The 58,941-nt window shown below is 36.8% G+C and overlaps 8 protein-coding genes across 8 annotated transcripts; 1 reads left to right on the forward strand and 7 right to left on the reverse strand.

Annotated features, from left to right (window-relative positions):
- Nucleotides 1–12,909: 12,909 nt before the first annotated feature.
- Nucleotides 12,910–14,202, forward strand: GCK72_015752 (uncharacterized protein; the record flags this gene model as incomplete). Its single annotated transcript, XM_053731109.1, has 3 exons — nucleotides 12,910–12,945; nucleotides 13,005–13,205; nucleotides 14,143–14,202. The coding sequence occupies 3 exons, from the start codon at nucleotides 12,910–12,912 to the stop codon at nucleotides 14,200–14,202; spliced, it is 297 nt and encodes a 98-aa protein (XP_053585881.1).
- Nucleotides 14,203–21,707: 7,505 nt separating this feature from the next.
- Nucleotides 21,708–22,901, reverse strand: GCK72_015753 (uncharacterized protein; the record flags this gene model as incomplete). The annotated part of the gene is made up of 2 exons (XM_003091153.2): nucleotides 21,708–21,945; nucleotides 22,780–22,901. 2 exons carry the CDS (start codon nucleotides 22,899–22,901, stop codon nucleotides 21,708–21,710), a joined length of 360 nt encoding a protein of 119 aa, XP_003091201.2.
- An 836-nt stretch (nucleotides 22,902–23,737) lies between these two features.
- On the reverse strand, nucleotides 23,738–24,856 carry GCK72_015754 (uncharacterized protein; the record flags this gene model as incomplete). The annotated part of the gene is made up of 2 exons (XM_003091155.2): nucleotides 23,738–23,878; nucleotides 24,617–24,856. The coding sequence occupies 2 exons, from the start codon at nucleotides 24,854–24,856 to the stop codon at nucleotides 23,738–23,740; spliced, it is 381 nt and encodes a 126-aa protein (XP_003091203.2).
- Nucleotides 24,857–25,287: 431 nt separating this feature from the next.
- GCK72_015755 (uncharacterized protein) lies at nucleotides 25,288–26,478 on the reverse strand (the record flags this gene model as incomplete). The annotated part of the gene is made up of 2 exons (XM_053731110.1): nucleotides 25,288–25,409; nucleotides 26,358–26,478. The coding sequence occupies 2 exons, from the start codon at nucleotides 26,476–26,478 to the stop codon at nucleotides 25,288–25,290; spliced, it is 243 nt and encodes an 80-aa protein (XP_053585882.1).
- Nucleotides 26,479–26,751: 273 nt separating this feature from the next.
- On the reverse strand, nucleotides 26,752–30,397 carry GCK72_015756 (uncharacterized protein; the record flags this gene model as incomplete). The annotated part of the gene is made up of 4 exons (XM_003091152.2): nucleotides 26,752–26,911; nucleotides 28,054–28,358; nucleotides 29,012–29,157; nucleotides 30,331–30,397. The coding sequence occupies 4 exons, from the start codon at nucleotides 30,395–30,397 to the stop codon at nucleotides 26,752–26,754; spliced, it is 678 nt and encodes a 225-aa protein (XP_003091200.2).
- A 253-nt stretch (nucleotides 30,398–30,650) lies between these two features.
- Nucleotides 30,651–33,170, reverse strand: GCK72_015757 (uncharacterized protein; the record flags this gene model as incomplete). Its single annotated transcript, XM_003091154.2, has 4 exons — nucleotides 30,651–30,810; nucleotides 32,204–32,424; nucleotides 32,477–32,539; nucleotides 32,994–33,170. 4 exons carry the CDS (start codon nucleotides 33,168–33,170, stop codon nucleotides 30,651–30,653), a joined length of 621 nt encoding a protein of 206 aa, XP_003091202.1.
- Nucleotides 33,171–38,134: 4,964 nt separating this feature from the next.
- GCK72_015758 (uncharacterized protein) lies at nucleotides 38,135–46,727 on the reverse strand (the record flags this gene model as incomplete). The annotated part of the gene is made up of 10 exons (XM_053731111.1): nucleotides 38,135–38,314; nucleotides 38,706–38,806; nucleotides 39,642–39,728; nucleotides 40,503–40,710; nucleotides 42,786–42,866; nucleotides 43,610–43,741; nucleotides 44,408–44,551; nucleotides 44,689–44,760; nucleotides 45,128–45,225; nucleotides 46,577–46,727. The coding sequence occupies 10 exons, from the start codon at nucleotides 46,725–46,727 to the stop codon at nucleotides 38,135–38,137; spliced, it is 1,254 nt and encodes a 417-aa protein (XP_053585883.1).
- Nucleotides 46,728–53,746: 7,019 nt separating this feature from the next.
- On the reverse strand, nucleotides 53,747–57,328 carry GCK72_015759 (uncharacterized protein; the record flags this gene model as incomplete). Its single annotated transcript, XM_053731112.1, has 7 exons — nucleotides 53,747–53,842; nucleotides 53,900–54,009; nucleotides 54,552–54,738; nucleotides 55,171–55,346; nucleotides 56,044–56,401; nucleotides 57,057–57,213; nucleotides 57,267–57,328. 7 exons carry the CDS (start codon nucleotides 57,326–57,328, stop codon nucleotides 53,747–53,749), a joined length of 1,146 nt encoding a protein of 381 aa, XP_053585884.1.
- Nucleotides 57,329–58,941: the final 1,613 nt, after the last annotated feature.

The following is a 58,941-nucleotide window of genomic DNA, read 5'->3' on the forward strand; positions in this document are numbered from 1 at the left end:
AGCTTTCAAATCGAAAAATCTGAACTTTTTGAGTCAGAAAGCTCTAGAAATACAATTTTGAGCTGAAAATTTGAGTTTTTAGTATGAAAAAGCAGTTTTTGAAGCGGAAACGACAAATTTTCAGACTTTTGACTCTCGATTTTCTAGAGATGGACTCGAAATTGCAGTTTTATGAATTTTGGTTTAGATTGAGCTCAAAAATCCGGATCTTACAAAAAAACCTCGATTTCTTGACTGAAAACCTGACATTTTAGTCGGAAAACAAGGTGAAAATTTAGCTTAAAAAATCTGGATTTTTACACTCACCTCTCATATCTATCACCAGAATAAACCATTAGAATTTCACAAAAAATCAATAAATGCATAGGGAGACGGGTAACCAGAAACCTGCCTAGAAGGGGGGAATGAATAAGAGTGGGGGAAGGACGGACGGAAAAGGGGCTATAGGGGGAGAGAGTGACCTTGAACTCGACGAAAACGAGAAAGAGACGGCACGGAAACTGCCAATATTTTCTGGTAAGAATCCAGTGTTATCCTTCAATTTGTGATAATTTTTCAACAACAAAAAATGCCATTCAGACTTTCGAATTTTATATTTGCCATAAAAATTGTTTGAACTCAAAATATCTATGAGCGAAATCGAAGAGTATACAGAACTGTTGGCGCATTTGTCGCGCTCACTAACTCCACGATTGGAAATTGATATGTTTTCTGGTTTTTTGTAATAATTTTCAGAGAAAATAAACAATATGACGACAACATGTCACAATTGAATAGCAGCGTTGGACGAAAGCTGCCGGGATCCTTTCTGTGCAGTTGAAGAACATGAAATATGAACAATTTATTTGATTGTTGTGAAACAATGAACCGGATCTGGTCATAGGTATCTCTTCGACCACTAGGAGTCCATTTCTTGTGTCAAAATCTGCTAAATGTCTATGAGAGCCGAGTTATGAGCACTCAAACTTTAAGCTTTTTCACATGAAATTCCAAAGTACACTGCCCGACATAAATATAGAGCCACTTGTGATTATCAACTATCTCACAAAAATGAAATCTTCTAAATGTCTCAGCGAGCCGAGTTATGAGCTCTCAAACTTTTCATATGATTAAGATTTTTCCCATGAACTTCCAAATCGGCCTTATATACGCCACCACGTGGTTCAAATTGTGTTCCCCAGTGGTTTACCTGTGTTTGTATGTCACAAAAATGAGAATATCTTGCGTATACTACACTGCCCGACATAAATATAGAGCCACTTGTGATTATCAACTATCTCACAAAAATGATGATACTTCAGGAAGTTTTCAGAATGGGAAATATATACATTTATTAGCTGAAAAATGTTGCATGCAAAACATTTTAACTCTGCCTCTTTGTTTTTGGAAAAATCGAAAAAATGTGAAAAATGGCTTCAATCTATCCGACATAAGTATACTCACAAAAAGTGTCAAAAATGAGATATTCACTAGCTAAAAACATTGAATTTGGAATCTTCGTCAAAAAAAATTGGAGCCATTTTTCACATTTTTTCGATTTTTCCAAAAACCAAGAGGCAGAGTTAAAATGTTTTGCATGCAACATTTTTCAGATAATAAATGTATATATTTCCCATTCTGAAAACTTCCTGAAGTATCATCATTTTTGTGAGATAGTCGATAATCACAAGTGGCTCTATATTTATGTCGGGCAGTGTAGTATACGCAAGATATTCTCATTTTTGTGACATACAGACGCAGGTAAACCACTGGGGAACACAATTTGAACGACGTGGTGGCGTATATAAGGCCGATTTGGAAGTTCATGGGAAAAATCTTAATCATATGAAAAGTTTGAGAGCTCATAACTCGGCTCGCTGAGACATTTAGAAGGTTTTGACTGCAGAAATGGATTCCCCATGGTCGAAAGTACCTATGACCAAATTTATAGATAGTTTGAAAGTGGGGCCTCTCCATAGACTTCAGAGCAAGAAAATTACATTTATACAGAGTTAGTTCGAAATAGTGACCGAAGCTTACTTTCCTACCCCACTGCAAACCCACTGCAAGTGAACTATGGAAGAATCTCGAAAAACGTTCATTTTTTTGCAATTACATAACATGAGAATCATATATTTCAAATATACATCGTCATTATTGGGAATAATGTAGAAATAAGTCCGGTTCCAAATGTGACAACAGATGTTGTCTTTTCTGAGGTACACGTTCCTTGGAGCATGATCTCGGAAGGACCGTCCACATACATGTCCAGATCGAGAGGAGATGTCATTCTGCCCACAATTTTTCAACTTCCATCGTGTAATCCGTCTAGTTAATCATGATGTCATGTCCTTCGGTGCTCTTCCTGTCCATAACTTTCCAATGATGTCCCAGAGGCTATCATGAAACATGGGCATATTGTCCTTGAAGTATTCCTCGATTTCTCCAACTGTTTGAGCAAATTGGAACGATTTTTGATGAAAATCCAGCAATTTAATCAGACTTTTACGTTTTGGATGTTTGTTGAACACATAATCGTCTTCCTGCCCTGCTGCTCAATTGGTACATAACAGAGTTCATTACGGTACCAGAGAGCATTGACTGCTTTGCATGGGGTACTGTATCCAAGTATTGGAGAACTTGCCAGTTGTTTCCTTCGACCGTCCAGCTGATTGAGCGTAATAGAATGATTTTTGACACTCGGTGGCGGAGTGCAACAGAAAATAGTCCGATTCAAATTATTGCTAAAGTCGATTAGTGTTGATGGTCGAAAACCCAAACGATACATGTGCAACCCAATTTCATTTGTCGGTTCATGTTTCCTCTGGAAAGTTGAAAATGGGGAATGAGGGAAAAATTGGTAATTTAAGAGGATTTCATTTTCTATATTTCTATAAGTTTACCAGTTACTTACCTCTCATTGGGAATATTTGGGGCAAAACTATCTTCCAGAATACAGAAGTCACAGGAATAAGGGGTAAGGGGAATAGGGGTATTAGAATTTTATAAGAATCAAGGGAGACCAGCCATTCAGTAGGCAGTCGAGAAGGCAGAATGAGAATAGATGGTCGACGATTCGAAGGAACACAGGAAGACAGATGGTGTACGCAGTCACATTGAGAGCGCGCGTACCTCCTGGGAAATCCTCCTGGGAAATGGCGGGAAATGTGACTGCGTACACCATCTGTCTTCCTGTTTCCTTAGAATCCTTGACCATCTATTCTCATTCTGCCTTTCTGACTGCCTACTGAATGGCTGGTCCCCCCACCCTAATGATTCTTATACAATTCTCATACCCTTCCCCCTGCCCCCTACATTCCTGACAATCTCAGTTTCTCGATAAAGAGGTAAGTGACTCAAAACCGAACACCAAACTCGAATTCCCCATCAAAAACTACCCTTATCCCCATTTTTCTGCGTCTCTATCTCTCATTTTGTGTTTTTTGGGTTACTGTAGCGCCGATTGTGGGCAAACACCAAACATCACGACGACAAAATGCACAGATTTCGAAAATTGAGTGAAAACCGTCTGGATAGGGGTAAAAAGGCATGGGGAATTCGAATTTAACATGGAAATTGAGATCGGAACACGTTTTTATACGAGAAATGAGTTTTTAAGATATGAAACTTGCCGAATGGCGATAAAATTTTACAATTCTTAAAACTAACACCAAATTCAGATTCCCCATCAAAAACTATCCTATATCCCCATTTTTCTGCGTCTCTATCTCTCATTCTGTGTTTTTTTGGGTTACTGTAGCGCCGATTGTGTGCAAATACCGAACACCCCGACGACAAAATGCACAGAATTCGAAAATTGTGGGAAAAGTGTCTGGATAGGGGTAAAAAGTGGTGAGGAATCCGAATTTCGCAATGAAAACGTGTAAAAACGTGAGATTCACACTGAATTGCATGTTTTTTTTGTTGAAAAATAAACAATGATAGGATAAACAATATGAATTTTCAAAACTAAGAACAAAAAATTTCAGCTCAGCCCAATTCAACATTTCATTTCAGACCACTGAAACCGGGAAAAGATGTCGCATGAGACTCCCTCCATTAACGCTGGCCCAACGAAGAAACGACAGAAAACAGAAATGTGAGAGATCTGAAACACTCCAAACTTCTAAGAAAATGATTGGAATATTCGAAGAAAACAACTAGCTGTTCACCCTGAATGAGCGATTCAGAATGACATTATTGATGAAAACGAAAAAAATGGAACTTGGCAGAAAACTTGGACTGGAGTCGGGAGGAAATCGGGAACTCAAAAATAGAGGTTTAGAATTGAAAATCCAATTTTGTCTCATAAAAATCAATGAGTATTGTTCCAGAATTCTTCAACACCCTGCTGGATTTCTCTTGTTTCCTGAACACAACTCTAAACTTGCTGTATAGCTGCAATTTTAGACTGACAAGAACTCCATAAAGGTCAAAATGATGTGCATAGGAACTTCTTAAGGTGAGAAATATCAATTCAAAAAGAAATGAGCATAAAATTGTTAAAATTACAGATGATTTAAACTCAATTGAGTTCAAGTCAAGTGTTGAAACAAAATGTGCCTTCAATCACAACTCTACAGTTACCTTATGGTTCGGGAAAGTGGAACATTTGAAAAAGTCTACCGTAAAAAGTATCTAATTTAATTTAATTTATGTTCTTCACAAGTTAATAAAGCTTACTAAATTATTTCTTTGTTTATCCTATCATTTTTTATTTTTCAACAAAAAAAACATGCTATTCAGTGTGAATCTCACGTTTTTAGACGTTTTCATTGCGAAATTCGGATTCCCCGCCCCGTTTTACCCCTATCCGGCCGGTTTTCACTCAATTTTCGAATTTTGTGCAATTTGTCGTCGGGGTGTTCGGTGTTTGCACACATTCGGCGCTACAGTAACCCAAAAAACTCAAAACGAGAGAAAGAGACGCAGAAAAATGGGGTTAGGGGCAGTTTTTAATGGGGAATCTGAATCTGATGTTACTTTTTAAGAATTGTAAAAATTTGACCGCTATTCGGCAGGTTTCATATCTTTAAAACTTATTTTCTGTATAAAAACGTGTTCCAGTCTTAATTTCTATGTAAAATTCGGGTTCCCCGCCCCTCTTTACCCCGTTCCGGACGGTTTTCACTCAATTTTCGAATTCTGTGCATTTTGTCGTTGGGGTGTTCGGTGTTTGCACACAATCGGCACTACAGTAACCCGAAAAACACAAAATGAGAGATAGAGATGCAGAAAAATGGGGAAAAGGGTAGTTTTTGATGGGGAATTCGAATCTGGCGTTAGTTTTCTCGTTTATTTTGATTTTGAGTCAGTTTCAGACGAATTTTTACCCTAAAACTATTAAAAACACACTCAAGATGTCTGCGGATAGTCCTGTTTATACTTTTCTGAGAGCTCTGAACTCCCTGATTCCAAATATCCAATTTTCATAAAAGTTGAGGCGGACTAGTTTCGGATTTCTAGGCCAACATAGCATCCCAAGACCTAAAGGTTGTGCGACGGAACAATATAAAGGGGGTGACCTGTGCTAGTCGGTGTTCTTTCTGACTCACTACTCTATAACCGTCTGCATCTCTCTCTCTCTCTCTCCCCTTTGTGTCGCCCGTCCCCTTAGTCATTCCCCTCAATCGGTTCGGCTGGTTTCTGGTTACTCGCCGTCCTACGTGTATATAGTTATTGATTTTTTTGGAATTCTAATGGATCATTCTGGTTTTGTGATAGATAATGAGGTGAGTGTCGAAAAAAACTTGTTGAAAACTCAAAAAACTGTATCTGTACTCGTTTATTGACTTAAAATGCACTTTTTGCACTATTTTTTGTGTGAAACCCGAGTATTTCTCACCTCAACTGTCCATAATAGACCAGTAGAAAGAATAAAATAAACTAGGAATCAATAAAAATCAGAAAGAATACGCCTATTCCGTTAAGGCATATAGAAGTTAGTTGTGAGAGTATAAATTGTGTCTTTCGGCTCAAAAACTGTATCTGCACATTTTTTTGACTTAAAACATTCTAAAAACCCCTATTTTTCTCTGGAAACCTCTTAATTCTCACCTCAACAATGCATAATTGATAAATAGATGAGAAGAAAGAATAAAATTAACTAGGATTCAATAAAAATCAGTTTTTTCAAAAAGAATACGCCTATTCAGTAAGGCATATAAAAGTTAGTTGTGAGAGTATACTGAGACAATCGACTGGGTGAGTGACCTCCAGATGTCTCTGATTCTCTAACACTCTCCTCATTACATACTCTCTTTCTCTCGCTATATTTTCACAGGTGTGAACTAGTCCAATGTATAATACTTGGGGTACTTGGACACCTTGTGACATCATTCATTATTTTGTACGGACACTCTCTAGAGACTTACATATTGACGCAGCGCGATTTTTGAGCTTAAAATGACCGTAACTCTCCAGGGACCGTCCGCACAAAAAATTTTTCAACCATACTTGCAAATCGGGCCGGCCCGCAACTCGCTTCAAGCTCAATGTTATGAGCTGAAAAATACACCAAAATGTGGATCTCGGCGAGTTCTATGCCCGCCACCTACTACGGGCCGGACGGCTATTCGTTAATATGTCCCGGGTCGGGAAAAAGTGCCGAAAAACGCGAAAATGGTCAAAAAGCCATTCTAGCCCGGCCCGCGGCATATTAACGAATAGCCATCCGGCCCGTAGTAGATCACGGGCATAGAACTCGTCGAGATCTACATTTTGGTGTATTTTTCAGCCCTTAATATTGAGTTTAACGCAAGTTAGCCCTTAATATTGAGCTTCAGCCCTTAATATTGAGCTTAACGCAAGCCGGCCCGTGTCGGCCCGTTTTGGCCCCGTTTGCAAGTATGTTGTCAACTACAAAAATGGAGCTCTACCTTTGATCTGTATGATCCATTAAAAATCTACTTGATGGGACAATAAATATTACCATGACACACTCTCAAAGTCGGACCTTTTCAACTGAAACGGCCAAATTACTTCATCGTACTGCACGGTACTGTATATCTACAGTTTACAACAATACTTGTGTTAGACAGTGCCTGTCTCCTTTTTTATGAATAATGACAAAACGTGGGAAAACTAACAAAAGAAATGGAGAGAGAGAGAGAAGGAGAAAATTTTTGGCCTCCAAAATGAGTGTGTCACTTACATGAGTTTTGAAAAAGGATAATAATCAATACATATGAAAAAGTGACAAAAATTAATTATCAAAAAGTCTATTTTCAGAATGTCGTCATCCTCATTGGAAGCTGCTGAGTGGTGCAAGAAGTGACCACCCATGTGGCTGTCTTTCTTGTCCCTCGCCTTTGCATGGGGAAGCACATTTAACTTTGGCTTCACCATGCTGATCACCAACCCTGCACAGAGCGCATTTGTCAAATGTGAGTCTCTCTACTTGAAAATGTGATTTAATATATATATGTATTCTTTTTCAGTTTGTGAGGGAATCAAATAAGAAGAACAAGGGATCCAGATTTGGTATGGCTGTAGACACGCAATGGTTCGTCATCTTGTCCATACCAATTATTGCTCGGTAAGGTTCTATCTTCTCATTAAAAATAATAAAACTCTGATTTTCAGTCACGGAAGGAAGAACTCGTAAATGTGGAAAGGAAAGTGATCGCCTCCATCATGTTCTACCAAGGAATCACGACCACTGGCCAAGATTATGATGGAAGCAATGTCGGGGATCACCGTCATCAACTATGGGATTGGATCAGGATACCGCTGCCAATATCAATTCTCATCGCTCTTGGTTACTACGGATATCTGGACACAATTAGAAGAACTCTGAATGAGTATGCAACGTCAGAAGCACGAGTGGATGTAGTGGAGCCAATCCCTGTAAAATTGAAGAAATCGAGACAATTCAATATCTTGTTAATTTGTTGTTAATATATTTATTTATAAAAAAGGCTATAAATTTCTGAATATATAGATAGGGACCGCAATGAACGTGGGCGTAGTTATTCATTTTCTTCTCTTGGGCCGTCATGGGGAGCTTATTGAAATGTTTGGTGGACTGCCCTGAGAACCCAGTACGATAAAACAGAATGAAAACCTTTTACCCCTATGTAATCGAGTACGTAGAATTCAATGAACACACTTTCCTTTCACCCAAATGTATAGTTTTCTCAGAAAACTGAAAAAAAGTTTTGCTTTTTTCAGAAAAATGTCACGTTTAATTTGTTCTAGGTCGGACACGCATCATTTTTTGACAGTTTCTAATAGTTCTGGACATACTCTAATAGGTTTTGATTCTGTGTATTTTGTCGTCACGGTATTCGGTGTCTGCACACAATCGGCGCTACAGTAAAAAATCAGACTGTCAAGTTCTCCTCGAAGACCCATGACCCTCATTAATCTCTCCCCTCTGTCCGATAACTTTTTCTCTTTTATTCTCCCCATTTGGAATGCCATTGTTGCCAATGTTAATAGTTTCCTCTCACCCACCCAGTTTGAATCTTTCCTTGACACTGCCATCACCCGGTTTTAATTTTTTTTACTTTTCCTGGTCTTTTCGTTAAATATATTTCTTTCTTTTTCCTTTATTTAGCCTTTGTCACGTTTTTCTCTTCCCCCGTGTCATTATTGTCTGTATTTTCAACCTTCAACTTTTTTTTCTTCTTTTCCTCGATTCTACCTTGTTTGTCCCCTTCTATTTATTACTCGAAACTGTCTCGTGAGTGACCGTTTCCAGTCTTTTGTATCTATTTCTTTTTCCTTTAGTCCCAATAAATATATATAACCCCGAAAAACACAAAATGAGAGATAGAGGCGCAGAAAAATGGGGATATGGGTAGTTTTTGATGGGGAATTCGAATTTGAGCTTAGTTTTTATGTAATCCATCACTTTCAGCCATTTTTAGCAGAATTTTTAGCTTAAATTTAGTGAGGAAACCGGATACTGTAGTTACCGTAGTCGTGTTTATACTTTTCTGAGAGCTCTAAACGCCCTGATTCCAAATATCCATTTTTTCGTAAAAGTTGAGGCGGACTAGTTTTGGATTTCTAGGCCAACAGTATAAAGAGGGTGACCTGTGCTAGTCGGAGGTGCTGACTCACTACTCTATAATCGTCTGCGTCTCTCTCTCTCTCTCCCTTCTTGTCGTCCATTTCCCCACTTATTCATTCCCCTCTCGGCACGGTTTCTGGTTACCCGCCTCCCAATGCATTTATTGATTTTTTTCGAATTCTAATAGATTATTCTGGTTTTGTGATAGATAATGAGGTGAGTGTGGGCTATATTCTTTCAGTGCTGAATTTTTCACATAATACGCACCAAAAATCACCAAATAATGTCAAAATCCGACAAAAACGACCAAAAAACCGGGAAAAATTGTGAAAAATCGAAAAATTAATGACTTAATAGTAGAGTTTCAGGTAATCCAAGTTCCAAAGAGCCGTTGACATCCAACGACATCGGATTGCGTATCATGAAGCGGTAATTAGTCTAAAACTTCTATCTAATCATCCATTAATTGGATTTGTAGCTTGCCAACAGTTGGAGACAACTGAATATGAGGGACGAGCACAATTAGAAGTTAAAGGAAAGGAAAAAGGCATTCATATCTTTGAGCATAATGCACTTCTCACTAGACGAAGAACACATGTGGTAAGTTTATCCTAAAATTTCATTAAAAAGTTCAAAACCGAAAAAAATCGGTTAAAAATCCTGTTTTCGATACTTCCCATTTCAAAATTGGACAGTTTCAAATCATTCCATTTGCTCAATCTAAAAACCAAGCTCAAATTCGAATTCCCCATCAAAAACTACCCATATCTCCTCATTTCTGCGTCTCTATCTCTCATTTTGTGTTTTTTGGGTTACTGTAGCGCCGATTGTGTGCAAACACCGAACACCCCGACGACAAAATGCACAGAATTTGAAAATTGAGTGAAAAGTGTCTGGATAAGGGTAAAAAGAGGCGGGACACCCGAATTTTTATATAATTTTGGGTTTAGACTCACCTTTTACATCGAGAACTTTAAAACGCATTTTCTGTATAAAAACGTGATCCAATATCAATTTCTATGTAAAATTCGGGTTCCCCGTCTTTTTTTACCCCTATCCCGACGGTTTTCACACAATTTTCGAATTCTGTGTATTTTGTCGTCGCGGTGTTCGGTGTTTGCACACAATCGGCGCTACAGTAACCCAAAAAACACAAAATGAGAGATAGAGGCGCAGAAAAATGGGGGTATGGGTAGTTTTTGATGGGGAATCCGAATTTGAGTATTGTTTTTGCAGAGTGTGATCGATAGGGATACATGGAAGGACCATCCGGGCGAAAAGGAGAAGAGAAAGTTGAGAAATGTGTCTCCAGTGTTCTAAGTTCCAGTGAGTTTTGACAGCAAAATTTTGTCAGTTTTTTCATGTTAATAATTCAGGGATCAATATGATTAAAAAATGAGAAAAGAGGAACCGCTGCTGGAATATATGACTCAAAACATCCGGGACGTCATCAAAGATCTGGCCAGCCGTCCACCGAGGTGAGGATAGTAGTGATATTACTGTAATTTCTATAATACAACACAATTTTTTCAGTGGCAGAGGTCCAAAAACAAGCTGTACGAGCCTTCTTCAAAAATCGGGCTGGGAAAACTACTCACGATTTCTCACAGAAGCCTACCGGTGCCTTATTTCATATTATAATCCAAATTTAGTACCTATCTTCTTTCATTTATTTCTATAAGTGTCCATCAGTTGTAATTTCAAGCTAAATTATCTTATTTTAAATAAATTATATTTCAATTCTCAATTTGAATTACTTGCTCTCTAGCGCTCCACAAAATTCTGCACATTTTGAGTCATAAATCATCAAAAAATACCAAAAAACCCCAAAAAGTTATAGATTTTCGAAACTTTTCGAAAATCCAATTTTTACAAAACCCGCCGTATTTCAGTCAGATGGTGTTTGTACGAAATGAACACTAAATTTTTGAAATCAGCGTGTTCTCAGCTTTCAGAAAAGTACCCACAAGCCTAGGTTCTGCTCATTTCAGGTCTCGACACGATTTACGGCGGGGTACTGTAGTTTTCGTGGTGGGACCCAAAGTTGTCAGAACCAGGGCTTGTGGGTACTTTTCTGAAAGCTTTCGACAAGCTGAAAACGATTGTAACAATTAAAAATGTCTAAATCTTCATTCAGTGATTTTGGGTCCCACCACGAAAACTACAGTAACCCGCGCGTAAATCGTGTCGAGACCCTGCGTAGGCTTGTGGGTACTTTTCTGAACGCTCTTGATCTCCTGAATTCAACTCTGTCACTCGTTTTAAGGTTGGGGGACTAGTTTTGGTTTTCTAGGCCATCAATTGTTTACGAATACAACGTATTTCTATAGATAACATTATGCAGTTCCACCGACCGCTTGTGTGTGCCTTTCCACATGTCAATTTATTCACTCTCTTGCTGTCTGCGTCTCTCGCTCTCTTTCTCTTTTGTTGGAAACGATTTTTCTATTTTCACATTCATTCCCCTTTCCCGCTTGGCTTGTTTCTGGTTACTCGCCTAAAAATATGTATATATTCAATGATTTTTTGTGAATTCTAGTATTTTTCTTGGAGTTGGTTATGTGAATGGTAAGTAAAAACTGTCTCTACTTTGAAAAAACTTAAAATCGACCTGAAAATTGCAACTTCTGTCAAAAAACACGTTTTCCATCAAATTTTAGTCACAAATTCGGTTTATATGACTATTTTTACCCCTATCCAGACGATTTTCACACAATTTTTGAATTCTGTGCATTTTGCCGTCGGGGTGTTCGGTGTTTGCACACAATCGGCACTACAGTAACCCAAAAAACACAGAATGAGAGATAGAGACGCAGAAAAATGGGGATATGGGTAGTTTTTGGTGGGGAATCCGAATATGGTGTTAGTTTTCTCGTTTATTCTGACTGTGAGCCACATTTTGACATTACTTTTTGAAAATTGTAGAAAGATTTTCGAAAATCTATTTTCACAAAAACTACGGAACTTTTGGTATCAAAAACTGTCTAGCCTCCGATTCTATTGTTTTCTAATACGCATGAAATCAAAAATTTTGCTGAATTTCGTCTCTTGCCGAACTTTACTTAAAATGGGTGAGAAAATGATCAAAAGAGGTGAAGAGAGCAAGGATTTTCTAGGCCGTCAATTGTTAATTTTGTTTTTAGACTCACCTTTTACATTGAGAACTCACAAATACAGAATAACAAAAAAAATCTATTTTAAAAAAATCATTCTTATACAGTACCGCTCAAAAGTATATTAAGTTTTGGTTTTTTCAGTTGAAAAGGTCCAACTTTGAGAGTGTGTCATAGTAATACTTATTGTCTCATCAAATAGATTTTTAATAAATCATACAGATTGAAAATAGAACTCCATTTTTGTAGTTGACAACTTTTCTGTACGGACACTCCCTAGAGAGTTACGGTCATCTTAAGTAAGACAGCTCAAAATTGCACTGAAAAGAGTCGATTTGAGGGCGAAATTACTTTGTCGATATGTAACTCTCTAGGGAGTGCCCGTACAAAAAAGTTGTCAACTACAAAAATGGAGCTCTACCTTTGATCTATGAAATCCATTAAAAATCTACTTGATGGGACAATAAGTATAACCATGACACAATCTCAAAGTCGGACATTTTCAACTGAAAAAGGCAAAACTTAATATACTTTTGAGCGGTACTGTATATAAATATTTTTTAGGTTTGTAACCACAATGCATGCTTCTTTCCAAAACGAAGATCGTTTTTATCATTTGGATAATATTCTCGGTTTTCCAAACGGGGAATGCTGGTCTTCACGTAAGTATATATCGGATTTTTGTACATTTTTATTGTAGTTTTCAGGATGTCGCTCAATGTGTTATATCTGAATTAAAAGTGTTCCTTGGGGAAAACCTGGATTCTATGGTGTCAAACGAGACGAAGCAATAGTTTGATGCATTTGCGGAAAATATTGAAAACGGATTCTAAGGTCAGTTTTATAACTCAGAAGGAAGAAATTTGGTTGAAATGATTCATGACTATTTCTAGACCATTTCTGATCGGATGGGAATTCCCGGCCAAGTTGCAAAACGATCGATGAAGCGGAAATGGCTCATTGAGGAAGTTGATTGGCACAACTTTGGTGTCTTCAATGATCTCTCAAGAACCTCAAATTCAAGAACGATGTCGTACAAAAGCTGGCCAATCGACTTACAAGAAGAGAGTACAATGCAAATTGTTCCGGCTACAGTAAGGCATGTAGTTCGCTCAACTATTCGCTCAAAATGAAGGATCGAAAACGATCATCAATGTCCTTCAACCTGGATATCTACTGCACTCCACTGCAATCAGTGCCACTATTCTTGAGAATTTTAAAGGTGAGTGAGAAAACTAGCGAATTAACTAAAAACCATCGACTTTTAGTCATAAATTCGGGTTCCCCACCCCTTTTTACCCCTATCCAGCCGGTTTTTACGCAATTTTCGCATTCTGTGCATTTTGTCGTCGCGGTGTTCGGTGTTTGCACACAATCGGCGCTACAGTAACCCAAAAAACACAAAATGAGAGATAGAGACGCAGAAAAATGGGATTTAGGGTAGTTTTTGATGGGGAATTCAAATCTGGTGTTACTTTTTAAGAATTCTAAAAATTTGACCGTCATTCGGCAGGTTGCTGATCTTTAAAACTCATTTTCTTCATAAAAACATGTTCCAGTCTTAATTTCTATGTCAAATTCGGATTCCCCATCCCTTTTTACCCCTATCCAGCCGGTTTTCACTCAATTTTCGAATTCTGTGCATTTTGTCGTCGCGGTGTTCGGTGTTTGCACACAATCGGCGCTACAGTAACCCAAAAAACACAAAATGAGAGATAGAGACGCAGAAAAAATGGGATTTAGGGTAGTTTTTGATGGGGAATTCAAATCTGGTGTTACTTTTTAAGAATTCTAAAAATTTGACCGTCATTCGGCAGGTTGCTGATCTTTAAAACTCATTTTCTTCATAAAAACATGTTCCAGTCTTGATTTCCATGTTAAATTCAGATTTGCCGCCCCTTTTTACCCCTATCCAACCGGTTTTCACTCAATTTTCAAATTCTGTGCATTTTGTCGTCGCGGTGTTCGGTGTCTGCACACAATCGGCGCTACAGTAACCCAAAAAACACAAAATAACTTTTTCTTTTTCAGGAAATTACCGATAACCCGCAATACTCAATGTACCGACTGGCATGGTATACCGATGTTTAAAAAAAGGTAAAAATCTGAAAATTCCAGCCAAAAATCTAATTTTTTCAGGTCATGCGGACACCGATAAAAACCTACAACTGTTGCCGGACTCCAAAGGTGCAATTCCCACAATTTCGCTTCTGGAAACAATTTTTTTGTTAAAAAACACCTTACCAACCCCATGAAGTGTTTGGAAGTACTTTATTCCCAAAATAAACCTGTTTATTTTTTCAACAATTTGATAGATGACGTTAGGAAACCCAATTTTAAGCAAATTCATTTAAAAAAATTATCAAAATTGGATAAAAATTTAAAAAGTCACCCATTGTTCAATATGAATTCACAAAAACTACAGTAACCCGCTGAATTTCGTGGTGAGACCCATGAAATATACATTTTCGGTTTCAGCTCGTCGAGACAATTCAGAAAAGTATAATCATGGCCATATTCTGACAAATTTGGGTTTTTCGCGTCGAAAAATGGTAATCACAGAATTTTTCATTTGGTGGCCTAGAAAACCAAACCTAGTCCCCCGGATCTTAAAATAAATGTGATAATCGTATTCAGCTTGTTCTCAGCGTTCAGAAAAGTACCCACAAGCCCTGATTCCGATTACTTTGGGTCTCGACACGATTTACGGCCGGGTTACTGTAGTTTTCGTGTCGAGACCCAAAGTAATCGGAATCAGGGCTTGTGGGTACTTTTCTGAACGCCCTTGACGAGCTGAATTCAAATATCACATTTATTTTGAGATCCGGTGGACTAGTTTTGGTTTTCTAGGCCAGGAGGCAGTTCTGATAGACTTTTCACTTTCGACACTTTCAATCTTTCTCGGTGTGTGACCATCCACATGTCATAATTTATGCTCTCTGACTGTCTGCGTCTCTCGCTCTCTATCCCTTTTGTTGGAAATAATTCTTCTCTCTTCCCCTCTCTTGTTTGGCTTGTTTCTGGTTACACGCCTAAAATATTTGTATATATATATTCATTGATTTTTTGTAAATTCTGGTGTTTTTCTATTTCAATATTCCAAAGGGAACCTCCAGCCGAATCAGTGCCACCTGACAATTCGAAAAGTGAGAAAAAATTCTAACTGGGACTACGTTCTTTGTTAACAAAACACTTTTTTTAAAGGAAATCTCCTATGACCCGCCGAATTCTCGTTGTAGTCGAACAATCCGACATTCTGGAACGACTACAGTAACCCCGACGTCCTCTTCTTCTGATTCTGAATCCATGTTTGAATTTTTGTGAAGTTACAGATATAAACAGATATAATCCATAAATATGAGAAATAATAGACTTTGTTGATGAATTTGAAAAAATCTAATAAATTATCTGATATTTGGATTGTTTTCCCTTCCAACACATTAAATTCTGTGCATTTTGTCGTGGCGGTGATGTTTGGGGAGACGGGGCATACTGTAGTTCACTTTCTCTCTAGCAGAGTTGCGCGAAATTCCGACTTCCGACTTCCAACTTCTGGGCATTTTTTCACTTCTGACTTCCGACTTCCGACTTCCGACTTCCGTTTTCAAAATTTTACTTCCGACTTCCGACTTCCGTCTTCCGTTTTTGAAAAAATCACGTCCGCGCAACTCTGCTCTCTAGACTACGAGACAAAAAACTGAAAGTTCGTCTCAAGAAACTCGTTTCAGATGTGCTCATCAGAGTTGCGCGGAATTCCGACTTCCGACTTCCGAGCATTTTTTCACTTCCGACTTCCGGATAAGGAGTGTTACTTCCGACTTCCGTCATTCCAACACTGTGAAATTTAGGAAGAATACATTTCGCAGAAATACATGGAAAAAAATGGTCAAATAGGACAGAAAATATGCTTTTCTACAGCCAAAAACCAATTTTTCACTGATTTTAGCGAGTTTTATTGATTTTTCTCTTGGAATTTGGAATATTTGCGAAAAAATCTACTTCCGACTTCCGACTTCCAACTTCCGGATTAGAAAAAATCACTTCCTCACAACTCTGGTGCTCATGAACATGAAAAAGAGATCATGAACCAAAATGTCCAACAAAAGAGGGCCAAAACTCTTTTGTTATCGTTTTCTATAGCCTTTTATTGTATCTTTTTTTGTTGTAGCCGCTCAAAATGTATATTAAGTTTTGGTTTTTTCAGTTGAAAACGCCCAACTTTGAGATTGTGTCATAGTAATACTTATTGTCCCATCAAGTAGATTTTTGATGGATCTTGTAGATCAAAAATAGAGCTCCATTTTTGTAGTTGACAACTTTTTTGTACGAACACTCCCTAGAGAGTTACGTATCGTCGAAGTGATTTCTCTCTGAAATCGACCGCTGTCTTAGCTGTCCCCTTAAAATGACCATAACTCTCTAGGGAGTGTCCGTACAAAAAAGTTGTCAACTACAAAAATGAAGGTCTACCTTTGTTCTGTATGATCCATTAAAAATCTACTTGATGGGACAATAAATATAAGTATGACACACTCTCAAAGTTGGTCATTTTCCACTGAAAACGGCAAAACTTAATATACTTTTGAGCGATACTGTAGAAGTCTCTCAAAAAAAGTCTAAATTTCTTGGAAAGAGAAAGAAGTCCATTGGAGAAGGCCATATAGAGAAAAAATGACATATTTCATTCAAGAAATTTGCGTCATTTTGGTATAAAAAACTCAAAAATTGAGTAAAAATTGAGAAAGTTGGAAAATTTTTGATTTATTCAATAATTCAAAAAAATTTTCAAACTTTTCGATTTCAGTCAATTTCAGACCGATTTTTGTGATTTTTAGCTCAAAATAAAGCTCAGAATCTGAATTTTCAGAAAATTCTACCCATAAACTTTATTTCTTAACAAATTATGCTCCAGGCTAATTTCTTCCTGGACTACACATGTTTCTGAACATTTATTTGAGTAAACAGAATGTTTTGAAAAACAAAAATTGAACCATTATCACATTTATTAAAATACTTTAATCCTTTGAAGTGGTGATCAAGAAAAAATATTATTAAGGGCAGATTTTTAGTATGTGACTGCAAAAACTGATTAAAAAGGTCGAAAAAATTGAAACCGGCTTTCATCGTAATCCAGATTTCTCCTGACTGATGTCTTCCAAGCAATGAGTCTGAAAACATATGTTTAGACAAGTTTTTTTTGTGTCTATCTGAAAAATTCAAGAAATTTGCGTCATTTTGGTATAAAAAACTCAAAAATTGAGTGAAAATTGAAAAAGTTGGAAAATTTTGAAAATTTTTGATTTTTTCAAAAATTCAAAATTTTTCAAACTTTTCGATTTCAGTCAATTTCTGACCGATTTCTGTGAATTTTAGTTCAAAATAAAGCTCAGAATCAGAATTTTCAGAAAATTTTACCCATAAACTTGATTTCTCACGATTTGACCCGAACATACCGTATGACACCAAACATTAATATTTTCCTCTTGTTTCGCTCCCTCTTCTATATCCAGCTCTGCAACATCGGTGAAGATCTTGTACTTTTTGGTTGATCTCTATGTCTTCGTTGCTTAACATTGCTTGGCAATTCTGAAAATGAAAAAAATTATGTGATAGTAGTGCAAAATAAAAGAGAAATGGTTGAAAATCCTATTTTTTCAACAAAATTGGTTTCAAAACATTCCAGTTGTCCAACACAAAAAATAGGCTCAGATTCGACTTTCCCATCAAAAACTGCCCATAACCCTATTTTTTCTGCGTCTCTATCTCTCATTTTGTGTTTTTTGGGTTACTGTAGTGCCGATTGTGTGCAGACACCGAACACCACGACGACAAAATGCACAGAATTTGAAAATTGCGTAAAAGCCGTCTAGAGGGGTAAAAATAGTCGTAGAAACCGAATTTGATATGAGAATTGAGATTGGAACACGTTTTTATACAGAAAATGAGTTTCAAAGATCTGAAACCTGGCGAATAGCGGTCAAATTTCTATAATTTTCTAAAAGTAACATCAGATTCGAATTCCCCATCAAAAACTACCCTTATCCCCATTTTTCTGCGTCTCTATCTCTCATTTTTGGGTTTTTTGGGTTACTGTAGCGCCGATTGTGTGCAGACACCGAACACCACGACGACAAAATGCACAGAATTCGAAAATTGAGTGGAAAGTGTCTGGATAGGGGTAAAAAGGGGTGAGGATTCTGAATTTTTATTTAATTTTGGGTTTAGACTCACATTTCACATTGAAAACTCGCAAATACAGCGAAAAAAATAGTTAGAATTCATAGAAAATCAATAATTATATACATTTTTTTAGGCAAGTAACCAGAAACCAGCCATCGGGTGGGGAGAAAGGAAACAGAAATGAAAATTGATAAGAAAATATAAAAGAAATGGAAGGAGAGATAGAAAGACGCAGACAGTCAGTGGGAATACTGATAAGAAGAGTGTGTTTGTCGCTAAAAATAGATTTTGTGAGTCTGATAATATTTTTTCTTTAAAAAATTCAATATATTTCTTTCAATTTGAGCCTAAAACCAAGCAAATCCAATGAAAACTCGAAAAGTTACAGATTTTCGAAGTTTTTCGAAAAAATTTTTTTTCAAAATTTTCACAAAAACTACCGTATCTCAGTCAGTTTTAGTCCAATCACAGGGAAACTTAGATTTTTAGAGTCGACATGATTTGGGGATTTGGAAAAATATAATCATATGCTCTGAAACAGCGAAACAATACCGAAAAATTGACCGAAAATCGTCAAAACCCAAAACTTTCCCTTCCCTGGCCTAGAAAACCGAACCTAGTCCTCCAAATCTTTAAATTATTGTGATTTTCGAATTCAGCTCATTGAGAGCTTTCAGAAAAGTACCCACAAGGCCATATTCTGATCATTTTGGGTCTCGACACGATTTACGACGGGTTACTGTAGTTTTCGCGGCGAGACCCAAAGTGGTCAGAACTAGGGCTTGTGGGTACTTTTCTGAAAGCTGAGAACGAGATAAAAACGACTGTCACAATGAAAAATGTTAAAATCTTCATTTAGAGGAAAAAAAACAAAAATTTTACAAAAACTACCGTATCTCAGTCAGATGAAGTCTATGATCTCTGAAACTTATATTCTTAGAATTGGCGTAATTTGGGGATTCAAAAAAGTATAATCATAAAACTTGGGTCTTGAGTCCTTATCAGTATGTAGTACAATTCTGTCTTTGACTGTTTGCGTCTCCCTATCTCGATGTTCTTATCATTTCTACTACTTTTAATTATTATTCATTCATTATATTCTATTCTCCCCCCTCTTGGCATGTTTCTGGTTACACGCCTAATTATATACACTTATACACACTGATTTTCTATGAATTCTACATTTTACTAATTTTTTATATTTTTTATCATTATTTTGGAGTTTTTAATGGAAACAGTGAGTTCTGGCACAGATTTAAGCAAAAAATTTGGATTACCCGCCCCGTTTTACCCCTATCTAGGCAGTTTTCACTCAATTTTCGAAATCTGTGCATTTTGTCGTCGGGGTGTTCGGTGTCTACACACAATCGGCGCTACAGTAACCCAAAAAACACAAAATGAGAGATAGAGACGCAGAAAAATGGGGACACGGGTAGTTTTTGATGGGGAATTCGAATCTGACATTAGTTTTTGAAAAATTGTAAACAATTTGACCGCTATTCAGCAGGTTTCATATCTTTAAAACTCGTTTTCTGCATAAAAACGTGATCCAATATCAATTTCCATAGGAAAATCGGATTCTCCGCCTATTTTTACCCCTAACCAGACAGTTTTCACTCAATTTTCGAATTCTGTGCATTTTGTCGTCGGAGTGTTCGGTGTCTGCACACAATCGGCGCTACAGTAACCCAAAAAACACAAAATGAGAGATAGAGACGCAGAAAAATGGGTTTAGGGGTAGTTTTTGATGGGGAATCCGAATCTGGTGTTAGTTTCGGAGTTGGGGAAGTAGAATGTTTCAAAATTTTTATTTTTCCAGATATTGCCAGCGGGAAACGTCAGCTGTGAAGACTCAAGATGTCGAAACAACCACCGAGAGGAGTTCATAAAACTGATCATATCAGTGTAACTCGGACGCAGAACCCGCCTGATGGTTCGAATTGTTTGACGTTTGGCTCTAATTATTTCAATTACTATCTTATTAACCATTAGTACTACACCACTAATATTCGGGTACATACATTCGACATAACCCAGATTTCGCCATCTTCGGAAGAAAACCATCTATACCAAAAGACAACATGCTGACGACTAGGAAACTCAGTTGAGCCTTTAGAACATCATCAAAGAAAGCGACGAAGAACGAATCAAGAAGCTCCACGAATCGACAAAAAGAACGAAGGAGAAAGTCGTGACAGTCGAGGACTCAATTTTGGCCAGACACCAAGGAACAAGCTGACCCCGAAAATATCGGTGTTTACACACAATCGGCGCTACAGTAACCCAAAAAACACAAAATGAGAGATAGAGACGCAGGAAAATGGGGACAAGGGGTAGTTTTTGATGGGGAGTCCGAAAATGACATTGCTTTTGGGTCCTACCACGAAAACTACAGTTCTACTACAGTATTATTTTAGGACTATACATCTGACGACCGTTATTCTGGCTGCATTCATTCAACCTGGACTATTCCGATTGGAATACCTTCTCAAGGAAGTAGAGGAAGTGAAAGCTACGGGTAACTTAGTGGGGGACTACTTTTCCCAAAATAAGGTTTTCTAGGCCATGAGTCGGAAAACTCGGCCACCCTGATAAATAAGGGGGTTGTTGAGGCTTTCGAGTCTTCAAATTCCAAAAATAACTCAATTTTCTCTCATTTTCAGCACCGAATTTCACCGAAGAATGAAGTCTTCATAACATGGAGGTACCACCGAGAGAATAATTATTTGTTTATTTTATTTTGAATGAATGAAACTGTAAAAGAAATAATGTATCAATTTTAAAGGCGCATACCCCAAAAATGGGCGGAGCTAGAAAAAAGTGATCAACTAGTGAAATGCAGCAAATTTCATGCTTATTATTTTGTTAGTTGACAACTTTTCTCTAGCTCCGCCCCTTTTTAAGATATGCGAGAACTCAGGAAAAATTTTCTCATTTTTCGAAAGAAAAATCAAAATTTTCACAAAACCTATCGTATCTCAGTCAGATTCCGTTGGATCCTATAGAAAGTTATATTTTCAAAATTCGCGTGATTGGCGAATTCAGAAAAGTATAATCCCGCTCTGAAACAACAAAAAATACCGAAAAATCGGTCAATAACCATCAAAATCCAACATGTTCCATTTGATGGCCTAGAAAACCAAACCTAGTCCCCCAATCTTGAAATTATTGTGATATTCGAATTCAGCTCGTTGAGAGCTTTCAAAAAAGTACCCACAAGCCTATATTCTGTGCAATTTGGGTCTCGACACGATTTACGGCGGGTTACTGTAGTTTTCCTGGTGGGACCCAAAGTCGTCAGAACCGGGGCTTGTGGGTACTTTTCTGAAAGCTCTCCACGAGCCGAATTCAAATATCACAATAAAAAATGTTAAAATCTTCATTTAGTGGAAAAGTACAACAAAAAACAAAAATCCTCAAAACATCTCTGGTCGAAACCACTCGCATTTCGTATAATGTGGTTGTGTGGAGTCGGGAGAAGTCGTCGCGAGTATCAGACACTTTTTCACTTGATTACAACATCTCATCGCTGAAATTCGTTGAGAATCTGTGATCGGAGTGCAGAGGAGCACGAATTCCGCGTGACATTCGTTGGGAGACCGTGTGTAGACTAGATAGTCACCGCCGAATCGTGTCCCGTCGGCTATATAGTATCTGGAAATGTCCATTAGCCCAAAAAAAGCGTAATTTTTGACACAAATTCTGATTTTCTGATTTTCCCGCCAAAATTTCAATTTCTGTCTGTCTGTGTGTCCAGATGCTTTAGTGTCCGGATGTCCGCATTAGTGTCGGTTCGTCCAGTTGTCTGTCTAGATGTCCGGATGTCCAAAAGCCTTGAAAAAATAAGAAAAATCGGCATTTTCAGACAAAAACCCAGTGTTTATCACGTTTTTCGTCTGTCTGTGTGTCCGGATTTCCCAATTTTTGGTGTAAAAATCGATTTTTTGGCTTTCCAGACCGATTTTTTCATGTTTTTCATCATTTTTTCATCTAGAAACCCCAAAAAATCGGTCCAAACCCCACATTTTGACCCAAAATCCTATTTTCAATTTTTCGTCTGTCTGTGTGTCCGGAAATCCGGATTTCTCAATTTTTTAAGTCAAAACTCGATTTTCGCACTTTCAGCATCAAAATTCCGTCATTTCTCTCTGTTTTTCAATTTAAAACCCGAAAAAAATTCGCTGGAAAACGGGATTTTCGACCAAAAATATGAAATTTCACACTTTTCGTCTGCCGGTGTGGCCGGAAATCCGGATTTCCGCAGGAAAACTAGATTTTTTCCATTTTCCAGACCGATTTTTTCGTGTTTTTCATCAATTTTGGACTCCGAAATCCGCAAAAAAACCGTCGGAAACCCACTTTTTTGACTCAAAAATTGCAAAATTCAATTTTTCGTCTGTCTGTGTGTCCGGATGACCGGATTTCCTCATTTTAAGTTTAAAAAACTCAAATTTTCAAATTTTTCAAGCCCCGCCCCCTCTTTCTTACCCTCTCTTCCAAAAGTCTCTAACGACCAATCGTTTCGTGCGAAACTCTTTCGTATCCTCAAACGGAATCTCGTGAATCTCCAACGACGTCTTCTGAATCTCTCCAGATGACGTCGTCGACATCTGAATTCTGAAGACGTCCGCATATCCGAATTCCACCAAAAACCGCCACCAATTCGTCGAGAATCGGACAGAAATTCGAATTGAATTGCCAATTTTTGCAGGTGGAGGGGGCGGAGTCATCTGATGAGGAGGGGGCGGAGCGATTGATACAGACACGGACTTCGGATTCGAGATAGGAGGAATCTGGTGAATTTATAAAAGTTTATTGAAGAAAAATGCTCGAAAATCGGTGAAAAATCGGTGAAAATCCAAAAATTTTCAATTTGGTGGCCTAGAAAACCGAAACTAGTCCCCCGGATCTCAAAATAAATGTGATATTCGTATTCAGCTCGTTGAGAAGGTTCAGAAAAGTACCCACACGCCTATATTCTGAACTCTTTGGGTCCCACCGCGAAAACTACAGTAACCCGCCGTAAATCGTGTCGAGACCCAAAGAGGTCAGAACCAGGGCTTGTGGGTACTTTTCTGAAAGCTCTCAACTCACTGAATTCGAATATCACATTTATTTTGAGATCCGGGGGACTAGGTTTGGTTTTCTAGGCCACCAAATGAAAAATCCAGTGATTACCATTTTTCGACGCAAAAAAACCGCCCGTCCACATGACAAATCTCCACTTTTCGCTTTCCACTGGTTAGCGGGACGTCTAGAATCTCATGGGACATCTGAAAATGGAGAAAATTTGCTGAAAAATATGGAAAATTTAAGAAATAATTGGGAAAATCCGGATTTTCAAGCGAAAATTGGAAAAAAAATAAGGAAAAACCAATTTTATCAATGAAAACTACACATAATTCTATGAGAATGACTAGAAAAGTGGAAAACGGCTGAAAATCAGCTAATTTAAGCCTAATTTAGTGTTAACAGTATTCTTCAGCGAGTATAGATAGGTTAGTCGTCCAATTACGTCCCGTGCTTCTGGAATTTTCTTCGATTCGAAATATACGCCGAGTTGGTTGAGTTGATCGTCGATTTCTTTCTGAAAAAATTCAAAATTTTCAAAAATGTTTTTTTGAAAATTTCAGACATGCTGCAATTCTGGAACTGAGTGGGAATTTCGCAATTTTAGTATCAGCATTGTGTTCAGTTAGATGAGAGCTTTCAGAAAAGTATAATCATGATAGGGTTTGGAGCAATTCGGGTCTCGACACGATTTACGCGGGTTACTGTAGTTTTCGTGTCGAGACCCAACTTGCTCCAACCCCAGTCATGATTATACTCATTCGACGCGTCTTACCAAGCTGCGAATGATGCAAATCAGAAAAACTCGAAAAATTTAGGTTCTGGTGGTCAAAATCCAAAATTTCCATTTGGTGGCCTAGAAAACCAAACCTAGTCCCCCCGATCTCAAAATAAATTTGATATTCGAATTCAGCTCGCTTAGACGGTTTAAAAAAGTACCCACAAGCCTAGGTTCCGACAACTTTGGGTCTCGACACGAAAACTACAGTACCACCGCCGTAAATCGTGTCGAGACCCAAAGTGGTCAGAATATAGGCGTGTGAGTACTTTTCTGAAAGCTCTCAACGAGCTGAATTCGAATATCACATTTATTTTGAGATCCGGGGGACTAGGTTTGGTTTTCTAGGCCACCAAATGGAAATTTCGGGTTTTGACGATTTTCGGTCAATTTTGGTCAATTTTCGCCGATTTTTATGGTTTTTGCGGTATTTTTTGCTGTTTCATAGCTTTCTAACACCATTTCCCTATTTTTTACCTCAATCCTGTCCCTCTCCTCCTTCAACTCCGCCTCCCCACTCATCCCATCAATTTCCTCATTTCTCTCCAACATTTCCATCAGAATCTCCGTATTCTGAATCTTTTCATCGGGATTCTCGCCGTATTTCTTTATTAAATATTTCGCTCGTTTAAACGGATCCGCCAACTCTTTATATGCCTCGTTAAGGCGTCTCGAGTGCTCTTCCGACAGTTTTTTCTCTTCCGGCGTCGCCATCATGAATTTATCGGGGTGGAGTTTAGATTGTAGTTGTCGGAATCTACAAAATTCTCTTTTTTTTTTCAGAAAAACCAAAAAAATGTAAAATTTTCAAAAAAAAATTTTTTGTTGAAATTTTCAGACATGGTGCAATTCTGAAACTGGGCTGGAATTTTGTAATTTTAGCACCGGCATCGTGTTCAGCTCGTCTAGACGGTTCAGAAAAGTACCCACAAGCCATGGTTTGAAAAAATTTGGGTCTCGACACGAAAATTTGGGTTACTGTAGTTTTCGTGGCGGGACCCGAAAAACTTAAATTGCTCCAAACCCTATCATGATTATACTTTTTTAAACCGTCTCGACGAGCTGAACACAATGCAGATACTAAAATTGCGAAATTCCCACCTAGTTCCAGAATTGCACCATGTCTGAAACTTTCAAAAACAAAATTTTCAGCCTATCCATATATATGCATACTTTTGCTTCAACTCTTCCTGATCCAAACGAAAATCGAATTTCACTCCCATATAATTGAAATAGTCTTGTCCACTGGTGACCGGTTGGATTACGTTGCCTGGAAATTGAAAAATCGATAATTTTTGGGAATTTCGAACTAAAAATTGCGAAAAAAACGATGAAATTCAGTCTGAAATAGCAAAAATCATCAATTTCCATCGAATTGGAGCATTTTTAACTCAAAAAATTCAAATTCCCGCCATTTTTTAAAGTCCAGTTCGGTGGGGCGCATTTGCATCATCACCAATCGGGAATTAAGCGTTTTTCGACTTGAAAACTGCAGTTTTCGCACCGTTCCAACCAAACAGTTCGGTAGAGCGCCATTTCACACTAATAAAATTTGAATTTTTCGCAAAAACTCGAAGTAAGGAAGGAAAACCATAAAATTTATCAAAAATCGAGTTTTCAACTCAAAAATTCAAATTCCCGCCCAATTTTTTGGGTTGGGTTCGATGGAGCGCGTTTGCATCATTACTACAGTAATATGTACGCAATGCATTAAATCATCCGACAAATTGCGTACACATTACGGTAATGATGATGCAAATGCGCTCCACCGAACTCAACCCGAAAATTGGGCGGGAATTTGAATTTTTGAGTTGAAAACTCAATTTTTGATAAATTTTATCGTTTTTCTTAATATTAAAACCGAAATTCTCCAAAAATTAACAATTTTCTCTGAAAATTCGAGTTTTTGTGAAAATTTTCAGTTTTATGACCGGAAAATGAAGAAAACGCGCTCTACCGAACAATTCGGCCGAAAATGGGCGAAAACTGAAGTTTTTGAGTCGAAAAAACGCCAATTTTCCAAATCGGTGATAACGCAAACGCGCCCCACCGAAGTGGACATTGAAAAATGGCGGGAATTTGAATTTTTGAGTTTAAAATGTCATTTTTACGATTTTTTTCAATTTTTCATTTGAAATTTGTTTAAATTATCGATATTTTCGACTTGAAAATGCTGAAATTAGCAATTTTTCAGTCAAAAAATTGAGTTTTTCCTCACATTTCTGACAAATAATCGGATCCTTCACATCTTTTTTACACTTCCAACAACTCGGATGATTGTGTTGATGTTTCGATCGGAATTGCAGTAAACGCGGTGACGTAGACACTCTAGATGCCATCTGGACGCCAAAAAAAGGGATTTTTGAGCGAAAATTGGAATTTTGACAAGGAAAATAGGTATTGGGACATGGAAAACCTCAAAAATCAGCAGAAAATCGCTCAAAAATCAAGAAAATCACACAAAATTCATGAGAAAACACTGAAAATCTTAAAAATTTGAATAAATTAAGAACAGAAATAGACGGGGGTGAAAAAACATGAGATTCAGGCCGAAAAAGTGGGAAATTTATCGATTTTTCGATGGAAATATCGATTTTTTGACTAAAAATTGATTATTTCGATGCGAATTTGACTTTAATTTGATGATTTGGAGTGATACGGAAGTTGTCGAGTGCCTGACGAGCCGATTCCGAGTGATCCTCCGATTCGTATTCGATGAATGCGAAGTCTTTTGTGTTTGGCATCCAACGAACCTCGCGGAGTCCCGGAAATCTGGAAAATGTAGTTTTGAGGGATTTTCAATGAGATTTTGAGCATTTTTTCAGTCAATTTGCTTTAAAAAACTGAAAAAGGATCATTTCTGACGGAAATGAGCGAAAACTGCAGTTTCCTAGTTGAAAAACGGCAAACGTTCGATTGGTGATAACGCAAACGCGCCGCACCGAACTGGACTTTGAAAAACGGCGGATATTTGAATTTTTGAGTTAAAAATCGCTAACTTCCCTCGATTTTTTGGGTTTTCATTCGATTTTCACTCTGAAAATTGAGCTCAATCGAGTCTGAGAAGCTCTGATAGTCCTGAGAGGGGCCTGGAAAGCCTAAGACAGAGTTGCGCGGAAGTGATTTTTTTTAAAACGGAAGTCGGAAGTCGGAAGTCGGAAGTAAATTTCTAATCCGGAAGTCGGAAGCAAATTTTTCAAAACGGAAGTCGGAAGTGAAAAACAGCCCGGAAGTCGGAAGTAAAATTTTGAAAACGGAAGTCGGAAGTCGGAAGTCGGAAGTAGATTTTTTCGCAAAGATTCAAAAACTTCTAGAAAAAGTTCATAAAATTCGCGAAAATCAGTGAAAAATTAGTTTTTGGCTGAAGAAAAGCCTATTTTCTGTCCTTTTAGACCATTTTTCCTTACATTTCTGCGAAATTTACTTTTCCGAAATCCCACAATTATGGAATGACGGAAGTCGGAAGTAAACATCCAAAAACGGAAGTCGGAAGTAAAATTTTGAAAACGGAAGTCGGAAGTCGGAAGTGAAAAAGTTTTTTGACTTTATTGATTGTTTCTGACCATTTTTCGTGTTTCAGACTCAATTTTCACCGATTTTGATGGGATTTTGTCTTAAAATGAATCAGAAAAAGCAATAGTGCTAAAACTCAGTTTTCAGGTCAAAAATCGTGGTTTTTAGCTTGTTTCAGACTCAATTTTCACCGATTTTGATGGGATTTTGTCCAAAAATGAATCTGTGTGTGTGAAAGAGCGATTATATGCATGAGAGTCCTAAAATATCGATTTCCAGCGGTTTTTATGTCAAAAATCGGGGATTTTAGGCGTTTTTGACTGTTTTGAACCCTTTTTTCTGATTTTAGACTCAATTTTCACCGATTTTCATCAGTTTTCACCGTTTTTCTCGCAACTTACTGTCCAAAAATGGTCTGAATCTGCTCTGGATCGGTTTCATCTGGAATATTTGAACAGAAGAGAATGTTATTCGGTTGTCCGGGTCCCTCCGTCTCCGTCGTCGTCTCATTCGTTTTCTCTGCGTCTCCTCCTTTCTTGTGCTCTTTTCCCGTCGGTTTATCGTACGGTTTCTTTGCGGCATTTCCACTTCTCGTCACTGATTTCGTCGCTCTCTTCTCCACAAATGTTCCCTTCGCACGGGCGATCACATCGGAATCCTCACGTGCGTATTGGATACGCATCGGTTTACCGTAGAATGGGAATCCCTGCAGAAAATTCGGATTTAGGGATGAAAATTATTGAAAATTGACTGAAATTATAGGGTTTTCAAGAGTCAAAAATCTGAAAAATGAGCTAAAAATCTTCAAGAACACAGATTTCCTGCTCGATAACTGATTTTGGTCGTTTTGGAAACAAAATTATGGAAAAATACTGAAATTTTGGATTTTGAAGTCGAAAATGATCAAAAATTATCAAAAATCTGGAAAATTCGAGCCAAACTGACGAAACTTTCGGGCGGTAATTGAGTTTGAGTCTGAAAATAAGGAATTCGGCGATTTTTGGTTGGAAACGGCTAAAAATGTGGATTTTTGATGAAAATTATAGAAAAAAAGCAGAAATTATGAATTATGAGCTAAAAATGTGAGAAATGAGCTAAAAATCGAGTTTTAACAATTTTTAACAAAAATGATTAGGAAAATCCTCAGAAACGCAGATTTCCAGCGTGAAATTCAGAAATTTTCAGTCGGCAACTGGTTTTGGTCGTTTTGATATCAAAATGATCAAAAATGACTCAAAAATCTAGAAAATTGCGGATTTTCGAGAAAAAATGTTTAAAACTGGTTTTTGTTTGAAATTTCTCGTTTTCACCACTGGAAAAATTGAACATGGCTTAAAAAATGAGCAAAAATCCACAAACCTGAAGAGCACGAAGAGCATTTGAGGCCGATGAGATCTCTTTGAAGACGACGTGCGCTTGTCCACGCATTTTCTCTTTTCGGAATGACATTAGTTGAATGATTTCTCCGAATTGAGTGAATATCATGTGCAGAGATCGTTTCAGTTCTGGAAATAACGTTTGGTCAGTGAGAAAGTTCTAGAAATTTCACTTCGATAAAGTGTCTTCTGCTATTTCTGCCGTTATTTTCAATAGTTTTCAGTGTTTTTCTATCAGTATTTACCGTATTCTATCGATCTTTCAGACAAGTACCCACAAGGCTCGGTTTTGAATGATTTTTGGGTCTCGACACGATTTACAATGTCATTTCTGCCGGAGAGTAGCGAATTTTACGCTGAAATCTTTTATTTTTGTTGATCTGTTCATTTTTTTCAAGTTTTAACTGAAAAAATGCTAAAAATTGCCAAAAATCACTCAAATGACTTTCGTGGCCTAGAAATCCGTCGGTTGGTATTCTCGGCCACCAGAAACACAATTATTAGATTCAGCTTGTCGTGAGCTTTCAGAAAAGTATAATCATGCCCTGGTGTTGATCACATTAGGTCTCACCACGAAAACTACAGTAACCTGTGAATGGGTTACTGTAGTTTTCGCGTCGAGACCCAAATTACACAGAACCATGGCTTGTGGGTACTTTTCTGAAAGCTCTCGTTCTCCTGATTTAGATGCGCAGGCTAGTTTTGAATTTCTAGGTCATCCGACGGATTTCTAGGCCATATACTCAAAAAACTTATTTTCAATGTTGTCAGTCTAATAATATTGATAAAAGAAAGCAATCGAAGAAAAATTATGAAAAAACTTAAATAGCGACCTAGAAACACCCAAAACTGAAAAGTACGGCGAGCACTTTGAAATTTTACCGTTTCCAGGCCGAAAATTTGCTTTTTTTGAGGGGTTTTGAGTATTATAAATAGGAATTTCCATATACTTCTACACATTTTTCAACATTTTCCTAATTTCCCAAAATCCCACTTTACATTGAAAAACAGCGGATTTTTCGTCAATTTTCAGCTTCAAATTCGATTTTTCTATTGAAAATTGAGTAATCGCGCTGAAAACACGATGAAAAGGGCACTTTTATATTTTTTGGCGAAAATGTCAGTGAAAATCAGTTCTCAAGCTCCAAATGCTGAAATTATTGAATTATGGTTCAATTTTCAACACTTTTAAGAGTGAAAACATAGATGTTTGTTTTTTTTTTCAATTTTTAGCCGCAAAACTCAATTTACAATCATAAAACTCCAATTTTTGACTGAAAAACTCAATTTTCAGCCACTCACCATCTCTCTTAATCTTCTCATTGAGATTGTTGACGTAGACAGTGTGATTCGGATTGATATCAGCCATCGTTTACCCTGAAATACATATAATAGCTGAAAATTTCAGTCTGAAAATGGGAAAAATGACTGAAAATAGTGAGAAATGGTTGGAAAACCATTAAAAATGATTAAAAATATAGAAACATATTCAAAAAATCACTTTTTCATAAGAAAATATCGATTTCAGACTTAAAAATTACAGAAAAATCGGTTTTTTCAGTCAAAAAATGGAATAAATTATTAAAAATCGTAAAAAATCGCGTAGAGATCGAATAAATCGATTATTTTTTCGCATAATCGACACGCATAACGTGTTCGGCTGAAATTCGGAAGTTGTTGAGAGTCGTTCTTGCTGGAATTGCGAGAGAATCCGTGTCGAACTCGACGAATGCGATTCCCGGACGATTCGGTACCATACGGATGTCTTTGAGTCCAGAGAATCTGAAAATTTCAACGATTTTGGTGTGAACATGGAATTTTGGTGTGAAAATTGGGGTTTTTGACGCAAAAAACGTCTGAAATTGCCTTTTTTCCAGCGAAAATTATCAAAACTGTGAGAAATTGATATTGGAAAAGTGGTGGCCGAGTTTTTCCACTTGGTGGCCTAGAAAACCAAATTTTGAGAAAACTAGTCCCCGAGCTCAGATTTCAATGAAATGACTAATTAGAGCTCAAAATTGAATGAAAATTTGAGAAAATCGCTAAAATTAAGCTTGGAAAAGTGGTGGCCGCGTTTTTCCACTTGGTGGCCTAGAAAACCAAAATTTGGGAAAACTAGTCCCCGGGCCAGAAATGTATACGAGAATCATTTTAGGGGCTAAGAAACACTTAAAAATCGAGAAAAATCGGAAAAATTCAACTAGAAAAGGTGGTGGCCGAGTTTTTCCACTTGGTGGCCTAGAAACCCAAATTTAGGGAAAACTAGTCCCCGAGCTCAGATTTAAATGAAATGACTAATTAGAGCTCAAAATTGAATGAAAATTTGAGAAAAATTGCTGAAATTAAGCTTGGAAAAGTGGCGGCCGAGCTTTTTAAATAGGTGGCCTAGAAAACCAAAACTAGTCCCCCACTCATAATACTCAGTTTTTCATCAAATTTTGTCAATTTTTCACTAAAACAGCTCAATTTGAACCGATTTCTGTCTGAAAACTCGCCAAAAATGACATTTTCAACGCAGAAAATCTGATATGAGTGATTTTAGCCTATTTTATGGCAATTTTGACCGATTTTGGTCGGAAAATACGCTAAAAATGTCATTTTCGCTGGAAAAATATCACAAAAACGGCGAATCCAGACGGCTTTTTGCCAAAACTGTTTTCATCTGATAAATTGACATTTTCAGCTGAAAAAGTGCTCAAAAACACGACAAAATTCGTCCAAAATTGGATTTTACGCTCAAAAATCGTGATTTTTGTCAAAATTCTCACATTTTGATAGTTTTTGGGCTGAAAACCCCGCTAAAAACTCATTTTCGCTTGGAAAATCTCGAAAAAATGGAAATTTCAGACTATTTCAGACGGTTTTTCAGCCTAAAAACTCGTGTCTTCTCTGGAAAAATGCCAATTTCAGACGGTTTTTAGCATAAAAACTCATTTTCGCTGGAAAAATCTCGTAAAAATGACAATTTCAGACGTTTTTTCAGCCTAAAAACTCATTTTCGCTGGAAAAATCTCGTAAAAATGACAATTTCAGACGTTTTTTGACCCGAAAATCCGCAAAAATCCCGCAAAAATGGCGATTTCAGACGGTTTTTCAGCCTAAAAATGCCATTTTCGCTAGAAAAATCCCGCAAAAATGCCAATTTCAGCCGATTTTCTCCATCTGAAACACGTACTGATTGAACATGATTTCGAGCATCTCGGCGGTCGCATTGTCCGGTAGATTCGTACAAAAGAGAATCTTGTTTGGAGGGGCGGGACCTTCTCCTCCGTTTTCTCTTTTTTTACTCTTCGGTTTCTTCTGAATCTTCTCTGACAAATATTTCGGTTGTCTCTCCACGTAAGTTCCTTTCTCTTTTGCGATTGCATCCGATTCCTCACGAGCGAATTGGATTTTCTGAAAATTGGAGAATTTTCACACGAAAACTGCGCAAAAATCCTCTCCTTACCATCGGTTTCTCATAGAACGGGAATCCGGTGAGCGCTTCTTTCGCTGCCGCAGCGGAGGATACCTGAAAATTGAAATTTTTGACCAAAAACCACATTTTTCGACTCAAAACCCGCAGATTTTCACAATTTTTTAATGAAAAATCGTGTTTCTGTGGTAAAATTGATGATTTTGACTACTATTTTAAAGAAAATCTCGATATTTTTGGTTAAACGTTATTTTTCGACTAGAAACGAGGTTTTTTTTCCAAAAAATCAGAAAATAGACGATTTCACGCCGATTTTCCGCTTAAAAATCACCAATTTCCCCCAGAAAACTTTGTTTTTGAGTAATTTTGAAGGTCGCCTGCTAAAATTCGAATTTCTGAGATGAAAACCAAGTTTTTAAGCATTTCTGACAAATTTCAGCTCAAAAACGCAATTTTTCATCTGAAAACTTGAATTTTTCGCTGATTTTCAGCATTTCTGACAAATTTCAGCCCAAAAAAACGCAATTTTTCGCTGATTTTCGTCACCTACATCAGTGAAAATGACGTGAGCCTGCCCGCGCATCTTGAGTGTCCTAAAACACATGACACTGACGATTTCTCCGAATTGTTTGAAGACGGCGACGAGCGACTTCCTCAACTCGTCGATTTTGATCTTCTCATTGAGATTATTGATGTAGAGAGTACTGTTCGGCTGGATTTCAGCCATTTTTTCTGGAATAAAGGCAATTTTAGGCTGAAAACTGTCAAATTACGGTATTTATAACGGATATGTGAGGGAAGTTGAAAAAATCGCATTTTTCTATAGTTATTGTGTTGAAAATGGATGAAAAATCAATAAAAACCGAACAAAATTAATTTTTCAGGGACTTTATTGATTTTGGCCACTTTTGGTTCAATTTTTGTCATTTTTTCATTATTTTCAGCTCGAAAATCGATGAAAATCACAATTTTCAATGCTTGAGTTAACAAAAATTATCAAAAATCGCCGAAAATCACTTTTTGAAAATTTTATCGATTTTGACCGTGTCTCGACCAATTTTCATCATTTTTTCACAGTTTTTGTCTTGAAAATGGATTTGAAATGCGATTTTCAGCCTGAAAATTGAGCAAAATCAGGAAAAACCCAGTGAAAACCGACCGAAACTAAATTTTCGAGGGTTCTATCGATTTTGGCCACATTTGGACGAATTTTCGTCATTTTTTTCAAAGTTTTTGCCTTAAAAATAGATGAAAATCATGATTTTCAACATAAAACAGACAAAGAACCACGAAAAACCACCGAAAATAGCGAAAAAACGAGAAAAAACCGATCGAATCGTTTTAAAATACGAAAATGAATCGGTGTCCAGTGGAGCGCGTTTGCTTACACATGAGTTCGGCCACGTCGGTTCCTCGGCCGCGGCCACCGGAATTAAATTGAATTTCGGGCAAAACCCAGCTGAAAACAATGTGTGTTTTTCGACAACGTTCGAATAATTATTCGAAAATTTATTCGAATAATTATTCGAACATTTTTCGAATACTGTTCGAATATTTTGTTCGAATACTTATTCGAATATGTTCGAATAATTATTCGAACTATTCGAATAATTGTTCGAACAGTATTCGAAGGCAATTTTATTCGAACAATTTTCGAATATCGTTTCTAATAAAATTTGAAAATTTTTACTGTTTTTCAAAAAGTATTGTTTCCCGACGGAAAATTTTCGCAAGAATTGCTAGTTTTGTGGATAAATTTCCCCACTCGTGGCAAAACTTCTTTTTTTTTTGTTTTTTTGTTTTTGACATTTTGGTACCAATCTGACAACCGGGGTTCGAACCCCACTCGTGGCAAAACTTTTTTGTTTTTTTGTTTTTGACATTTTGGTACCAATCTGACAACCAGGGTTCGATCCCCTCTCATGCCAAAACTTTTTTCTTTTTTTGTTTTCGATTTTTGACTTTTGGTAACTATCTGATCACCACCCTCCGGTGTCAAACCTTTTTTCATTTTATTTTTGCTTTTTGGTACCAATCTGAAGCCATTTCAGAACCAATAAAACATTTTTAAACCTGTTCTAGATTACAAGTGTCTCTTTTCAGAACGGTCTTTCTCCGAAAAGGCAACTTTGGTCATCAGATTGGTACCAAAAACCAAAAAATAAAATGAAAAACAGCTTTGACACGAGTGGGGATCGAACCCTGGTTGTCAGATTGGTACCAAAAAGTCAAAAGCATATCAAGTCATGTTTTCAGTTTATATGCTAGAAAGCCGCGGCCGGCCGAGGCTTTTTGAGATTTTTAAGAAAAAGCCGCGGCCGGCCGCGATTTTCAGCAGCCTTGGTTCGAACGAATATTCGAAGGAATATTCGAATAGTCATTCGAATATTCGTTCGAAAATTCGTTCGAATAATTGTTCGATTAAAATTTCGAACAACTGTTCGAACGAATATTCGAAAAATTATTCGAATATCATTCGAATTTTTTTCGAAAATAGATATTTTCGAATAAGAAATTTCGAAAAACACACACTGGCTGAAAACACCGTTTTCGCTGAAAAAAAGTGGAAAATTATTTGAAATTTTGTGAAAAACTCGATTTATCACCCAAAAATACTCGGGAACCAATAAGAAACCAACAAAATCGAGGTTTTCCAGTGAAACTCTTATTTCGTTTATTTTTTCGCCGTTTTTCTAATCGAATCTCCGCGTTTTCTCACTTTTTTCGGTGGGAAGTAGATCAACACCAAAACCCCTGACCAAAATAACATGTCACATGCAGCAGGTGAGAAAAAGATTGGGAAAATGAGTTTTTAATGTTTTTAATCAAATTTTCAGCTGCTTTCCGGGAAAAACCAAGGCGAGTCACTTGATATTTTTGTCTAAATCTATCTAGAATCGCTGAAAATCTATATTTTGAGTAAAAATCCAACTAAAATGTGCGTTATCGTCGAGATCATCCTGGCCATCGTGTTCCCGGTGAGTTCTGTCTGTCTGTGTGTCCACATGCGTTAGTGTCCGGATGTCCGCATGTGTGTCGATTTGTCCAGATGTCTGTCCAGATGTCCGGATGTCCAGAGACTTTGAAAATTGTGAAAAACCCACTTTTTTGAGAAAAATCCAGAATTTTCCAGTTTTTGTCTGTCCGTGTGTCCAGATGTCCGGATTTCCGGATTTCCACAGGAAAACTCGATTTTTCCATGTTCCAGACTAATTTTTCGTGTTTTTCAACAATTTCTGAGGTCTGAAACCCCAAAAATCGGTCTAAAACCCACTTTTATGACATAAAACTCAATTTTTTCCGATTTTTGTCTGTCTGTGTGTCTGTCCATCCGGATTTCCCAATTTTCCTGCCAAAAACTCGATTTTTCCATATTTTTAGACCAATTTTTTGTGTTTTTCATCATTTTTTCCCCCGAAAACCCTAAAAAATCGACCCAAAACCACTTTTTTGACCCAAAATTCACATTTTTCTAATTTCACGTCTGTCTGTGTGTCTGTCCATCCGGATTTCCCAATTTTAGTGTATAAAATCGATTTTTGCACGTTCCAGACCGATTTTTTTGTGTTTTTCATCTTTTTTCAATCAAAATTCCATAAAAATATCAATTTTCCCCCAATATTTTCAGCCAATCTCCGTTGTGATCTCAGATGGATGTGGTCTCCACTTGCTTCTCAATATTCTTCTCACTTGTCTCTTCATTCTACCCGGAATTATTCATGCGCTCTTCTTGATTTGTCGACATAAAAAATAAATGATTTTTAGTTGATTTTTCGGCTGAAAATTACAGAAAATTTGCATTTTCTGACTCAAAAACTGAAAATTTCGGATAATGTTCATTAGAGCGCGTTTTCCTAGGCACAAAATTTGAATTTCTGGGAAATTCTCAATAGAGCAAGATTGTTTTGGCGCGGAATTTGGAATTTGAAAATTTGAATCATATATTCAACTTTTCACTCATTTTTTGAGATTTTTGAGCTGAAAATTACAGAAAAATCGGAAAATTCTCAATGGAGCGGTTTCTTTTTTGAAAAATTTGAATTTCTGAAAAAAAAAGCAAATTTTTCACATGAAGTTTTGACGCGGAATTTGAATTTTTACATGAAAAAAACTCAATTTTATTCATTTTCTGCGATTTTCTCACTGAAAATTCAAATTTCGCGTAACTCCGCAAATTCTCAATCGAGCGCGATTGCTAACAAGAAGATTTGGCGCGGAATTTTAATTTTTTCCTAAAAAACTAAAATGTTTTGCCATTTTTTTCACTGAAAATTGCACAAAAATTCTCAATGGAGCGCGTTTGCATTCTTTTTGGAAAAAACGGGGAGGGGAAACAACTGAAAATGATACAAAATATTCTGATGGGATGAATGGATGGGGGCGGAGTCACGGAGAGAGCAACAATTCTTAAAATGCAAAAAAAAAGATCGATTAATATATAATTTGTTGAGGGGGCGGGGCCTAATTATAGAGAGCTCTAAAACTCAACAAATCAACAAAAAACGGGCTGAAAATGGCTTAAAAAGGGTCAAAAACTGGGAAAATGGCTGAAAATCTGAAAATCGTCGGGGAAATCCTATTAATATTATGAAAATTGAGAGGAAAACTGGGAGAAATTATGAAATTACGCGTAATTATTAGAAAAAAAAAATAAAAAAATCGATAAATTTGGGCGGGGGGAAACCTATTGAATTGAGGAGTGATTGAGATAAGAAATGGAACAGATTGAGAGAAAAAGAGAATGTGTGGAAATTCGAAGGGAAAATGAGAGATTTTGAATTGAAACATGGGTTTTTTTGGGGAAAAATTCGAAAAAAATTGGATTTTTAGACCAAAAATTGGGTTTTTCGCACAGAAATTCGGATTTTTGGATCGGAAATCAGATTTTAGGGTCGAAAAATCAGTGTTCATTAACTTTTATATGAAAATAGGTTTTTCCTGATAGAAATTCGGAATTTTTTGACCAAAATTGGTTCTTTCAGATGGAAAATCAGATTTTTGGACTAAAAATAGGGGTTTGAAGTCGAAAATCCGATCTTCAGACCAGAAAAAATAAGTTTTCCGATCAAAAATCGCATTTCCAGACTGAAAATCGCGTTTTTTTGAGTCGAAAAATCAGTTTTCAGGAATTTTCAGGTTGAAAAGTCGAGTTTTTTCCGATCTAAAAGCGATTTTTGGACATCCGGACACACCAAATGCCGTTACAGACACATTACGGGATGATTTTCAGTCGAAAAAACTCAATTTTGGCTGAAAAATCACCAAAAACTTATTTTCTGGACACCCAGAAATCGCTACAGACATCTGGACAGCTGGATGTACAGACAGAAATTCGTTGTTTCAGATTTTTTTTTCTTATTAAAATGTCTCAAACCCCTTATTTTCAATCGAAAAATCCGATTTATTGTAGTAAAAATCGGAAAAAAACTTGATTTTTAGTCTGAAAATCAGAAAAAATATCAACTTTTCATAAGAAAAATCGGGAAAAACTCATTTTTCTCACTAAAACCTCGATTTTTAAATAAAAATCGGGAAAACACTCAACGTTTCATGTGAAAAATCCGATTTTTTGAAGTAAAAATCGGGAAAAACTCATTTTTCCCATTGAAAACCTGATTTTTAGTCTAAAAATCAGAAAAAATCCCATTTTTCCATTCAAATCTCCCTCAAAGACATATAAAAATGTAAAAATTAGAGTATTGGTGGTGTCGTTGGTGGTGTTCCGATAGAGATGGAATCACCGTATCTTGCCATCATATACATAAGAGTCAATCCGGAGAATAGGCCGATCGATTGCAAGAAGAGAACGTATATTCCGTGACGAAGGGACACATTCAATGCCTCTTCCATTGCTTTCTTCATTTCTGGCATCTGCAAAAAATTTGAGAATTTTTAGTGAAAATTTTCCATTTTTGGCTCTGGAAATTCCATTTTTAGACCGAAAATTGAGTTTTTCTAAAAAAAATCGGAAAAAATATGTGTGTTTTTGTCTGAAAATGCAATTTGCAGACAGAGAATTGAGATTTTGTAGTGATTCATAAAATCAGGGTTTCGGCTGAAAATTTCATTTTCAGATCTTTTCAGTCAAAAACGGATAAAATTAAAGTTTCTCGTTGAAAAATGCCTGAAAAAAGAAGAATTTTTAGTTCAAAATGGAAAAAAATTGGCTGGAAATGACATTTTTAGACAGAAAATTGGGTTTTTTTCAGTCAAAAATGAAGTTTTGAGACTGAAATTGACTGAAAACCTCTCATTTCCTTACCATGCAAGCCAACGAGATGTACAAAAACATGCCACCAGCCAATCCGAATGCATATTTCGCTCCCCATGGTTCCTCTCCAATGAACACGCCGAGTACGAATCCTGAAAAAGAAATCGATTATAAATTCCATAAAACAGCTTGAAAATAACTTGAAACGACCGATTTTTCGACTGATCATCATAAAAATAAACGATTTTCAGCCGAAATCGGAGAAAAATGTGCTGAAAGTTCCAACAAAAAAGGGAAATTTTTGACTCAAAATCGCAAAATTTCAATTTTGTCTGTCTGTGTGTCCAGACGCAATAGTGTCCGGATGTCCGCATGTGTGTCGATTTGTCCGGAGATCGGATGACCGAAAATTTTTTCAAAAAATTGAGAAAAATTCGAATTTTAGACAAAAATCTGTAGTTTTCTCGTTTTTCGTCTGTCGGTGTGTCCAGAAATCCGGATTTTCTGATTTTCAGTCAAAAACTCGATTTACTCACTTTCTGAACCGAACTTTCGCTTTTTTTCACTGTTTGACAGTTAATAACCCCAAAAAATCGGTTAAAAATGAGATGTTCGAAACTAAATAAAAATTTTCGCAATTTTTCGAGGTATGTGTGTCCAGATGTCCGGATTTCCACAGGAAAACTATTTTTTAATGTTCTAGATGCATTTTTCTCGTTTTTCATAAACTTTTCACCTAAAAAACCCGTAAAAATCGCCCCGAAACCCATATTTTTTATTTAAACAATCAAAAATTTAATTTTCCGTCTGTCTCTGTGTCTGTTCATCCACATTTCCCAATGTTTGAAGGAAAAATCGATTTTTACGCTTTCCAAATCAATGTTTCGTTTTTTTCACAGTTTTTCCACCTAAAAACACGTGAAAATCGGGGTTTTCAGCGTTATTTTCTTCAATTTTCAGATTTTCAGCGATTTCAGATAAACGTACCAACATAACAAGTGATAGCAGAGAGAAGATTGTATATCATCGCCTGTTTCAGTGACATTCCAGATGCAACCAATATCGCAACGTCTCCTGAAAAACAGAAATAACTAGGTTAATGGAGAAGTGACATTTGGCTGGAAATGGCTGAAAATGGATGAAAAATCGACTTTTTTGGTCATTTTTTATCATTTTCAGCCGATTTTTGTTAATTTCAGACCATTTTCAGCCGATTTTCAGCTCATTTTTCATAATTTTCGTACCCAATTCATGTGGGTTAATAGAGAGTGAAATTTGGCTGAAAATTCCAGTGGAAATGGCTGAAAAACGGTTAAAACTCTAGTTTTTCCAGTCATTTCCCGCGTATTTTTGGTCATTTTCAGCCGTCTCCTGAAAGTCGGTGAGATTTGGCTAGAAATGGCTGAAAAATTGTCAAAAAACGACTTTTCGGGTCATTTTTCGTAATTTTTCGCAGATTTTTGGTCATTTTAGGCAGATTTCAGCTCATTTTCTATAATTTTCAGCCAGTCTTTTGAAACAGATAATTAGGTTATTGGGGAGTGAGATTTGGCTGAAAATGGCAGAAAATTGACTGAAAAAACGACTTTTCTGGTCATTTTTCTCTCCTTTTTAACGATTTTGGGTAATTTTCAGCTATTTTCATCATTTTCAGCCAAATTTTCAACCCTCTCCTGAATCAGATACGTAGGTTTTTGAGAATGAGATTTGGCTGAAAAATGATCAAAAATCGACTTTTTGGGTAATTTTTCGTCGATTTTTCGTCATTTTTTATCATTTTCAGCCGATTTTTGTTCATTTCAGACCATTTTCAGTCGATTTTCAGCTCATTTTTCATAATTTTCGTACCCAATTCATGTGGGAACTCCTCACAAAGCACAGCCAACGAAATGGACAATCCAGCACGTGTCGAATCGGCAAACGCCGCTCCAATCGAAATTCCGTCGATGAAATTGTGAAGACCATCGCCGAATACAATCATCCATGCGACTGCTGCAATTGCAGAATCTCCCGCACGGAATTCAATCGAATGGTCGTGAACACAGATGCCGTGAGCCTGAAATTAAGGATTTTAACACGTCTTAAAATGCCAAAAATTTGGCTGAAAATGCGAATTTTGAAACGGAAATGAGGTTTTCATTGGTTTTAAGGTCTGAAAATCTAGAAAATTGACTGAAAATGCTAAAAATTTGAAGATTTTGACATGAAAAACTCAATTTTTCAGCTTAAAACCTTATTTTTGGCACTGAAATTAAAAGTTTTAACGAGAGAAATGAGATTTCTGGCTGAAAATTCAATTGAAAACACATTTTTCCACCAAAATACTGAAAATTCCAGATTTTCGTTATAAAATGGGATTTTTGAGTCAGAATATCCATCATCAGCAATCAGACTGAAAATGACAATTTCAGACGTAAAAATTCATGAAAATCACATTTTCAGTCAAAAATCATCGGTAAAACATAATTTTTGGATGAAAAAGAGGTAAAATAATAGGTTTTTTCACCTAAAAAGTCAATATTCGGTGTGAAAATCGTGAAAAATAAAGGATTTTTGATGAGAAAATCTCGAAAATTGTCTGAAAATGCTGAAAATTTGAAGATTTTGTTATAGAAAATAGAATTTCTCAGCCAAAAACTTTGAAAATTCACCGAAAATACTGAAAATTCCAAAAAGTTTTCTCTCTATAAAAATGCGATTTTTCAGCTAAAAATCGAGCAAAAAACATGATTTTTTGTCTAAAATCTTTAAAATTGACTAAAAATGCTGAAAATTTGAAGATATTGTTATAGAAAATAGAATTTTTGACCTAAAAACTTTGAAAATTCACCAAAATACTGAAAATTCCAGATTTTCTCTATAAAAATCTCAATTTTTTGGCGTAAAAACTAGAATATTTGGATGAAAATAGAAGTAATATATGTCATCATTTTTCGAGATTTCTGGCTGAAAATTCATTGAAAAACGCACATTTTCTTTACTAAAAACCTCAAAACTTCACCCAAAATACTGAAAATGCACGTAAACCCAATTTTTCGAGTAAAAACTGAAATTTTTGGCTGAAAATTCAATTAAAGACGCAATTTTTCACCTAAAAACTTTGAAAATTCACCAAAATACTGAAAATTCCAGATTTTTTTTTAAATAGAAATGCGATTTTTCAGACTAAAATACTCGAAAAACCCCAATTTTTTGGGTAAAACTGGTTTTTTGGTTTAAATTTTTTTGGCTGAAAATGGAAGCTATATACATATGTGTATACCTGTCCAGCGGAGTGATGTGTCGTGCCAGTGAATGTGCAAATCACTTTAGTCAAACATTTTCTGGCGGAAAGCACGTGTGATGATGTATTCAATTTCTATAATTGAGACTACAGAGACTACAGAGACTACAAACTACAAGTTCCACGTCATCACACACGAAAAGCAACTGAAACTCGGCCAGCAAGGACATTTTTTTAGTCGTTTTAGTGGATTTTTAATCAAAAAATGACAGTTTTTAATATAAAAATAGTCAAAAAATGAAAATTTCAGCCATTTTTGACGGTTTTTGGTTTCTAAATCGGATTTTTATAAATTTTTTCATCTTGAAAATAGCATTTTTCAGTCGAAAAACTGTTTTTTTAGTCAGTTTTTTGTGAATTTTCAGCATTTTCAGCCCTAAACTAGTCAATTTTAGTGTCAAAGGGATAATTAATCGATTTTAAATTATAATTAACACAGACTACAAACTACAAACAAAGGGACAAAAAATACAGTTAAAATAAGTTTTTCCAATGTTTTTTGAGTGAAAAAGTGTGATTTTCGTGAATTTTTAAGTCTAAAATCGTCATTTTTAGACCGATTTCTAGATATGGATATTCTCACTCAAAAATTGCATTTTCAGTCAATTTTAAGTCAAAAAATCAGGATTTTCAGCTCAAAATCCGGTTTTTACAACAAAAATTGCACTTTTTGAGATGAAAATTCCATTTTCAGGCTCAAGCATTACATCAAAAGCAACCGAATACAACATTTTCATTTTTTTTAAACAAATTTTTGGTGTTTTTAGTCTGTTAGAATGTGATTTTAATGATAAATTTTAGATTTTCAAATTTTTCAGACTACAAACTACAAACTACAAACTACAAACCTGATTTCCCATCGATTTTCCAGATTTATCCTCCAAAGTCATCATTTCGGTCTCGTCGACGTCCGCACGGCTCATTACTCCCTGAAAAAGAGTTTTGGCTGAAATTTTCAGATTATTTAAAAATCATTTTAAGCTGAAAATGCTGGATTTTAGTCTAAAATGCATTATTTTCAGCTGATTTTAAGCATGAAATAGCAGGATTTCATTCATCATTTTGGAATTTCAATTATTTATGACTGAAAACATCTGATTTTGGACAAATTTTCAGTCATTTTTTGGGGCGAATGTTCAATTTCATTTTCAGCAAATTATTCCACAATATATCGCCGATTTTCAACTTAAAACAATCGAAATTCACTCAGAATCGTCATTTCACCATTTTGAACAGAAAAATCTCAAGATTTCGAGCATTTTTGGCTGAAAATGGCCGATTTCGAGGCAAAACTCATCATTATCAGCTGGAAATGGCTAAAAATTGATAATTTTTGATAAATTCTTGAACTTCCATCATTTCGAGCTGAAAATTATTGAAATTCATACTTTCCAAAAATCTGACAGAAAATTCGTCCAAAATCAGACGTTTTCAGTCATAAATGTCAGAAATTTGGAGATTTTGATCTCTAGACGATTCTTCTGTCAGTTTCAGCTCAAAATCAGCAGAGAATGATCATTTTTCGTCTGAAATCGGTCATTTTCAGCTAAAAATTATCGAATTTTCGAGCTTTTTCTACCAAAAATCTTGAATTTTCAGCATTTTTCGACTAAAAATCACTGATTTCAACAGATTTTCGCATAGTTTTCGAGATTCTTGATGAAATTCTCACTTTTTTGAGAACACTTCTCAACAATTCCTCTTCCTTATCGCCTGCTTCTGTGACGAATGTCGAATCGCTTCTCTCCGAAGACATTCCCGGATTCTCGATGGATAGACGACGGTGGTGAATGTGTTGGTTCTTCTGGAATGGTGGATTTTCAGACAAAATCATGAAAAAATATCCGGTTTTTCATTTGGAAAAAATGAAAAAAAAACGTGATTTTTCACACCAAAATGAAATTGTGAATCTGAAAATGCTGAAAATGTCAATTTTTATTGAAAAAAAATGACATTTTGAGCTCAAAAAGCACATTTTCAGCATAGAAATCCGTCTAGAAACGAGATTTTCATCAGAAACCCCGATTTTCAGTCAAAAATTCATCAAAAATTGACCGAAATTTCATGCGAAAACCGGATTTTTCACACAAAATCTCTTTTTCAGCACTTTTTCAGTTCGAAAATAGATTTCGTGTGCAAAATTAGGTTTTCGCATAAAATTTCAGGTAATTTTTGATGAATTTCTGACTGAAAATCGAGTTTTCTGATGGAAACTCTCATTTCTGGATGGATTTCTATCTGAAAATGTGCTTTTTGAGCTCAAAATGCCAATTTTTCGATAAAATTGATATTTTCAGCATTTTTCAACTTTGAAATTTCATTTTTGGCCTGAAAAAAAATCACATTTTTACTGGATTCTTCATCGAAAACAGGATTTTTGGGTGATTTCTATCTGAAAATGAAGCAATCTGGCGCATCTTCGACGCTTTTTGAACACTTTCAGCATAGAAATTCATCCAGAAAAACTCACTTTTCTGATTTCCAGAATGATTTTGATGAGTTTATCGCAGAAAAAGAATGCGTAGACTCCGAGAATTGAGATATGAGCCATATGAAGATATTCCCACGTCTTCTCTCCGTTCTCATCAACTTCTTCCATTAGACTCGGGTGCGCCTGGAAAATTTCAGACTGAAAATGGGAGAAAATTCGTCTGAAAATGATGAAAAATGAGCAAAAATCCGCGAATTTTCGTCCAATTTTCACATTTTCGCTATGAAAATTTCCAGAAATTTCCAGACAAATTACAGTACCTGTGGCAGCAAATGATAGAAACTCGATCCGGACAGCGAACCGACGCCGAGACCCACGAATAGTGTGATTATCTGAAAATTGAGTGATTTTTGAGCAATTTTTCATCTGAAATTGGTGTTTTTAGAGGAAAAATTCGCGTTTTTAGACCAAAAATTCCATTTTTTCGGATCAAAAACTTGTAAAATGACATTTTTTGGACCACAATCTGATTTTCCGTCTCAAAAACCTGGTTTTCAGCATGAAAATGATCATTTTGGATCGAAATTTGGCGGTTTTTGACCCAAAAAATGTCATTTTCATGCTGAAAACCAGGTTTTTGAGACGGAAAATCAGATTGTGGACCAAAAAATGTCATTTTTACAAGTTTTTGACCCGGAAAAGTGGGATTTTCAGTCGAAAAAACCGCATTTTCCAGTCGAAAACGTCTCCAAATCTCACCTGATTATACGTATTCTTTGTGAGATATCGCATAACTCCAATTCCGACGACTGCACACATATTGATGAGTGTGACGAATAGGAGACCCACTCCCCAGACTGCAAATTTGAGAGAAAATTAGAGATTTTCGAGGTTTATAGCTCTAAAAAGTCATTTTTCAATGTAAAATCATCATTTTTGATGGAAAATCGTGAATTTTTCGTGATTTTCAGTTCAAAATTGGAGATTTGTGAGCTGAAATAGGCTGAAAATTTGATTTTCAACTGAATTTCCAGAAAATTGAGTTTTTTGTTCAGAAAGTCAATTTTCAGCTCAAAAATTGATTTCTGACAGCTGAAAACTGATTTTCGAAGTAAAAACACACTTTTGAACTGAAAAATGTGGTTTTAGCTCAAAAACTGTGAAATTTCGAGCCAAAACATCAATTTTTGACTCAAAAATCTCGAATTTTCAGAGTGAAAACACAACTTTAAGCACAAAAAATGAGTTTTCAGTTCGGAAACTCTCAATTATGAGCTTGAAAACTGAGTTGTGGAGTCCAAAATCCATGCTTGAAGCTGGAAACTCAATTTTCAGCATAAAAAGAAGACTTTTCAGATCCGGAAGCCAATTTTGTCTCAAATTTGAGCGTAAAATGTGTGAAAAAACGGTCGAAAACACAGTTTTTTTGATTTCTGTCGGTCTGTGTGTCTGTCCATTGAGTAATCCGGATGTCCAGATGCCTGTCTAGATGTCCGGATGTCCAAAAGCCTCGAAAAATTGTGAAAAATCTCAATTTTGAGCGCAAAATGTGTAAAAAAAAACAGTCGAAAATCCACTTTTTTGGTTAAAAACCATTGCTTTTTTCGATTTCTGTCTGTCTGTGTGTCCACATGCGTTAGTGTCCGGATGTCCGCATGTGTGTCGATTTGTCCAGATGTCTGTCTAGATGTCCGGATGTCCAAAAACTTTAAAAAATTGTGAAAAATCTCAATTTTGAGCGCAAAATGTGTTTAAAAAAACAGTCGAAATCCACTTTTTTGGTTAAAACCATTGTTTTTTTCGATTTCTGTTTGTCTGTGTGTCTGTCCATTGAGTAATCCGGATGTCCACATGTGTGTCACTTTGTCCAGATGCCTGTCTGGATGTCCGGATGTCCAAAAACTTTAAAAAATTGTGAAAAATCCAAATTTTTAGGCAAAAATCCAAAGTTTTCTCGTATTTTGTCTGTATGTGTGTCCGGATTTTCCAATTTTTTGGGGGTAAAAACTCGATTTCTCCACTTTCTGAATCAACTTTTCGCTTTTTTCACACTGTTTTTCAGTCCGAAACATCGAAAAATCGCTCAAATTTTGGATTTTGGACCCCAGATATGAGATTTTTCGCATTTTTTCGAGGTTTGTCTGTCTCTGTGTCCGGATGTCCCAATTTTTGGGTGTAAAAACTCGATTTTAAGCTTAAAATGCTCACCAAACAGTGCTCCAGGCGGTGTTTTGGTAGTCGCAGCAGCGGCGGCGGTTGTGTTTGTAATGATGAGATGTGTCTGATTCTGACATAACTCTTGTAAATTCCCAAATGTGAAATTGGCCAATGAGGTCGATGGATCCATCATCGGCGTCATTTCCTGCAATAATGGCGAAAATGGGCGGAGTTTGGGTTGAAAATGACGAAAAATTGACGGAAAATTAAGGAAAATTTGCATTTTTCGACCGGAAATTCGCTGAAAATTGCGTTTCTCGGCCAAAAACAGGCTGAAGAAACGGAAAATGGGCGGAGCTTATGCTATTTTCTCGACAAAATCCAATTTTTTCTGGCTGAAAATCGATGAAAACGTTGAATTTTCAATCGAAAACTATGAAAAATCATGTTTTTCCGAAGAAAAACTCATTTTTCGAGTTTCAGAGTCAAAACTGACTATTTCTGCGTGAAAGATCTCCAAAATCACTTTTAAAATGGGCGGAGCTTAAGCAAAAATGGGCGGAGCTTATGGGTAAAATCGATGGAAAATCGTCAAAAATAGAGTATTTCAACCAAAAATTGGTCCAAAATCGTGAAAATTCCGGAAATTGTAGATTTTTCAGTCAAAAAACCTGTAAAATCGCCATTTTCAGCTAAATTTCTGGATTTCCACTATAAACATCGATTGACACGAATTTTAGATCGGTTTGGCTGGAAATTATCGGAAAATCCGAGAAAATCAATATTTCTATGACTAGAACCCCTGAAAAACGTGTTTTCGCCACAAAACATGCGAAAAATCGCACGTTTCCCCATTAAAAACACCAAAAAAGCTGTTTTTCTCCGTCTATTTCTCTTCTAAATTCGTCGAATAACATGAGACAACAGTATGATCTCATAAAATTGGAAATCAAGAAATAAAGTCGTGGTGAGGCCAAAGGATGACGCATCTAAGACACCCCAGATCTGATCTTTCAGCTGAAAACGCGTCAACGACACCCCAGTTTCATCTTTCAGCTGAAAACGCGTCAACGACACCCCAGTTTCATCTTTCAGCTGAAAACGCGTCAACGACACCCCAGTTTCATCTTTCAGCTGAAAACGCGTCAACGACACCCCAGTTTCATCTTCAGCTGAAAACGTGTCAACGACACCCCAGACTTTGACGTTTCCGCTAAAAACGCGTCAACGACACCCCTGACTTTAACGTTTCCGCTAAAAAACGCGTCAACGACACCCCAGTTTCATCTTTCAGCTGAAAACGCGTCAACGACACCCCAGTTTCATCTTTCAGCTGAAAACGCGTCAACGACACCCCAGTTTCATCTTTCAGCTGAAAACGCGTCAACGACACCCCAGTTTCATCTTTCAGCTGAAAACGTGTCAACGACACCCCAGACTTTGACGTTTCCGCTAAAAACGCGTCAACGACACCCCAGTTTCATCTTTCAGCTGAAAACGCGTCAACGACACCCCAGTTTCATCTTTCAGCTGAAAACGCGTCAACGACACCCCAGTTTTATCTTTCAGCTGAAAACGCGTCAACGACACCCCAGTTTCATCTTTCAGCTGAAAACGCGTCAACGACACCCCTGACTTTAACGTTTCCGCTAAAAACGCGTCAACGACACCCCTGACTTTAACGTTTCCGCTAAAAACGCGTCAACGACACCCCAGTTTCATCTTTCAGCTGAAAACGCGTCAACGACACCCCAGTTTCATCTTTCAGCTGAAAACGCGTCAACGACACCCCAGACTTTAACGTTTCCGCTAAAAACGCGTCAACGACACCCCAGTTTCATCTTTCAGCTGAAAACGCGTCAACGACACCCCAGTTTCATCTTTCAGCTGAAAACGCGTCAACGACACCCCAGACTTTAACGTTTCCGCTAAAAACGCGTCAACGACACCCCAGTTTCATCTTTCAGCTGAAAACGCGTCAACGACACCCCAGTTTCATCTTTCAGCTGAAAACGCGTCAACGACACCCCAGACTGTAACGTTTCCGCTAAAAACGCGTCAAAGGCACCCCATCCAATAGGAAAAGAGGAGAATTTGAACAATTCTGGCAGATTCGAAGGGGCAGAAGTTAATCGTAAAAGAAAATAAAAAAAATTTCCAATTTACTCGAGAAAACTGAGTAAATATTGGATGAAAAGTGAATTTAAGAGTTTAGAGGCCTAAAATTCAAGTTTTTGTGCTGAAACTCTGGTTTTAGGCTGAAACTTACAGCGAAAAAGCCCAAAAAAAACGGATTTTTGACCTAAAAACTGTCAAAAAGTGCAAAAGGAGAACATCGGAAGCGCTCTAAACCAACATTAAAGTTCAAGTTGACAGAGAACTAAGATTCGCAACAGAAATCAGTTTTTCAGTGATTTTTTGTCAAAAATCAACTGAAAAATCGATTCCGGCGATAAAATCTCTTCCTACAAGAGAAATTCCGTCGTAAATCGCACGTTTTGTGTCAACTGGTCATCTGATACATTTCCTACTCTCTCTCTCTCGGAAAGTGAGAAGAAAGTACGGGCGGACTTAGTAAACTATTTTCAGCACTTCAACTGAAAATCAGCTATTTCCACCAAGAAACAGAACAAATCCAATTACAACCAAATAACAGTTGTTCGGCTTGAAATACATAGTGCCAATTTTCACTCAAAACCTGTCGAAAACCTCAAAAAACCGCCAATTTTCGCAGATTTTGGGACTAAAGACTCGAAAAAAAAACCGCCCAAAACGTAAAAAAATCATTCTAAAGGACAGAAAACCGGTTAAGAACTTCAAAAACCACCTATTTCCAACGAAAATGTCTCAAATTCCTTCAAATTACAGCTATTGGGCTTGAAATACCCCAAAAAACCGCCTGAAAATCTCAGAAAAACGAGTCTTATCAGATGGAAATCCTCTAAAACTGAATGAGACTAAAATTCAGTTACGATAGTTTTTGTATAGTTAAAAACCTCAAAAAGGTCTCAAATTGGCCTAAAATACCCCAAAAACCGTCTGAAAATCTCAAAAACGAGTCATTTCAGGTTGAAATCCCCTGAAACTGAAAGAGACTAAAATTCGGATAAGATAGTTTTTGGGACAAGAATCTCGTTAAAAACCATCAAAAATGTCTCAAATAGGCCTAAAATACCCCAAAAACTGCCTGAAAATCTCAAAAAACGAGTCATTTCAGGTTGAAATCCCCTGAAACTGAAAGAGACTAAAATTCGGCGGATAAGATAGTTTTTGGGACAAGAATCTCGTTAAAAACCATCAAAAAGGTCTCAAATAGGCCTAAAATACCCCAAAAACTGCCTGAAAATCTCAAAAAACGAGTCATTTCAGGTTGAAATCCCCTGAAACTGAAAGAGACTAAAATTCGGCGGATAAGATAGTTTTTGGGACAAGAATCTCGTTAAAAACCATCAAAAAGGTCTCAAATTGGCCTAAAATACCCCAAAAACTGCCTGAAAATCTCAAAAAACGAGTCATTTCAGGTTGAAAATCCCCTGAAACTGAAAGAGACTAAAATTCGGCGGATAAGATAGTTTTTGGGACAAGAATCTCGTTAAAAACCATCAAAAATGTCTCAAATAGGCCTAAAATACCCCAAAAACTGCCTGAAAATCTCAAAAAAACGAGTCATTTCAGGTTGAAATCCCCTGAAACTGAAAGAGACTAAAATTCGGATAAGATAGTTTTTGGGACAAGAATCTCGTTAAAAAACCATCAAAAATGTCTCAAATTGGCCTAAAATACCCCAAAAACCGTCTGAAAATCGGCTGTAACGCCTAAAATTCGGTCCCGATAGCGTTATACCGGTAAAAACCCTCAAAATGTCTCAAAATCACTAAAAATAACAGCTGTCGGGCCTAAAATACCCAAAAAAACCGCCCATTCTCCCTGTTAAAACGTCAGAAAAACGGGATGAAAGGTGGTGAGAAATCTATCATCAGATTCTTATCAATCTCTCCCTCTCCTCGTCGTCTCCTTACATAAGAAATGTAAAAAAAAAGTAAAAAAAAAAGCGAGAAACGGACGGAACTTTGCTATATGAATGACCTCCTCCTCCTCTCCTTCGATACACTTTCTCTGCGTCTCTCACTTCTTCACTCTCTAATATCCAAAGCCATCGACGAGAGAGTGTGTGGTGACGAGAGAGTGCAGAGAAACAGAGAGAGACGTGCAAAATGTAAAAAGACGGGAGAAGCGATGCTCAGGGGCGGTCGGAACTGCTGGGGAGGAGTGCCGTGGAGCGCCCTTGCATCAGGGGGCGGAGTTTTCATCGATTTTAAGCGAAAAATCGGTCGAAAAATGAGTTTTTTGGGGTGGAAATTGGTGAAAAATTAGGATTTTCCCATTTTCGAGCGAATTTTCAGAGTTTTAGGCGAAAATCGGTCGAAAACTGTGTTTTTTGGGTGGAAATTGATGAAAAATAAACATTTTCAAGCCAAAGTGAGGATTTTCCGATTTTCGGCCATTTCCCAGCGGATTTTCAGCGTTTTTAAGCAGAACATTAGTCGAAAACCTGTGTTTTTTGAGGATAAATTCATCAAAATGACAATTTTCACGGTATTTCAAACCAAAACTACAATTTTCAGCGTTTTCACATGAAAAATAGGTTGAAAATGAGGGGTTTTCGGGTACAAATCATCCAACAACGGCGATTTTCAGCTTTTCAAGCTGAGAAACTCAACATTTTCGCCAGTTTCAAGACTTGAGACGGAATTTCAGCATTTTCTAGGTAAAAATCGGTCGGAATCGCGATTTTTGGATTGAAATTGATGAAAAATGAATATTTTCATGGTATTTCAAGCCCAAGTAGTTTTCCGATTTCCGAGCGGTTTTCCAGGTCAAAATGAGCCAAAACAGGAGATTTTGTGCTCAAAAAGATGGTTTTTCACCGTTTTCAGAGTGAAAATCGGTCAAAATTAGCCGAAAATGGCGATTTTCAGCTTTTCCAGAGCTTAAACTAAGGATTTTCAGCGTTTTTATGTGAAAACTGACTGAAAATGGGACTTTCGAAGGTTTCGAAGCGGATTTGGAGGATTTTCACACTTTTCAGAGGCGAAATCTGTCGAAAATGAAGTTTTTGTGGCCGAATTCGAAGGATTTCTTCTCGAAATTGAGGAAAACCCCCAATTTTTCGAGAAGAATCGGGGAATCCTCGGAAGAACGCTACTTGGGACAAGGGGAAGCCGTAAATCAGCGGATTAGAGACGAAAATGACTGACGAGTGGGGGGAAAATACGGATTCTAACCCAAAAAATCGCTGAAAAACGAGATTTTTGAGCTGAAAATGGTGAAAATTCAGGGAAAAATGCTCAGAAATTAGGTTTTCCGACTCAATAAATTCAATAATCTATCAATTAATCAATTATCGTTAAACGCGTTTTTTCCCTTGGCCCCATTAAAATTATAATTTTTGAGTCGGAAAACTAATTTCTGAGCATTTTGCGCTGAATTTTCACCATTTTCAGCTCAAAAATCTCGTTTTTCAGCGATTTTTGAGTCAAAATCCGTATTTTTAACAAATTTTTACACCTAAGAGCCTACTAAGCCTATTTCTGGACGATTTCCCACCCAAAAATCACTAAAATCACTAAAATAAACAGAAAATTCTAGAAGAAAAAAACAAAAAAAAACGGTTCAAAAAATAGAAAACAACACGCGCGCGGCAGTGACCAGCGGGGAGGGGGGACGCCTTTAGACACCAGAGGACATTGAAGGGGGACGGAGTAAATATGATGCAATTTCTAGAACATTCCCCTGTTTTTTGAGGTGAAAATTGGGATTTTTGTGTTTTTTGACATTTTTCACGCAAAAAAAAGTGAAAAAAAAACGAAAAATTCGAGCCCGGGGACTAGTTTTCCGCTGATTTGGTTTTCTAGGCCACCAGATGGAAAGTTCGGCCACGGATGGATTTTGGGGTTTTTTAATCTGGTTTTTGGGGATTTTTGAAATTTTTTCAAAAAACTCATATTTCCAGGCTGGAAATCCCAATATTAAGCCGAAAAATGCAGTTTTAGCGGGGATTTTGAGAAAAAAAGCTGAAAATCGGAATTTTTGCTCAAAAAATGTTTTTTGGTTCATTTTTTATTTTTTTTCGAACGGAAATCGTATTTTCAGCTCAAATTAGACATTTTAAGTCAATTTTATGAGCTTTCCGATAATTTTCAGCGGGAAAGTAGAGAAAAAATACATTTTTTCTATCTTTTTAGAAAAAATAGATATTTTTTTTCAAATTTTCTTCTTAAAAAACTTGAATTTGTCCATTTCTAGACCAATTTTTCGTGATTTGTAGAGTTTTTTAACCCATAAACCAGGTTTTTGACTCAAAATCGCATTTTTACAACTTTTCGAAAAAATTGAATTTTTGAAAAACGTTTTCCAATTATTCGCTGAAAAAAGATAAATTCTAGCATTTCCAGACTGATTTTTCACGATTTTTTCACATTTTCCAACCCTAAAACCTCCATTTTTAGCTTGCAATCCCGCGAAAATCTCATTTTTCCAAAAATTGCATCATTCTCCGAGCAGAAACCTCAAAAAAGGGGGAAAACTAGTATATATTTACACCAATTTTCTCTCTTTTTTTCTCTTTTTCTCTGCTTAATCCGCGCACGTGAATTATGTACATTATCCGGTGTGTGCTTTCAGGCAAATCTCACGTTCTCTCTTGTTTTTCATGTTTTTGCTGGAATTTTATTTATTTTCTCGGCGAAAATGTGATTTTTAGTGTCGGAAAGTGGAAAATTCAATTAAAAAGTGAGAATTCCGATGGGAAACATCAAAAGAACTGTGGAAAATGATGGAAAATGAAGGAAAATTGATGAAAAAAAATTGAAAAATAAAGAAATTGAAAAATAAAAAAATCGTGTCGAGACCCACGAGGGAAATTTACTTGCGCCTTTAAATCTACAGTACCCCAAAAATTTTTTTTTTGTGAAAAATAGAGATTTTAGGTGGTTTTGAGCATTTTCAGCTGGTTTTCTGAAGAAAAAACTAATTTTTGCCTGAAAATCAAAAAATAAGCCAGAAAAATGCAAAATCAATTTAAAATTGCAGAAAATATAGGCGTGTGTGTACTTTTCTGAATTCTCTCAACCTCCTGAATTCAATTTTTACAATCAAAAAAACTAATATTCATTTTTCCGACAAAAAATCAATCAATAACTATGACAATAGATGCATAAATCAGCAAAATAGTAGATAGGAGATGAGAATACAAAAAAGGGCGCCGCGCTTGCGATTTCCCAACATGGCAGTAGTGATTTGACGTTGAATTGGTGTCTGGAACGGAAATTTTAGAATTTTAAGCTAAAAATTGTTGAAAATTAAAAAAATTACCGGTCCCGGACACGCGGTGACTACCGTAGTCCTCGGCTTGTACTCTTTTTTCATCAAATAATCGATGACATGGTTGACGAATCGAAGTGGGCCAGTGTGTTCGGTGTCGGCTGGAAATTAGTTGAGTTTAAGGGAAAAAATCAATCCGATAAATCAATTTGAGTAGAATATTCGAATTTCCCTTGTTTTTAGCTTTCAGAAAAGTACCCACAAGCCTAGGTTCCGACTACTTTTGGTCTCGACGCGAAAACTACAGTAACCTGACAATGGGTTTTTTTTTCTGAAAGCTCTCGACGAGCTGAATTCGAAAATTATAATGAAATTTTCAAAAAAAAAGAATCCTACCACGAAAAACCCGGATTGTTGTTTCAAGACAACTTTTTCGCTTTAAGACCCAAAATATCTGTATTTTCGTTTTAATAATTATGCGTGGTTTAGCGAGAGCTTTCAGAAAAGTACCCACAAGCCTAGGTTCCGACTAATTTGGGTCTCGACGCGAAAACTACAGTAACCTGACAATGGGTTACTGTAGTTTTCGTGGCGAGACCCAAAATAGTCAGAACCTAGGCTTGTGGGTACTTTTCTGAAAGCTCTCGACGAGCTGAATTCGAATAATGAACTGAAAAATAAAATTTCTCGCCAATAAACTCACAACTAGTCATAATCTTGACGGGATTCGCCTGTTTCTTCTCCTCATCCACATGTACCATAAGTGTATACCGTACTCTCCTGGCCGGCAGTGTCAAATCGATCAAAACGAGAAACACAGAATGTATAAAGTTCGAACATAACCAGAGATCCATTAGTGTGGTGGCGGTGTACGGTCGTTGGGAGCATAACTGAAGGAAAATTGAAAATTTGTCGAAAATTGCACAAATTTAGGCTAAAAACATTGACAAAACACCCAAAATCTTTAAAAAATAAGTCCTAACCCCCCAAAAACCGTTTTTTGAAAATGCAAAAAAATTTTGACCCCTGGAGGAATCGAACCCCAGTAGTATTTTTTGGTAGCTGTCTACCTTAACCACCTACCCCTCGGCCAAGCTGAAAATTGTCATTTTAATAGTTTTTTGGTTTTTCAAAGGGTTTTAATGTGAAAAATAAGATTTTTAGCAAAATTTGAGTCTAGGCTGGCGTGTCGTGGGCGCGTTTTCAAGAAAAACACAAAAAAGTACAGATTTTTGGGGTTTCAACTCATTTTTTTGCTATTTTTCCACTTTAAAAAAAAATTTCTCTGTGTGTCTGTCTATCCGAATGTCCTCTCAACTCACCATAATTAATATACCAACCATTGCTGCGAGAGAAACTAGAATTTGAATTTTCCGCCGTTTCCATTGGGCGAAGAAGACGGATGAAACGATAAGAATACTGGGAAGAAATGAGGATAAAAGGGCTCGAGGCCACTCGGAACGGAAAATGAATTCGAGACTGCACTGCGGATAGTCACCTGAAAAAGTGAATAAAAATTGGAGAAAAAAAATTTTATTGAAAAAAAAATTTGACTGAAATTTTTTTCTGTCTGAAATTCTCTCAGTAGACGTTTTCAGCTTTCGAAATTACAATTTTCAGATTTTCCTCGTTTTTAGCTTTCAGAAAAGTACCCACAAGCCTGTATTCCGCTTACTTTGGGTCCCACCACGAAAACTACAGTACCGCCTAATCAGGTTACTGTAGTTTTCGTGGCGGGACCCTATGTGGTCAGAACCTAGGCTTGTGGGTACTTTTCTGAAAGCTCTAAACGAGCTGAATTTAAAAATTATTATTAGATTCTCAAAAACTTGGGTCCTACCACGAAAACACCCGTATCTCTGTTTCAGGACGAACTATTTGCTTTAAGACCGATTTTTTTGCATTTTTGTAATACTAACCGTAATCATCTTGTTAAAAACTTTCAGAAAAGTACCCACAAGCCTGTATTCCGCTCACTTTGGGTCCCACCACGAAAACTACAGTAACCCGTCGTAAATCGTGTCGAGACCCAAATCGCTGCAAACCTAGGCTTGTGGGTACTTTTCTGAACCGTCTCGGCAAGCTGAACACGAATATCACATTTTCAGTAGCCTTAAGTTACAACTGACGGATTTTTAGATCAAGTTCTGTTTTTGAAAAAAAAAAACTTTTTTACACTTTTTCGAAAAACTCACCCAAAAACACGTTTGTCAGCAACTTTTGCGTATGCGTCCTCAAATCATGAAACTGGGTTACTGTAAGCGTCTCATCACCTTCGGGCGCCACTGATACGGTACACGTGAACGATTCGAATGGATATTTCCACGCGTTCGTCTGACACTCTACCGTAGTCTTGATCGTACTGTAGCTATTCATTGTTCCTGTTGTTGGCGCGAGTGTTGTATATTTTGAGGTGATTGGTGGAGAGAAAACTAGTGATGGATGCCATGGCGGGTATTCTGAGGGCATTGAGAAGCGATCTTTTAGTTCTCGCAGACGGAGACGTTCATCTATCCAGGACATGACGATTATTACTTCCAGATAAAGATTGCGCTGTAATATTTCAAGAAATCGATTTAAAACTCAAAAAACCGAAAAATTTGAGCGATTTTGAGGGATTTTGACTTGCGGACTAGTTTTCTCAATTTTTGAATTTCTAGGCCACCCGACCCCTCTAAAATTTATATCCACCGGATGGCCCTTTTCATGCTCTACATTTTTGTAGTTGACCATTTTTCGATATCTCCCCTCCCCGCGGAGTGACAGACGTTTGAAGGTGAGAAGAGACGCAGAGAAACGAGAGTGCTCTCGTTTCTCTGCGTCTCTCCCTCTCGGGATGCTATTATCAAGTTTTCTCAGTGAGGAATAGAGATTTTTGAAAATTTCAAAATGGAAAAATGTAGAGAATTAAATTCTCCATATTTTTGTAGTTTGTAGTTTTCACGTATAGATGTAGTTTGGGGAGTTATAGCGGTTTGATGTTAGAAATAGTGGGTTTTCTAGCTTTAAAGCGGTGTAACTCGATGGGGAGAGGTGGGATCAAAAAGTGGTCAACTACAAAGATCTAGTTCATAAAACGTTCTAAGAACTCATATAATATAAGACACATTTCTAAGACCTGGAGACTTGGGGACCTCCCTCAAAGAAAAAAAATTTCAAAAAAAAAATTTTTTTAGTTTTTGTTTATTAAAAAGTACAAAAAACTCACATTAACAATACGTGTAGCTAATAAGTGTATTTCGACAGGAATATTGAAAAACGTTCCATTTCGATCGGATACAAAGTTATCCGGTGCCGCCGGTCGGACCGCCGAATGGTAGTACTTGAATTTACGGGAAAGCTCGTTGAGCTCGTTTTGGGAAATGCTGGAAAATGTGGATATCCGGATATTTGGACACACAGACAGACACCAACTTACCTCTCCACCGTCAAAAAACTACAAAAAAGTAGTAGTAGAACGGTGGACACCCGAGAAATCATTCCAACTTTTTTCGTCTTGACCAAATCGATAGATAGCTCATTGTGACAATGTCTGGAATTGAAGAATTTGAAAGAAACCGTGAGAATTCAAGGTTTTTAGTGTTAAAATCGGCGAAAATCGGTGAAAACAGATCAAAATTACCCCTGAAGCTGAAAATAACTCGCGGACTAGTTTTCCCAATTTTTGGATTTCTAGGCCACCCGACCCCTCTAAAATTTATATCCAACGGATAGCCCTTTTCACGCTCTACATTTTGTAGTTGACCGTTTTTCGATATCTCCCCTCCCCGCGGAGTTACAGACGTTTGAAGGTGAGAAGAGACGCAGAGATACGAGAGTGCTCTCGTATCTCTGCGTCTCCTGCCCTCGGATGCTATTATCAAGTTTTCTCGGTGAGGAATAGAGATTTTTGAGAATTTTAAAATGAAAAAGTGTAGAGAATTGAATTTCGCATATTTTACTAGTTTGTAGTTTTCATGTATAGATGTAGATTAGGGAGTTATAGCGCCTTGAAGTTGGAAATAGAGGGTTTTTGAGCTTTGAACAGGTGTAACTCGATGGGGAGGGGTCGGATTAAAAAATTGTCAACTACAAAAATGTAGCTCTGGACTTGATCTTTCAGATGGTGTTTATTTGAAAATGTAGCAAATCGGCGAGAGCCAGGTAGGTGCTCTCAAAATTGAAAAAGTTTTTCAAAAAAAATTTTTTTTTCGCTAAATTTCTCAGAACTCACCTCCTCAGATTGCAGATTATTTTGTGTCGTAGGAAGAATCCACCTAATCTTGTAATTTTTTTTTCAAAATGTAGTTTAATCAAAAAACTGAAAGACAGCTGAGTTGACCCTCCTGAAATAGAAACGATGGAAATTTGAGATGGGTGAGAAAACGGGAAGGCGTCAGAGACAATGAGAAGAAAAAAAAGCAGATGACGTGTATAATTATGACGGGAAAAAAAGAATTCAGAAATGCAAAATCTGAAAAAAATCCAAAAAAATGGCAAAAATTGAGTAAAAACAGCATTTTTTCGAGTTTTCTTTGAGACGCGTCAACGGCACGCCAGTCTAGAATTAAAATTTGCGTAGAATCACATGTTTTACCTTCAAAACTCCAAAAAAATCCAAAAAAAAACCATAAAAACGCCAGTTTTAGGCTTGGCCGAGGGGTAGGTGGTTAAGGTAGACAGGTACCAAAAATACTACCGGGGTTCGATCCTTCCAGGGGTCAAAATTTTTTTGCATTTTTAAAAATTGGTTTTTGAATGGTTAGAACTTATTTTTCTGAGATTTTAAGCGTTTTTTGATGTTTTTGGCAAAAAAATAATCAAAAATCGTTCAAAATGACCCAAAAGCAACCGATTTTGACTATTTCCCTCAAATCGCGTCAACGACACGCCAGTCTAGACTTAAAATTTGCGTAGGATCCCATTTTTCACCTTAAATCCCTTTGAAAAACCAAAAAAAACCATTAAATTGACAATTTTCAGCTTGGCCGAGGGGTAGATGGTTAAGGTAGACACTACCAAAAATACTACCGGGGTTCGATTCCTCCAGGGGTCAAAACTTTTTTGCATTTTTAAAAATTGGTTTTTGAATGGTTAGAACTTATTTTTTGAAG

Source organism: Caenorhabditis remanei, chromosome IV, assembly GCF_010183535.1.
Source record: "Caenorhabditis remanei strain PX506 chromosome IV, whole genome shotgun sequence".
Classification (NCBI taxonomy): domain Eukaryota; kingdom Metazoa; phylum Nematoda; class Chromadorea; order Rhabditida; family Rhabditidae; genus Caenorhabditis; species Caenorhabditis remanei.